Consider the following 72089-nt stretch of genomic DNA (forward strand, 5'->3'; position numbering starts at 1 on the left):
CTTTGTTTTCGTCACTTTTAATTGTATCAGAAAAACTACGATGCACTTCATGCCAAATAAACAACAGTCCTCGCATGGGGATGTTATAACGAGCCTTAGCTGAAATTAGTCTGAGAAGAGGGATCCATCATTGTGCAGCAACATTCACTCATTCGCATGACATGGTGTGAACTTACTCAATCCTTTGAGCGTCCATTGTCGCTATTATGGCACGTTATCGATGCTTGGTGAGGTTAGGAATGCGATGCTCACCCGCCTTCTCCAAGCTATTCCTAGCAAATAAGTCATCATTGATTTCAAAAGGCAATACGTCATTAATTCACACCAATTTGCATAATTTTCGTTGGCAGCATTTTAACAGAGGAGATGATTTTGAAATACTACTAATGAATCAAGTTGAGATCATCGTTAACTGATGTTAGCCTCTAACTCCTTTCTTTGGGTCACAAATTTCTATAAACGGTGTGTTTTCCTAGAACTTATAGACTATTCTACATTTAATACGGAAATCCATGGCACCCACCGTGATTTAACCGTCGGCTGTTAACTAGCCAAATGACCACTGTCATTCAAATTTCCCAAACAGTTTGCTTCTCGTATCCCAAGGGTTCAGTCCGCCTGTGGACAGTATTACTCCGCCTGCCTTATGTATTATAAGGAATAACATGCAATAATTCTAATGCGGCGAACATAAAATTTTATTTTAAGACTCAAATTTATTTAAAAAAGACTAAGAGTGTTAATACATTATGAAATATCACATGTACATTGATCAGCACACTAAGTTGTAAGATTTAGCCATTCAACTTCTAGCAATTATTGGTTAACAGAAGTCATGAAACCTGAAGGTTTTTATTTTCTTTTATTTAAGATAGAAGGAATCGTATGAAAATAAGTGCAGTGCGGGCAAACCAGGTTAGCATTTTGATTCACGGGGTCCACATCACTGCCCAGCCATTCATATTTAGGTTTTCTGTGCTTTTGTTAAATAGCAGGCTGTGTCCGGTGGAAAGGAGACCTGTGATTCCCTCAGTGTTCTCGTCCTATACGAGCTTGTAACGGTATGAAAAAGAATTCATGAAAGGCAGACCGTTAAACTTATTTTTCGTATCATTCGTTTCTTATCACCTGGTGTCACAGTGGGAATAACAATGAAGGAATGAATATTTGAATATAGCGTAAAATCGACAATTAGGTGTTCCTCAGACACTCTGAGCGCTTGTTGAGGAAATGTGCCGTTATCGCTTGGAATAAGAGTTCGTACCCATAATGGACTCTCATGCTACTCTGTACACTCAGTGTATCTTTTCCTCGCTCTCGGCATCTTGATCCACTGCTAACACAGCAGATGTCATTTCACGTTATCTGCTTACTAATGTAATTATCCCCGAGGCGATCGTGAGTAGAGGGCTCCACCATTCCTGGGGCAAAGGTTCCATTGTTGTCCTATGTATACAAATTGGCGAGCTGCCGTAGCACCCAATACATAAAATCACGTTGGCTCTCGTTTTGTTGATTTAGGGTGTAGTTAAGAGTCTATAACTGACATTATTATGAAAATTAATGAGCTTTGACTGACCAAGATGGCGGCCGAGTATCATACTTGTGTTCATGTTCACCTAGGTGTTAGTTAATGGTCAAATACTTGTTGCCTCAAGTGATAACCGTCACTATAGAAATGGCGGTTTGTTACCCATAAATGGGGTCCCTCGACTTGCGCAGTCAGCACCAATTGGTCCTCCTCCAACCACAACTCCCATAGGGTTCCAGTATTCCGAGAGAGACTTAGCATTTGTAATTTGTACCTCAGTCGAGCAACGGCAATAGCAGCAGTATCAGCAGTAAGTTCAGGCGATAAACCCAAATTTCCAGCATAGTGTGGTACCCAATGGTATTTTCAGTTTTGGGGCTTAGTTTTCGCAAATTTCTGGCAGATTACCACGTCCAAGCGTATTTCCTACAACAAACGACGCTGTTTACGATTTCGTTGCTAATTTACCTTTTTAAAAGATACACGTCAGTACAGGTTTCGGCGCTATTTTAACGGTTTTTCCCCATTTTTTAAGACCATAATTACAACTATGTGTTTTGTGACAATTTGACCAATTTTTAAGAAGTTGCACGTAAATACGAGCTTTCGGGTAATTTTACCGATTTTTCAAGAATACACACAAATATACCGGTCTGCGAATATTTAAAAGCTACCGCAGTGCAATACTTAGCAACAAGTAAACTCCCGCAACGTACCTTTCGCAGCACACCACTGCTATGTACGGTTGTACCGATTCTTCCAGGCATTCCACAAACAGCCACCTTTAGGTCACACCTAAAAATATGGATGAAACAATCGCAACAATGCGATAATTTAACATATTACAAGGCTATTCAAAGTTAAATAACTTTTACTTTACAATAAATATGCACCACGCATGCAGTTCACGTACAGGAACTTAGGCCCGCACTATTAGTGTGTTAAGAAACAATGAAGTCACTATCAGGTCCACTAAGAATATAGCATTAAACTGAACTTAATTAAGGTGAAAACGATGATGTAGAAAGTTATATTCATCGCTAATAATCCCCACTTGTGCTGCTACCATCGGGATGAGAATAGGAGAGAGAGAGAGAGAGAGAGAGAGAGAGAGATGTACTTTGTGAGAAAACACACGAAGAACGTTCCTGTACTCCGAACTATGTATTCCTATTGCACCGCTGAGCACCCTGTTTTACCAAGATTCGGGCATGTCTTCACCGCACCACTCGGTTCAGAGTGTTTGCTTTGACATCAGGAAAGCCGTGGAAAGAGAGTGACAATTACTTTTTTATTTAGAACAAGCAAAAAATGCAGCAGAACTTCTCCCGCAATGGTTTCAAAGTGAACTCGTCCGCATACCCCTGACAGCGACATGTTGGTAGAGAGCCAGGACAAGCCGGCCACGCATGCTGGTGCAGCCATGCTCGAAGGAAGGCAAAATTACTGCTAGCGCACGTCCAAGCCAGCTGCTGGTACTAGTGCACGTCGTTATAGCCCCACCACTGTCCTGATTGGCCACATAGCATCTACCCCCACCCATCTAGCGACCAGGGACAGTTAAGCAAGGCGATGACGCGGTGGTCATCCTGGGATGCAGCCAGCTTCTGAGATACCTCCGTACATATCACGATTAAGGCCAAGCAATGATAGTCTCGGTGGCTGCGTTCCCCCTAGTACTACGTATTCGAGTAGACCGCATCTGAAAATTTGTATCCATTCTGTTTGCTTGTGGCGCGATGTTAAGTATGACGACATCTCTGCCGTGATGTTCTCCCTGCAACTATGGTTTCAAGCGGGCATATGCCCTTGGCCCACCACGCCATCGCATACCCACCCATCTTTGCCCCCACTAGTCGCAGTTGAATGGCCAGCCAGCCGCTAGTCTTAAACCACACGCTAAGATATTTTTAAGTTTAACTTGCCTCTTAAATCCATAAATTAAACGTCGTTAATCTCTCATCACTTCGAAACATTTTTCTCTGTAGCAAACAGCTAGGGCCATATGCGTCCCTGATCAACACGAGAGATAGAACTTTCTCTTTCTGATTAAACATATATTCTATTACCATGCCAAGCGTCGAGAAAGTTATTATATAAAACAGCGCAGTATCTACATTTCTTATCACCCTAGTTCGCCTCAATTAAAGTCTCCTCACTCTTCGCCAGAGAGATATAACTGGCATCAAAATATATCATATTAAAGACGCCATGTAATGCACACCTTTCACTACATTCCACTGGAAATACACTACTAGCCATTAAAATTGCTGCACCAAGAAGAAATGCAGATGATAAACGGGTATTCACTGCACAAATACATTATACTAGAACTGACATGTGGCCGGCCGATGTGGCCAAGCGGTTGAAGGCGCTTCAGTCTGGAACCGCGCGACCGCTACCGTTGCAGGTTCGAATCCTGCCTCGAGCATGAATGTGTGTGATGTTCTTAGGTTGGTTAGGTTTAAGCAGTTCTAAGTTCTAGGAGACTGATGACCTCAGATGTTAAGTCCAATAGTGCTCAGAGCCATTTGAACCATTTTTTTGATAAGATGCCTGTCTTCTCGACTGCTAGTGATACGAGGCTGTTGGGATCCAGCACGGCGTTCCGTATTACCATCCTGAACCCACCGATTCCATGTTCTGCTAACAGTCAATGGATATCGACCAACGCGAGCAGCAATGTCGCGATACGATAAACCGCAATCGCGATAGGCAGCAAGTCGACCTTTATCAAAGTCGGAAACGTGATTGTGCGCATTTGTCCTCCTTACACGAGGCATCACAACAACGTTTCAGCAGGCACCGTCGGTCAACTGCTGTTTGTGTATGAGAAATCGGTTGGAAACTTTCCTCATGTCAGCACGTTGTAGGTGTCGCCACCGGCGCCAACCTTGTGTGAATGCTCTGAAAAGCTAATCATTTGCATATCACAAATGTGTGTGAAATGTTGTGGGACTTAACTGCTAAGGTCATTAGTCCCTAAGCTTACACACTTGTTGTTGTTGTTGTGGTCTTCAGTCCTGAGACTGGTTTGATGCAGCTCTCCATGCTACTCTATCCTGTGCAAGCTTCTTCATCTCCCAGTACCTACTGCAACCTACATCCTTCTGAATCTGCTTAGTGTATTCATCTCTTGGTCTCCCTCTACGATTTTTACCCTCCACGCTGCCCTCCAATGCTAAATTTGTGATCCCTTGATGCCTCAAAACATGTCCTACCAACCGATCCCTTCTTCTAGTCAAGTTGTGCCACAAACTTTTCTTCTCCCCAATCCTATTCAATACCTCCTCATTAGTTACGTGATCTACCCACCTTATCTTCAGCATTCTTCTGTAGCACCACATTTCAAAAGCTTCTATTCTCTTCTTGTCCATACTAGTTATCGTCCATGTTTCACTTCCATACATGGCTACACTCCATACAAATACTTTCAGAAACGACTTCCTGACACTTAAATCTATACTCAATGTTAACAAATTTCTCTTCTTCAGAAACGATTTCTTTGCCATTGCCAGTCTACATTTTATATCCTCTCTACTACGACCATCATCAGTTACTTTACTCCCTAAATAGCAAAACTCCTTTACTACTTTAAGTGTCTCATTTCCTAATCTAATTCCCTCAGCATCACCCGATTTAATTTGACTACGCTCCATTATCCTCGTTTTGCTTTTGTTGATGTTCATCTTATATCCTCCTTTCAAGACACTGTCCATTCCGTTCAACTGCTCTTCCAAGTCCTTTGCTGACTCTGACAGAATTACAATGTCATCGGCGAACCTCAATGTTTTTACTTCTTCTCCATGAATTTTAATACCTACTCCGAATTTTTCTTTTGTTTCCTTTACTGCTTGCTCAATATACAGATTGAATAACATCGGGGACAGGCCACAACCCTGTCTCACTCCCTTCCCAACCACTGCTTCCCTTTCATGCCCCTCGACTCTTATAACTGCCATCTGCACACTTACACACTACTTAACCTAAATTATCCTAAGGACAAACACACACACCCATGTCCGAGGGAGGACTTGAAGCTCCGCCAGGACCAGCCGCACTGTCCATGACTGCAGCGCCCTAGATCGCTCGGCTAATCGCGCGCGGCTTGCATATCACAGCATCTCCTTCCTGTCGGTTAAATTTTGCGTCTGTAGCAAGTCATCTTCGTGATGAAGCAATTTTAATGGCCGGTAGTGTATCTTCATACAGCGTGCAATGTCGACGTTATGTCGGAAAGAAACATGTGCTATTCATTCATGACTGTTGATGTTTATACCAGCAACTACGACCAAATAAGCTTTCCTGCTGCATCAGTACTGTAATTGAACAGTAATGGATCTCTGTATCTGTTTATACGAAGTAAGTTACATTACACTGAGCGTCCATTATCAACTCCTGCACTTATTACGGCGGTTAATGTTTGCGGCAGTGGCATAGAACCCGCCTGTTCAGGATGCGGCTAGGCGAGGAAGAGTGCTCACGCATGCTCGCCACCTGAGGAGTGAGCGTTCGTGTTAAAATTGGGCGGTCAGATAATATTACGTAGCGCAAGGGAAGTGCAACCAAAGCGCTCCGTTCATGGGAGTGATCACAGTTAGGTTCGGCATGGACTTAGCTGCAAACATATGTACGGCGCAGTGTTCAGAATGGAGTGTAGCACTTTTTGAATCAGTAATAGCATGATGACCGGGTTATGAACATCAAAGTAAAGGTTCGACACACCAACATCAATCTACGACACGTTTGGGCAGGACGCCTATATGTTTATCGTACGCGATCGCGTCTTCATATGCTTAACGTGCGTCAAAACTCTCAAGACAATGAAAAGATTTAATACCTACCGTTCAAGGGATTGTGAATATTTGGAAGGCGAAAAGCGAGAAGCATAGGTGCAAAAATTAAAGAATGTGCTGTTAAGCGAAGTCACTGGAGAAAGTATTCATCGTATTGGACCAGAGATGTAAATACCTCAATGCCGGCCATGGTGGCCGAGCGGTTCTAGGTGCTTCAGTCCAGAAACGCGCGGCTGCTACGACCGCAGGTTCGAATCCTGCCTCGGGAATGGATGTGTGGGATGTCCTTAGGTTAGTTAGGTCTAAGTAGTTCTAAGTTCTAGGGGACTCATGACCTCAGAAGTTAAGTTCCATAGTGCTCAGAGCCATTTATTTTAAATACCTCAATAATTTTCCCCAACATTTTCACTATGAAAATATATTTTTCTCTTCAGGTGGAAAACTCAACAAATGAATCTGCAGCTCGACTTGCAGCAACTTATAACATTGCTTTTCAGTTTGCGAAGTGTTGCACTGTTTCACTGATTTTCAGTTTTTTAAATTCTTTTTTATAATTTATTTTATGGCCAACATTGGACCACTTTAGTCAAAAATACAAAGTTGTAAGCAAGTTGTTACATAGGGATACAATTTGGTTCAACAATAACTTGATATGATATTTAAGTAATATAATTATTAGAGTCTATTCTTACATGAAAGGTGTTTTGCTCCTCTGTCTGCCCAATATTTCTTCATTCTTTCAGATATTTTCTTTCTTTCTTCATCTGAGACCACTCTTCCTGTACTCCTTTTATTGATTTTCATTTGTAGTCTGGTTTGCGGGTGCCGGCCAGTGTTTCCGTGCGGCTCTAGGCACTTCAGTTTTGAACCGCGTGACCGCTACGGTCGCAGGTTCGAATCCTGCCTCGGGCATGGATGTGTGTGGTGTCCTTACGTTAGTTAGGTAGAAGTAGTTCTAAGTTCTAGGGGACTGATGACCACAGATGTTAAGTCCCATAGTGCTCAGAGCCATTTGAACCATTTGGTTTGCGGGTCTTGCAGTATTCTGGTTTTCTCTGTCTTGTTGTATAGGTCATCTACTGTAATTTGAAGTTCTTTTATATCTTTCTTAATTTCTGTGATCCATTTAATGTCGCTCTTGCTATTCCACAATTTTTGTATTATTTTTTTCTAATTCTGTTTTCTGGAGTTCTCATCGGATGTCCAAAGAATGAGATGCGTTTCTTCCTGACTGTGCTCATGACTGCTTCTATTTTCTTATATGCTGTTTCATTTGATGCTATTCCCCAATGTCCATTTATTTTATACTGTTTATTTATACATGTCCTAATTATTCTTGTTTCTTTTTTGTTGTATTCTGTCAATTTCTGCTGTATTAGTTGTTTTGAAGATAGTCTCAGCTGCATGCGTTATGTCTGGTTGTGTAACTGTTTTATCGTGTTTTAATTTTGCATCTATGGATAGGCTTTTTTTGTTGTATGTAGTTTTGGTAATGTAATTTGCGTAGTTCAGTTTTTTTATTCTATTCTGCCATGATGGCTTCTCATTTAGATTGTATGTTATTATTTCGCCTAAATATTTAAATTTATCAACAATTTTGATTTCCTGTTCTCCTATTGTAATTTTGTTTGCAAGTGGTGGATCAGTTAGCATAATCTCCGTTTTTTCAAATGATATTCTAAGGCCAACTTTCTCTGCTATTTCTTGTAGTGATTTCACTTGTTGCCTGGCTTCTTGAACGGGACTGGCTAGGAGGGCAAGATCATCAGCGAATCCCAAGCAGTTTAAGCTAATATCATCTTTTGCACTTCCAATTCTTATCATCTTTGGAGTGTCCTTATACCATTCTCTCATTATGTATTCCAGTGCACAGTTGATCAGTAATGGTGATAGGCAATCGCCTTGTCTTATGCCTGTTTTTATGAGGAATGGTTCTGAAATTTCTCCTCTAAACTTCACTTTTGATTTGGTGTTGCTTAGAGTGAGTTGTATTATTTTAATAAGTTTTGGATGCAGTCCTAGATTTCTTAAAATTTTTAATACTGAAGGTCTGTGGAGACAGTCATATGCCTTCTTAAAATCTACAAATGTTATTGCCAGAGGTTTGTTCCGTTTCTTGTAGTATGCCATAATCAGTTTTAAACTAATTATCTGTTCAGCACGGCTTCTCCATGGTCTGAAACCTCCCTGATATTCCCCTAACTCCTGTTCTAATTGCTCCTTGATTCTTTCATATAGGATCTTGGATAGAATTTTGTATGTGCAATCTAGGAGAGAGATTCCTCTGTATTTGTCTGGGTTGCTCTTATCTCCCTTTTTGTGTACTGGATGGATGATAGCTGTGGCCCAATGTTCGGGGAATCGTTCTGTTACCCAAATTTATGTTAGAGCCATGTGTAAGGAGGTCTTGACTGTGTCACTTGCATATTTCCACATTTCATCAAAAACCTGATCTTCTCCACATGCCTTATAATTTTTTTGTTCTTTTAGAATTTTTTCTACTTCTTGGAAAGTTGGAGGGTCTCATTTGTTAGGTTTGGTTTTTATTGGGGTATTTATGTTGATTTGTAAGGATTCTTTGGGTTCCTCGCAATTCAGAAGTTTGTTAAATGCTTTTGCCACGATTTCTGCATTTTCCTTGTTACTGTGTGTCATTCTTCCATCTTCATCTTTCAGTACTAGTGTAGGGGCCTCATATTGTTGCAGTTTCAGTTTATGTTGACAATGTGGAAACTGAGCAACAAAAATGGTTCAAATGGCTCTGAGCACTATGGGACTTAACTTCTGAGGCAATCAGTCCCCTAGAACTTAGAACTACTTAAACCTAACTAACTTACAGACATCACACACATCCATGCCGAGGCAGGATTCGAACCTGCGACCGTAACAAACTGAGCAACAGCTATAATTTATAGACATGCAGTGTGACACTTTTTTTGGTAAATTCCATAACGAAATTATCCTCCCAGACTTCTATTTCCACAGTCTAAATTTTCATGACGTCACAAGCCTTCAGCAACGATAACCTCAATGTTCGATCCACATACTGGTGCGTGAAGCTTTTTCCACAATGAGGAGAATGAAGTCTATAAATCAGTGCAACGAAAATAGTGTACCTGTTATTCAACCCTAAATATGAAGTTGTTCTACAAAGAAGTAACATAATAATTCATAAATAAGAGTGAAAACTACTATCGAAGATCGCTGATGGATTTCAATTTAGGAGATTGTTTTCGAATTAGCAGTGATCAAAAAATTAGACCAGACATTAATATTTTAGTGAAAAAAAGCAACATTGATAGAGACCCTGTGTTTTATGTTTAAATTTTAAATGAAATAGTATAAAAAGTATAATTTTGTCAATTTAAATTTCGTCCTAAAATGGCATCCATTGTAAGGTGGCATCAATGTTAAGAAACTTGTTTCGCACATAGCTGGTGTTGCAACCTTCCTATGTAGATAAGAATCTACATCTAACCACACACTTCACAAGCCGTTGTACAGTGGGTGGTGGGTCTACATGATAGCAGAATTATAGAACGCCATTTAACGAATTGTAGGTAGGATGCGTACCGTATCTGCCTGGTATACACACAGTCCACGTGAGAATCGTTGGAATATCCCCATATAAGATAATCAGAAAGGTTTCTCATGTACCTGCATTAGAAATGCTAATGTATGCATTTAAGCGCTTCATGAAATTTCTAGTGATTGCTGTCATGAACAAAATACCAGTCAACTGGATACAAAGCCATTTCGGCTCCCAAACTGTCACTAGATATGTATAGCTGATATTGCAGCGAAGGAGAAAATAGCCGCTATAAACTCTGCAAATCGATAAACACTACTGCTTTACGGTCTTCCTGTACCTAAACACGTACTCCACAAGCCATTATATACTGCATGCTGGGAGGTACATCGTATTTAATACGCTGCAGTAAAGTGTAGAGTCCGCGCCACAGAAGGAACTTTCGCTACAATTCGTCCCTGTCCCATTCGTGAATGACGGTTGAAAAGAATGATTTTTTCGTTATAGCCATTTCGTAAGATGTGTGTGAGATCGAGTAATCAGTTGAAAATGGTATTTGTTATCCGCTCCTTCATGGATGATATCGCTTTTCTCCATATTATCGCCTTTAGCCATTCCTCCATTAATTCAGTCGTCGATACATAGATGCACAACGCAGCACTATTGTCGCTTTCTTTCCTATCCCACTCTAACATATTTATCGAGAAAACAATTGGTTGTCTATATGCACCTGTACGTACGCTGAACTGCTTTGTAATTGTAACACCAGATATACATTTGAAATTTTGGAATATACAGGGTAGTTCCCCAAAGCACTTAGCAAAGGAGCCTTACTGCAGCACCGTTAATATACAAGCACTGCACCACGAAAATCAGATGCATAACATCTACAATTCACCGCTATCAAATGGTTGTCTATATAAAGCCTCGCTGCGTGGCATAATTCCCTTTATCGTATTCCTTTGATAACTGCGCTGAATATACGATGGTGGTGGCATAGGGGTATCAGGCGTATCAGAGTCTTAGTTGAGTGCGGTTTCCTTTTAAATTTACCCAATATCGTTTTTCGAGGAATACATCTCTTTTCCTTCAAATGGGATGTACGTACATAATACGTTCCCGAGAGAGTGGCAGAGATTCAGGCACTGTTCATCGGATCATATTTCCATTGAGGCAGCTGCTTCGGAGATCAAACACATCGACGCACAGTCGAGAGGCACTGTAAGAGTACAGCAAGATTCCCGGTTTAATCAAAACACTGTCAAGGTTTTTTTTTCTCTCACATGCTAATCGGAAGCGGAAGTTATTTATTTAGGAAAAAACCCAGTGCTTACTCACTGTTCCGACTTTCATACATCAAGATCCCTTAACCAACAAATACAACACGGACAAAATTAACGTAGATGTTTTTTTCAGCAGCAGGAAGGTCAGCAGCAGTTACAGCAGCTGGCTTTGTGTCTCTTACACTTCGGTGCAAACTGGACTGTCTAGGAGACATGCCGATGTGATTTGCGGCCACTCGCCCGTTACACATAAATCTTCCTGTCAGTTCTTAGTGGGTGGCTTACATTCTCTTAAATTTCTTTCAATTTGAGCACGACATATTCTTCTGCTTTAGCCCCCTCCTGTGTATTGTATAGCAGCTAATGCTTCTGCCGATAGTGTACATGGTTTCTGGTTCTGTTTATGTGTAGTAGTTAGATTCTTTTCCTCAGATCAAGTACCAGTCCCATCACCACCACCAGCCACCGATTCCCACGCAGGTCTTCCTACAATTCGCTGCTGCCCTCTTGTAGACAACTCCTTTATATATGAACATCCTTCATCTGTACAAATACCACGCAAGCCATTGTACGGCGCACGGAAGAGGGTATGTAACACCAGTACTATCAATTTGCCTTCCATAAAACTCTCATGCACTGCTCTAGTGAAAAACTACATTTATGTTTCAGGATCATGTGCGTTATCTTTCCCACAGCTTTCTTTCTCTATTATGTATGACGAATATTGTCACAATATCGGGCCACTGTGCGTGTGTGTGTGTGTGTGTGTGCGTGTGTGTGTGTGTGTGTTGTTTTTGTGTGATTGTAACATATATGAGATGAAACTGAAAAAAAAATGTAATAGAATCATAATTTTACAATTTGCTGTTGTGTGTTTAAGAATACCCAAGTCCACTAGAGCAGTGGAATCAGATGGCTATAACAATCATTTTCCGCATTGTTTCCAAATGCCTCTTAGTCTTATAAGATTACAGTAATGCTGTGTGTGATACTCCCTCCAGCCATCAACAAATCTTCTGCTGAAACTACAATCCTATAAAGCGTATAAGCACATATAAATTCCGTACTGTTTTTGAAATGTAATTTGCTTAAGACAAATAGTTAATCAACTATGGACTCGCACCAGTAACACATGTTCTGTTAATTCTACAGACATCTGTAGCATCTAGATTTCGTCCTGATTTTGAAATGAAATTTTCCTACGAAAAAATATCAACTCATCCGGCAGAGCAATGGAATCAGATGTGTGTAACATAGTTTCCAAACATGTTTCAGTCCTATCAAAGTACAGTAATGTTGTGTGTAGTACTCCCCCACCACTTTAACAATGTTTCGTTAAAACTACAGTCCTCCAGGGCATATACATGCCTATACACCCTTTATTAATTTTGAAAAGAAAATTGATTGTGAAAAATAGCCCGTCATCCATTCACTCACACCATTAACAAATGTTCCGTTAAAACTACAGTCTTCTATGACCTATACGCCTCCAATTACCATTTCTCTACGACACTCAGTGTCGACAGAAAGAGTCGGTTTCTTTCCTGTTACAAATAAAATGATTTTTAGAGGCGAATTCCATGTACCCAATCGATTGAGCGGTCGCAGATTATTTTAGAGCCATATTCGTTTTATCGATAAAAGGGACATGAAAACACGAAAATCAGCTATAATTTCAGCAGCGACAGCACTGCCATGGCCCGCAAAGACTGTTACCACCATGCAGAAGCGCTTCTTAGTCGTTATTGGAGTATTAAATATTCATCGTGTTTTACTTCATCTGTTAATGCATGTAGATAGGATGAATACAGCACTAGAGTAATTTGAGACAGTTCGGTCGATAATGCAAAAAATTCTGCTTTAAAAACCTTATGGTTTTTAACGGGAAACAAGCCGACGCCTTCTATCCTCACTGGATGTCGGACGAGAATCTTTACTAGCAGTATTTGTTGGGTAGACTCTAGTTACACGTTGAGAAAACGAAATTGAAAATATCTGCCGAAATTCAGGAGAAAAATGCATGTGATAACTCTTAGGAGAGAGATCATATGTATTTTAATCCATAATGTTGAATAACTCGGGATGGAGACGAGTTACCGCAAAATGTTTTAGATAAAAGGCGTAGGTGGCAAAGACGATCATGTATCGCTACTAGTGGCAGTGATCTTGAACGTGATTTTCTAGGCGATTTGGAGGTTAAAGTTACTTTTTAAAATGACATCCCTAATATTTAATTGAAGATTTGAAAAGAGTCAAGGACATGGCTGGTTCAATGAAGGTAAATAAGCAAATATGTTATGAGTTTTAGTAAGCATTAATTAAAACAGTGGAGGGATACAGCAAAATATAATGTTGGATATAAACTGGAAGGGGAATCCCGAGAAATGAAAGGAGAGGGTGTCATTCAGCCATTTGTAAATAAATGATCTACATCTTTATTTACGTTTCTTCTGTCTTGAAAATGCCACAATAACATTTATATGCTATGGTGTATTTATTTTTGCCAATAAACGCGTTAATTAAAACTTAAAGTTCAAATCTCTGTTTGCTGCTTCCAAACCCGACGTCACAAATAGGGATTTCCTTGAAACAAAATTCATCCTTCGAGTGTCCTTCAGTAATTACCTTTAAAATCAAACTTGTTGGTAATGTTACGTGACTCTTTATGCCCCTTCCAATCATCATCTAACACTGTATTTGATGTATCCCTCATCTATTCCGAGTTAATCCCAACTAGAACTAAAAGCATATTTGCTTATCTGACCTTGATTGAACCTTGCCATGAGCTTGAATAATGTGTCACTTCGTATGTAAAATTTACCGCTATTTTCAAATCTTAAATAAAATATTAGAGTTCCCATTTTAAGAACTCGCTTTAACCTCGAAATCACATTTAAAGACACGTTCAAGGTCACGGCCATTTCTGGCACCGCGAGACCCTCTTTGCACCTAAAATATTTGACACTATCTCCATCTTCCACACACACACACACACACACATATATATATATATATATATATATATATATATATATATATATATATATATATATATATATACTCCTGGAAATGGAAAAAAGAACACATTGACACCGGTGTGTCAGACCCACCATACTTGCTCCGGACACTGCGAGAGGGCTGTACAAGCAATGATCACACGCACGGCACAGCGGACACACCAGGAACCGCGGTGTTGGCCGTCGAATGGCGCTAGCTGCGCAGCATTTGTGCACCGCCGCCGTCAGTGTCAGCCAGTTTGCCGTGGCATACGGAGCTCCAACGCAGTCTATAACACTAGTAGCATGCGGCGACAGCGTGGACGTGAACCGTATGTGCAGTTGATGGACTTTGAGCGAGGGCATATAGTGGGCATGCGGGAGGCCAGGTGGACGTACCGCCGAATTGCTCAACACGTGGGGCGTGAGGTCGCCACAGTACATCGATGTTGTCGCCAGTGGTCGGCGGAAGGTGCACGTGCCCGTCGACCTGGGACCGGACTGCAGCGACGCACGGATGCACGCCAAGACCGTAGGATCCTATGCAGTGCCGTAGGGGACCGCACCGCCACTTCCCAGCAAATTAGGGACACTGTTGCTCCTGGGGTATCGGCGAGGACCATTCGCAACCGTCTCCATGAAGCTGGGCTACGGTCCCGCACACCGTTAGGCCGTCTTCCGCTCACGCCCCAACATCGTGCAGCCCGCCTCCAGTGGTGTCGCGACAGGCGTGAATGGAGGGACGAATGGAGACGTGTCGTCTTCAGCGATGAGAGTCGCTTCTACCTTGGTGCCAACGATGGTCGTATGCGTGTTTGGCGCCGTGCAGGTGAGCGCCACAATCAGGACTGCATACGACCGAGGCACACAGGGCCAACACCCGGCATCATGGTGTGGGGAGCGATCTCCTACACTGGCCGTACACCACTGGTGATCGTCGAGGAGACACTGAATAGTGCACAGTACATCCAAACCGTCATCGAACCCATCGTTCTACCATTCCTAGACCGGCAAGGGAACTTGCTGTTCCAACAGGACAATGCACGTCCGCATGTATCCCGTGCCACCCAACGTGCTCTAGAAGGTGTAAGTCAACTACCCTGGCCAGCAAGATCTCCGGATCTGTCTCCCATTGAGCATGTTTGGGACTGGATGAAGCGTCGTCTCACGCGGTCTGCACGTCCAGCACGAACGCTGGTCCAACTGAGGCGCCAGGTGGAAATGGCATGGCAAGCCGTTCCACAGGACTACATCCAGCATCTCTACGATCGTCTCCATGGGAGAATAGCAGCCTGCATTGCTGTGAAAGGTGGATATACACTGTACTAGTGCCGACATTGTGCATGCTCTGTTGCCTGTGTCTATGTGCCTGTGGTTCTGTCAGTGTGATCATGTGATGTATCTGACCCCAGGAATGTGTCAATAAAGTTTCCCCTTCCTGGGACAATGAATTCACGGTGTTCTTATTTCAATTTCCAGGAGTGTATATATAGGGTGTTACAAAAAGGTACGGCCAAACTTACAGGAAACATTCCTCACACACAAAGAAAGAAAATATGTTATGTGGACATGTGTCCGGAAACGCTTATTTTCCATGTTAGAGCTCATTTTAGTTTCGTCAGTATGTACTGTACTTCCTCGATTCACCGCCAGTTGGCCCCATTGAAGGAAGGTAATGTTGACGTCGGAGCTTGAGTTGACATGCGACTCATTGCTCTACAGTACTAGCATCAAGCACATCAGTACGTAGCATCAACAGGTTAGTGTTCATCACGAACGTGGTTTTGCAGTCAGTGCAATGTTTACAAATGCGAAGTTGGCAGATGCCCATTTGATGTAGGGATTAGCACGGGGCAATAGCCGTGGCGCGGTACGTTTGTATCGAGACAGATTTCCAGAACGAAGGTGTCCCGACAGGAAGACATTCGAAGCAATTGATCGGCGTCTTAGGAAGCACGGAACATTCCAGCCTATGACTCGTGACTGGGGAAGACCTTGAACGACGAGGCCACCTGCAATGGACGAGGTAATTCAGCGTCAGAGAAGTTGCTGCTGTACAAGGTAACGTTGACCACGTCACTGTATGGAGAGTGCTACGGGAGAACCAGTTGTTTCCGTACCATGTATAGCGTGTGCAGGCACTATCAGCAGCTGATTGGCCTCCACGGGTACACTTCTGCGAATGGTTCATCCAACAATGTTTCAATCCTCATTTCAGTGCAAATGTTCTCTTTACGGATGAGGCTTCATTCCAACGTGATCAAATTGTAAATTTTCACAATTAACATGTGTGGGTTGACGAGAATCCGCACGCAATTGTGCAATCACGTCATCAACACACATTTTCTGTGTACGTTTGGGCAGGCATTGATATATATATATATATATATATATATATATATATATATATATATATAAAGAGAGAGAGGGGGGGGGGGGGGGGGGAAAGAGAGAGAGAAAGAGAGATAGAGACGCGAGAATTAATACGTCTTCCAAACAATCAAAGTGCTGATTTATTTGTATGCAAACTGCATTTCAAAGTCATGGGAATAGAAAATGGAGGTGTATATGCCATAGAAGGCTGTAGTTTTAACTGAGCTTTGGTTAATGGTGGGAGTCAGTGGATAACTGGCTATTTGTCATGAGCAAATTACTTTTCGAAAATAATATGGGATATACACGACTGTATGTGCTGTGGAAACTGTAGTTTTACCGAGACGTTTGTTAATAGCTGGAGGGAGTCCCACACACAGCATTACTGTTCTTAAACAGGACTGACAGATATATATGGGAAATCCATGTTACACTCTCATTCCACTGTTCTGCTGGATGACGAGATATATCCCAAATAAATACTGGAACTTGTACAAAAATCAATTAATTTAATTTTTTAATTTTATATCACATATAATATGCTCTCTCACACACACATACACGCACACACACACACACACACACACACACACACACACGCACACACACACACACACACACACACACACACACATACACAGAATACTCCGAAATTGCGTCAACACTGATCATCTGTACAGAAAAAAAATGCTGTGGGAAAGTTGACATATTTTCCTCCAAAACGTAAGGATAGACTATGGTATGTATGGATGAAAACAGACAATCAGTTGTTGTATTCGATCAGTGCGTGAGAGTGGGATGGAAGGGTAATCGAAAATACTGGTTCAATTACACACAAACAGTGGCAGAAACAATCTACACTATCGCTGTATTCAGTAACTGCCATCCTAACACACAGGAGCGAGCTAAAGCAGAAGACGGTGGCACACTCAGGCTTGTTTGCAAGAATTTTAAGCTTGATTTAGGTGAAGTAGACGAGTGGCGGCTAATTCCAATGCCATGTCACTTAGATACTACAGTTTGAACAAAAGTGAAGGCCACACAAATACAGCTGCTATTATTAGTGGCCGGCCGGTGTGGCCGTGCGGTTCTAGGCGCTTCAGTTTGGAACCGCGTGACCGCTACGGTCGCAGGTTCGAATCCTGCCTCGGGCATGGATGTGTGTGATGTCAGTTAGGTTTAAGTAGTTCTAAGTTCTAGGGGACTTATGACCACAGATGTTAAGTCCCATAGTGCTCGGACACTGGTTTTGTCCGGCTTGTACTTGTTGGTTAACGAGCTCTTGATGTAAGACATTCAGATCAATGAGTATGTATTGGTACTCCTGTTTAATAAATAACTACCACTATAAACAAGCACACTGCCCACGTAGGAAAAGAAGATATACTCTACACTAGCTGGAATACAATAACATTTTTAGTCCACTCTCGAATAGCATGCGAGGGCCAAAAAATTTAACAATGCTTTCATTAAACCCTGAATATTTCTATACTCTTACAGTATCTCTGGACTGTGCGTGGATGTGCCTGATCAGCGACGCAGCACATCAATGGAAACATGATCCATGGATAGTGCCTGAAGTCCTGCGAGATTCTCAGGAATGTATTACGCAGGTATATCCCATTGGAAAAAAAACGTAACGTAGATCTCGAGGAACGATATTGGATAAATTAAAAAAAAAGAACGCATTCAACTAAGACTCTGATACACCTATGCCACCACCATCGAATATCTGGCGTAGGATATCAAGGGTACTTATCAGAGGAATGCGATGAGGGGGATATAGACAGCAAGCTAAAAGCGGTAAACTGCAGGTGTTATGCATCTGATTTTCTTGGCGCAGCAGGCTATAATAGTGTAGCGCTGTACACCTATATCTCAATGATTGAAGTTAATGGAGGAATTGTTAAAGGCGATAATATGGGCAAATCGGTATCATCCATGAAGGAGTGGATAAAAAATAACATTTTCAACTGGTCACTACATCTCACACATATCTTACGAAATGGTTACAATCATTCTTTTCAATCACCATTCACGAATGGAGCAGGGTGGGATAGTATCAGAAGTTTCGTCTGCGGTGCGGACTCTACACTGCACTGCCGGTTGCGTTATACACCAAATTAAATACGATGTACCTCCCAGCATGCAGTGTACAATGGCTTCTGGAATATGTGTTTAGGTATAAGAGATCTGTAACAGCAGAAGGGTGTAGCGATTTGCAGAGGTTTTAGCGGTTTATTTTTTCCTCGTTGTGATATAAGTCTTACATATCCAGTGAGCGTTGGGCGATCGAGACGGCTTTGTATACAATTGAATGGTGGTGTTGTTCGTGAGAGAAATCACCAGAAATATCCAGAAGCACTTAAAATGCAACAACAGCATTTCTAAAGCAGAGACATGAGAAATCATCCAGAGAGATCTACAGGGTGTTCGGATATTCCCGTGATAAGCTTCTACAATTTGTAGAGTGGAGCAAGTACATGACATTTTGAACAGGAACCCAAGTCCAGAAAGGGCATCCAACGACGCTACAAAGCGTCAAAGATATAGGCGCCAGCATCTGTCAGTTTATGTACACTAATGGCAATTAAAATTGCTACACCACGAACATGACGTGCTACAGTCGCGAAATTTAACCGACAGGAAGAAGATGCTGTGATATGCAAATGACTAGCTTTTCAGAGCATTCACCCAAGGTTGGCGCCGGTAGCGACGCCTACAACGTGCTGACATGAGGGAAGTTTCCAACCGATTGCCGCGCGGGATTAGCCGAGCGGTCTTCGGGCGCTGCGGTCATGGACTGTGCGGCTGGTCGCGGCGGAGGTTCGAGTCCTCCCTCGGGCATGGGTGTGAGTGTTTGTCCTTAGGATAAGTTAGGTTAAGTAGTGTGTAAGTTTAGGGACTGATGACCTTACCAGTTAAGTCCCATAAGATTTCACACACATTCGAACATTCCAACCGATTTCTCATACACAAACAGCAGCTGACCGGCGTTGCCTGGTGAAACGTTGTTGTGATGCCTCGTGTAAGGAGGAGAAATGCGTACCATCACGTTTCCGACTTTGATAAAGGTCGGATTGTAGCCTATCGCGATTGCGGTTTATCGTATCGCAACATTGCTGCTCGCGTCGGTCGAGATCCAATGTCTGTTAGCAGAATATGGAATCGGTGGGTTCAGGAGGGTAATACGGAACGCCGTGCTGGATCCCAACGGCTTCGTATCACTAGCAGTCGAGATGACCGACGCCTTAACCGCATCGCTGTAACGGATCGTGCAGCCACGTCTCGATCCCTGAGTCAACATATGGGGACGTTTTCAAGACAACAACCATCTGCATGAACAGTTCGACGACGTTTGCAGCTCGTAGACCATGGCTGCGGGTACCCTTGACGCTGCATCACAGACAGGAGCGCCTGCGATGGTGTACTCAAGGACGAACCTGGGTGCACGAACGGCATAATGTCATTTTTTCCGATGAATCCAGGTTCTGTTTACAGCATCCGTGTTTGGCGACATCGCGGTGAACGCACATTGAGAGCGTGTATTCGTCATCGCCATACTGGCCTATGACCCAGCGTGATGGTATGGGGTGCCATTGGTTACATGTCCCGGTCACCTCTTGTTCGCATTTACAGCACTTTGAACAGTGGACGTTACATTTCACATGTGTTACGACGCGTGACTCTACCCTTCATTCGATCCCTGCTAAACCCTACATTTCGGCAGGATAATGCACGACCGCATGTTACAGGTCCTGTACGGGCCTTTCTGGATACAGAAAACGTTCGACTGATGCCCTGGCCAGCACATTCTCCAGATCTCGCACCAATTGAAAACGTCTGGTCAATGGTGGCCGAGCAACTGGCTCGTCACAATACGCCAGTCACTACTCTTGATGAACTGTGGTATCATGTTGAATTCAGCTTGGGTAGCTATACCTGTACATGCCATCCAAGCTATGTTTAACTCAATGCTCAGGCGTATCATGGCAGTTATTACGGCCAGGGGTACTGATTTTTCAGGATCTATGCACCCATACTGCTTGAAAATGTAATCACTTGTCAGTTCTAGTATAATATATTTGTCCAATGAATACCCGTTTATCATTTGCATTTCTTCTTGGTGTAGTAATTTTAATGACCAGTAGTGTATATAGTGGATGATTCTGTGATGATATTACAAGCATTCAAGGGTAATTGAGGCAGATAAATGTATCAAGTTGAAGTAAGAGTCCCTGGTTCGGAACCGAGCGAGTCGAAATTTGCAAGCGAAAATCATTGTGATAACTCGGACATTGGAACACATGTACTGGTACTGTTGTTTCTTCGGATGTAAGGTATGCAACTTTCCGAGGGGATAGTATGGAACAAACAAGAAAGAATGTGTGGTAAACATTGGCTCTAGAATGCATACCTGAGCGCTTGTTCATCATCACTGGTGTGAAACACATGTCCTCTATTGACTCAAAATGGTTCAAATGGCTCTGAGCACTATGGGACTTAAATTCTGAGGTCATCAGTCCCCTAGAACTTAGAACTACTTAAACCTAACTAACCTAAGGACATCACACACACCCATGCCCGAGGCATGATTCAAACCTGCGACCGTAGCGGTTCCAGACTGTAGCGCCTAGAACCGCTCGGACACTCCAGCCGGCTGTCCTTTATTGAACAAGTACTGATAGCTACTCAGGTATGAATTTTACAGCCAATGTTTACTAGATATTTATTTCTTGTTTTGGTCCATAACACAATCTCTGAAAGTTGCCTACCCTGAGATCTTAATGACAACAGTTCTGGCACACGTATTCCACTGTCAGAGTATCAGGGCAGTTTTCACTGATAATCTTCTACATCGTGTCAGGTGCAGCGACCCTTACCTCATATTGATACATCCTCCCCATCATCCTATAAAGTTTGTAAAATTATCGCAGAATCACCGGCACCGGCGCATGTAACTTTGACGCTCTGTAAAGTCCTTAGACGAAGTTTCCGTACATCGATTCCTATTCAAAATATTATGTACTCACTTCCCTCTACGCGCCCGGGTTCCCGGATTCGATTCCCGGCGGGGTCAGGGATTTTCTCTGCCTCGTGATGACTGGGTGTTGCGTGATGTCCTTAGGTTAGTTAGGTTTAAGTAGTTCTAGGGGACTGATGACCATAGATGTTAAGTCCCACGGTGCTCAGAGCCATTTGAACCATTTTTTGAACTTCCCTCTACAAGCCCCAGAAGTTTGAAACTGAAATTTCGGACCACCTCGTATATACGGATATTACAACAATTCTCAGGTGGACTGTGTGTATACCAGGTAAACGCAGTACACATTGCACTTATAATTTGTTAATAGCGTTCGCTAACAGTCGTATCATGTAGACATACCGTGCACTGTACAGTATCCGGTGGAATGTGTATTTAAATGTATGCTCTTATCTGTATAGGAAGGCTGCAGCACCAGTAGGCCATAGCGATTTACAGGAAGATCTGCATAGGATCGATTATTGGTTTAGGGACTAGTTCTTCTTATATTGTGAGCGACGTATTATTCCCTGCCACATTTGCCTCATGGAAAGACTGCAACTAGAAATTGGAGCTAATACGAAGGTTGCCTTCCAGAACGAAATAACCTTCTTTCCATGATTTGAGGGAGGGGTAGTAAAAGATAAGTTTAATCAGCGTTGGAAAACCCAGGAAAGTGTATCAGCATAATTGTGTACAAACTGGAATAGTATGTAAGGATATGTTATTTGTTGTTTTTTCTCAGAGCGTAAAGAAAAGCTGTAATAGCACCGTTTTTTACCCTCCGCCATCCACTGTACAGCGTCTTGCAGGGTTTTCGTTCAGATATAGATGTGAGATGATGTATTTTTGTATAAGAATGTACTAACGAACTGCAGGAAGACGTGCTGGGGTTGGGAGCAGGGACTGGTAGGTCAGCTCCACGTAAATAACTGTAAGTATTACACCTAAACAAGACTAGGTATCCTTTACACTGTTGTCATAAACATTAACAGAAGTTGAAAAGTGCAGGGGCTGGTAATTGACCAAGAACATATTGTAAATTGCTGGGTATATGCAGATGTAGAGATCCATTACTGTTCTGTTACAGTATTGATGTAGCAGCAAAGCTTACTTGGCCGTAGTTGCTAGTGTAAACAGCAAGTATCATGAATTAATAGCAACTGTTTGTATCCAGACATGACACATAAAACATAACGTCGACAATACGCGCTGTATGCAGGTATTTACAGTGGAATGGAAAAAGATAAATACATTAAACGACGTCTTTCAAAAATGTTCAGATGTGTGCGAAATTTTATGAGACTTAACTGGTAAGGTCATCAGTCCCTAAGCCTACACACTACTTAACCTAAATTATCCTAAGGACAAAACACACATCCATGCCCGAGAGAGGATTCGAACCTCCGCCGGGACCAGCCGCACAGTCCATCACTGCAGCGCCTTAGACCGCTGGGCTAATCCCACGCGGCGACGTCTTTCAAATGATATTTTTTATGCCAGTCATATCCCGCTCTCAAAGTGGGAGAAGACTTTAACTTAGACGTACTATTGCGATATGAAATGCATATAATGTAGGTGTTTATAAAATTATTTTTTCTACACTTGGGAGGGTGATAAAATATCTGTTCGATCAGCAAAGAAAAATGGCTCTGTGCACTATGGGACTCAACAGTTGAGGTCATCAGTTCCCTAGAACTTAGAACTACTTAAACCTAACTAACCTAAGGACATCACACACATCCATGCCCGAGGCAGGATTCGAACCTGCGACCGCAGTGGTCCCGTGGTTCCAGACTGAAGCACCTAGAACCGCTCGGCCACACCGGCCGGCAGCAAAGAAAAGTTCCACCTAGCACGTCTGTCTGGGACATACATGTTTGGTATGGAGAAAAATGTATCAGGCTGATGAGGTATTAATGAAGTCTAATTTATGGATTTAAGAGACAAGTCATGTTTAAAAGATTCTAGTGTGTACTAAGACTGCCGGCTGACTGGCCCTTCAACTGCGACGTGTGGCGGCAGAGACAGGCGGGCAGGCGATGGCCTGGTGGGGCAAGGGCATATGCATGCCCAGAACTGTAGTTGCTGGGAGAACAGCATTACAAAGGTGACGGGATAACTTAGATCGCATCACGAGAACCAGAATTAATCCAAACTCGCACAACGGTCTGCTCGAAAACGTAGTGCTACCTGGAGGTAGTGGTGGAAGCCGGCATTGCTAGGCTTTAATCGTGATATGTACAGAGGGGTCTCAGAAGATGGCTGCTGCGCAGGATGGCCGCCTCGTTTATCTGTCCCTAGGCGCTATGTGTGTGACGTGGGTGGTTATATGGCCAGTCAGACAGTGCTAGGGCTAGACTCTTGATGTCCTGTTAACCACGTGTGGTAGTACCAGCAGCAAGCTTGAACTTGCACTAGCGGCGATGGGTCTCCAGTCGACAGTGGCAGCACCAGCAGCTTGCGAGGCCGGCTTGTGCTGGCTCTCTATACATCTCTCTTTGAGGGGGGTGCGGCCGTGCATACTTTGAAAACATTGCTCGAGAGGTTCTGCCACATTTTTTTTTGTTTTTAAATTAAAATGCCATTTCGCCAACGTTCCATGGCCGTCATGATATTGAGACGAACACACTGGATCGGATGGTGTTGTAAAGATATGCGTGATCGCCACTTACACAGGGTGTTCTGCAGTGCGATAGGAATACACTGTTTGGAGTACGGAAGCTATTGTTTTGTCCATTTTCAAATAAAGTGTATACCTATCTGTCACATTCTTATACCAAGGTTAGTGGTGCAAGTTTACTTTCTATAGTAAAGATTACTCTGTTAATTTTACAAGTCCAGTATAATCTTACACTCTTGATGGACCTGATAGTGACATTATAACTTCTTAACGCACAAATTCTGAGGGGCCTGAGTTCCTATAAGTGAAACATAGGCTTTGCGCGTGTTTGTTGTTAAACAAAAAGAATTTTAAAGCTGAATATAGTTGTACTTAGTTGAATTATAGCGTTGTGGTGACTGATTGTCCCATATACGAGTATATACGTGTGTTTACTTGAAGACGGTTGCTGTTGCTGCAGTACTGGGAACAAATCGATAAAACCATACGTAGGAGTGGTGTGCTTACAGAAGGTACGTTGCAAGTTGTTGATGAATAACGCATTGCGAATACTTTTTAAGTTTTTCCGTCTAGTATTGACGTATGTATTGTCGAAAGATAAGTAAAGTTACACCAGACCCCGAACTTACGCGCATCTGCTAAAAAAATTGCTAAAATATTCAAGAGATCCACATTTGCGTGTGTAGTCTGAAAAAGTGGGGAAAAAATCCTTAAAATATCACAGAAATCTGTACTGAGGTGTATCTTCTTGAAACACCTGTAAACTAGCAATGAAACCATAGATTGCGTCACAAGTTGTAGAAAATACCCTTGGACGCGATCCTTTGCCAGAAATTTGTGAAAACTGATGCCCAATACTGCAAATACAATTGGATGCCGTACTATCCTCGAAAGTTGCCAATATAACCTGAATTTACTGTTGGTGTTGCTACTGTTGTTGTTGCTTGACTGAGGTAAAGAATAAGAATACGACCTCCCGTTGAGTGTGCTGGGGCCCCGTAGGGGTGGTGACACACTGATCCAGTGAGGGAGTGGAGACGCCCTTTTTGCGTGATAAATTACGACGGTTGTCACTTTCGGCTGAAAGAGTTTGACCATTAACTAAAACCAATGTAAACATGAGCGCAAGTATGCTCCTCGGGTGTCATCATAACAATAAATTGTGATAATTATAATGACATAGCCCGTTAATTGTAATTATAATGAAAAGACGTGACGTCAGTGAATTAATACTACAAAGATTAATAATTCTGAAACATGAAAACTGGTAGTGGTACATAAATGTAATCTTAAAATTCGATACATAACTTTTTGTGATACTTTGAATCATCGGTGAAGAGAACAGTATCCACTGATCAGCAGTTCAGTGTACGTGTCGCTGAGCCTACTGTTCAAGCTCCTTCAGTCACCGAAAATGGCTGAGGATTGCTATATAAATGGTGGGGTCTTTGCAAGCAGGCCCCCTTCATGAAGCATTCCGATCGTGGTACACTTTGACATCAGCATACGGTGGCAGTGGCAAGGCCGGATCGTGGTTTCGCTGAGGTTGCACTTCTATTTATTCGAGTGTACAATAGAAAAGCCACCGTGGAGTGTGTGACGGAGGCTATGATATTCTCGCTTTTTATTCGATTCGCAAACGAGGCAAAAGAAGAACGACTTTCGTAGAAGTTCCAATATATCTGATTATCCCGTCACGACCATTCTGAGAGACGTACGTTTCCTGAAGTAACTTGTGGTTTAATTCTCTCTGGAACGTCCTCTCTCGGAATTTTAGCATTGTACAGCTCCACGATAAACAACACTCTAATGTTGCGAATGCCGCTGGAGTGTGATAGGCGTATAGGTCACAGTCTTAAATAAATTCATGACGGAACTTCCCGTTTTTCTTTTGATCCTCTGCACTTTTATATTGTTACTATCAGGTAAGTATCAGATACTGAGAAGAAATACGAAAGAACTGCTCGGACGAGGGTTTCATAGGCTACATCTGTAGTGAGTAAGTCACATTTTCTTCTGGTTCTTCGACTGATTTCCAGTTTGGCATCTTATTTTTGTGCGACTAATGTTATATTATCGGCCACACTTCAGTTCGCACAAGACGCATACTCCTCGATCGATATTTTACGTTCTAGACTGTTTCGAGAGAACCATCATCAATCATGTAAAGGAAAAACATTGGGTATTTACGCTTGTTTATGAGCAATATGCTACATGGGTTAATAATAAGCTTAAACAGCGAGTGGGCACTTCCACCAAGTGTAAGCCCTCTACAAGACATCCTGCATTTTTGCGGCGTTACAACGTTTCTACTGGGTGGTGCCATGATGATGCTAAAAACTTTATAAAACGATGGAGAAGAGTAAATGTATCAATCTGAGGCAAGAGACACTGGTCTGGAAACGACCGAGACGAAATTTATAGGCTAAAATATTTCTGATATCTCTGACAGAGGAAAACATGTACCGGTATTGTTGTTGGTAAGACTATAGGGTATGCAACTTTCAGAGGTAGTGGTAGATGCAAAACAAGAAAAATATCCAGTAAACATGAGTTCTAAAATACATACTTCGAGATGTATGAGCACTTGTTCATCTCCCCTACTGTGAAAAACGTCTCTTCTTCTGAACAAGTGACCATTTCTCTTAAGGTACGCAGTTTGCAGCCCATATTTACTGAACCTTCTTTGCTTTGGTTCATAGTACTCCCTCCAGAAATATGGAAACCAAAGACTTTGCAGTAGAAGAGATGTGTTTCACAATATCGAAGATGAACAAGTGCTGATACCTCTTAAGGATGCATTTTACAGCCCGTGTTTATTGAATATTTTTTCTTACTTTGGTCAATAATACTGTTTTTGGAAGTTGCCCACTCTACAATCATAGTAACAACAGTACTGTTACACTACTGGCCATTAAAATTGCTACACCAAGAAGAAATGAAGATGATAAACGGGTATTCATTGGACAAATATATTATACTAGAGCTGATATGTGATTATATTTTCACGCAATTTGGGTGCATATATCCTGAGAAATCAGTACCCACAACCACCACCTCTGGCCGTAATAACGGCCTTGATACGCCTGGACATTGAGTCAAACGGAGCTTGGATGGCGTGTACAGGTACAGCTGCCCATGCAGCTTCGACACGATACCACAGTTCATCAAGAGTAGTGACTGGCGTATTGTGACGACCCAGTTGCTCGGCCACCATTTACCAGACATTTTCAATTGGTGAGAGATCTGGAGAATGTGCTGGCCAGAGCAGCAGTCGAACATTTTCTGTATCCAGAAAGGCCCGTACAGGACCTGCAACATGCGGTCGTGCATTATCGTGTTGAAATGTAGTAGGGTTTCGCAAGGATCGAATGAAGGGTAGAGCCACGGGTAGTAACACATCTGAAATATAACGTCCACTGTTCAAAGTGCCGTCAATGTGAACGAGAGGTGACCGGGACGTGTAACCAATGGCACCCCATACCATCACGCCGGGTAATACGCCAGTATGGCGATGACGAATACACGCTTCCAGTGTGCGTTCACCGCGATGTTGCCAAACACGGATATGACCATCATGATGCTGTAATCAGAACCTGGATTCATCCGAAAAAATGACGTTTTGCCATTCGTGCAGCCAGGTTCGTCGTTGAGTACACCATCGCAGGCGCTCCTGTCTGCGATGCAGCGTCAAGGGTAACCGCAGCCATGGTCTCCGAGCGGATAGTCCATGCTGCTGCAAACATCGTCGAACTGTTCGTGCAGATGGTTGTTGTCTTGAAAACGTCCCCATCTGTTGACTCAGGGATCGAGACGTGGCTGCACGATCCGTTACAACCATACGGATAAAATGCCTGTCATCTCGACTGCTAGTGATACGAGGCCGTTGGGATCCAGCACGGCGTTCCGTATTACCCTCCTGAACCCACCGATTCCATATTCTGCTAACGGTCATTGGATCTCGGCCAACGCGAGCAGCAAATGTCGCGATACGATAAACTGCAACCGCGATAGGCTACATTCCGACCTTTATCAAAGTCAGAAACGTGATGGTGTTCATTTCTCCTCCTTACACGAGGCATCACAACAACGTTTCACCAGGCAACGCCGGTCAACTGCTGTTTGTGTATGAAAAATTGGTTGGAAACTTTCCTCACATCAGCACGTTGTAGGTGTCGCCACAGGCGCCAACCTTGTGTGAATGCTCTGAAAATCTAATCATTTGCATATCACAGCATCTTCTTCCTGTCGGTTAAATTTCGCGTCTGTAGCACGTCGTCTTGGTGTTGTAGCAATTTTAATGGCCAGTAGTGTACGTGCATTCTACTGTCAGAGATATTGGAACGAGTTTTGCTTATAACTTTCGAGTTAGTCGTTTCCGAACCAGGGTCTCTTGCCTCAAAATGTTACATTTATCCTTCTGCATTACCCCTGAAAGTTTGTAATGTCATTACGGAAAAACCCAGTACAAGATGGCCAGAAAGAGACTAAGAAGCCTGCAAGGCGTTGGAGGGTAGGTTGCTCTGAAAATAACCGTTAAGAAAAAAATTCGTTACGTTGCGCCGTTTCCGAATTAATCAGCATTAGAATTAGCCAATCAGGCCGTAGCACGCTAGTACAAGGGGCACCGCTAGAGAGGGTGTCGTCAGACCTGTTGTTCGTTTGGTTTCCTAAAACCGAACATGAAGTCGATACAAAATTGGACGTAGAACGATAGTACGGATCGAACCCGATCAAAGGCTGAATGGTCTCATGCGCGATCATTTACGCTATGAGAGCAACTGATACTAATTGTATGTAGTGAGCCGCTTGAATTTGCGCGTGCAACGGCCTGATTGACTAATTGAAATGCAAATTAACTCGTGAACGGCGTAACGTGTCGAATTCTTTTCTTAAGTGTTATTTCTCAGCACAACTTAACCTCCAACAACCTTGCAAGCTTTTCAGACTGTTTCTGACCACCCTGAATACGCTACAGAAATTTTCGAACATTGTCATGGCGTTTCCTAGGTTATTTACAAGATCACTTATATACACATCACGAACAATGATGTAACTGTAAAGCGACCTTAGGGCACAGGTGAAACTGCTGTCACATTTGAAGATTTTTCGCCGTTAAGAATAAAGGCTGAACTCTATCTGCGAGGACGTAGTCTATCCACGTGCAAAACTGGTCGGATATTCACGAAGCATGCGTTTTATCCATTAGGCCAACGCCTTCCAGATACACAGAAACGTGAAGAAAATGAGGGCACCAGCTGTTATTGCTTTATGGACGAACAAAGCGACATATTACCAAAAGATAGCGTTTTTTCGGAATCCGTGTTAACTACGAAAGACTTTTTCCCACAAATCCTGAAGAATGTAGTCAAGTGAGAAAGAAGAACACACACACACACACTTTATGTAGTACGGGCCATAATTATTTTGCAAGAACAGGATATTATTCTGTAAAGGTAAAGTATTATTAATATTATTTACAAAGGGTGATATCTACAATTAAATATAATTCAACTGTGTTTTCTTCAAAAACACCCCCAACCTTTGTGAAAATGGCATTGCCACGTGGATACATGTGTCTGAAACGAGTTTAATAGTATAGATTAGAGAGATGCCAATACCCAAAAGATTCCATTACAAAATTACACGAGATCTCTGACAGTTCAGTATTATGTGAAGATTCACATTAATGTTAGGCTATCTGAGAAGCGAGAATTGAGAAGTTCATTATTCAACGTGTACTCTTTGCTTCTTAGAACTGACATAGTGTGTTCGATTACCACATCAGAGACATTTGGTTGCGCATTACGTATCAGCTAATATTGATGGAGCTAGAGACTAGAATGAGAGTAGTTATGGTTATCCTCGTGCAATTTCTCTATTTTTGGATGTGTATGGTTTCCAGTTGCCCTTACTATGAGAATTAGGGCAACAGATTTCACTAGTTCACCGAAAAAAAGAACGAACGCTGTATTGAAAGATATATTTGAAAAAGTTAGATCGTACACCGCATAGAAATTCGTTAAGAAATTTTCAATCTTCAAATGATCATGAAGATACATTAATATTTTGATAACAAGTTCATATGAAAAACTGCGTTACTTAATTTTTGTTTAATCCTAAATTAAGTTTTCAAAAATTTGTTGCAACAGTAAATATCACGTAGTTATTTTCTAAAAAAATACATAGAGGTGACACTGTAAATTTTTAATTGTGAATTAATATTAATTGTAATTGGCTCGTCCATAAATTACATAGCAGTTTAATTGGAGGCGTATGGGAGGGGTTGTGAGGTGTGGGTTTAGAGGAATGCATTCGCTAATGTGAAAATACGTGACGGAGAGTGAAGAGGGGCTGAGTTGAAATATGATGTCAGAAAGACTTCAAAATTTTTTTCTTCTAATGCCCACGTGTCAAATAGCGACTGCACCATTTATTTTTCACTACAATAAGGAAAAGAATTATGTTATACTGAAGTGGCTCCTTGAAATCGCATAAGATACACTCCATAACAAAGTTACTTAGAGAAAAGTTTATTTGTGTTTTTATGAAAATATTATCCCAGAAACTTCAGAATGTTTCAAATTGTAGACTTGACATATTCCCACAAAATTGTTTTAGTCAGAGCGTATCTTTTGACCTTAAATCACACGTTTCGCATACATATACGCTAGGTAAACATCCGAAGAAACAGATATCTTACGAGAACAGGCGACGACGTGACTGAAAGATAGCAGCTAGACTGTACTAGAACACTTCTACATTCGAATGCAATTATTTCAGAATCTTGCTGTTGAGAGCCCTATATATACCGCGACCTCTACTTCATATCTGTTCTCTGTTATCCGATATGTATTCCGTTCGTTATGATTCTTCTTGGAACTCTAGAGTGTGTCCACCACTATCTCACGCTATTCATGCTATACAACCAGACATCATCATCAGTCATAGACTGAAGTTGACATGAATTAAGTTATGTATGCCTGAATTCAAGCTATTATCAGGGGCGATAAATAAGTTGCCGTTTGAGGACGTAGCTGCAGGATATGTGCAACGTGGCGCGATGCAGATGGGCGTATATAAGCACCGACATGTAGTCAAGGGAGTCATGTGGCACTCGTGTCTTTCCAACGTGTGTGCGGCAAATGCAGAAACGTAAAGTATGGCGAAGTTATTACCAGATTTGTGCACATAGAACTACCATACTGTTATTCTTTCCTTGGCTACCGAAGGACAGACACTGGTAGACATCCATAGGAGAATGAAGAATGTGTTTGAGGCAGCATTTTTGTCGAAATCGCCTTTGTGGAATTGTGCACCAAAGAGTGCAGCTGTTACATGATAAAGCACGATCCATATCGCAAACGTAGTAATGAAAAAGTTACGCTAACCCGAGTGGGGGACTTTCAAGCACCTGATCTATAGTCTGATAGCTCCCGATTTGATTATCACGCCTTTGGTCCGTTAAAAAAGGCCTTGAAGTATCGACGATTTCTGTCGGACATGGATGTGCAGCAGGCAGTCACTAACTTCTTCATGCAGCTGGACACAAAGTCTTACGAAACGGGTATTTTCAACATGATGCGTCGGTTTGATGATTGCCTCTATGCTTACGGTGGTTTTGCCTGATTGGATTACCGATTCTGGACTGTATGGCCTTAGAACGAAAACTTTTTGAAAGTCGATTATATTAATATACTGTATCTTTGCTACACTGTCTGTCCGAAAAGTTTTAAGACTGATTTTATTCGTGGCGTATAAGTGATACGTCGGCGCAGTAACTACTGTGGCAGCTTGAAGTAACAACTGCGAACAAAAGAAGTGCATTCGACCAGTCAGTCGTGAGCAGGCGGTACTAAGTAGTGGGCATGCGATTGTAGTTTGTCAACATTGTTGTGTCACAAGTCTTAACGGATGAACGAACTAAACATCTCTAAATCGAGTTTTCGAGGTATTCCCTGAAAGTTTTGGAGAAAAGAAAAGTGTGTGCAAAGTTCTTCCCGCACACTTCGACAGCCGAGCAAAAAACTACGCTTGGAAGCCTTCCGTAGCTTTGGAGTTACTCTGCAGCCTTTACTCTATTCGTAAACATAGGTATATTCTTGATATCTTTCATTACGAATGGTCGGGCCCGCCTGCTAAACTGCTTGACCTTGCTGCAACCTTGCATGACTTTCGTAGAATCTAACAACCGACTCGTAAATAAAAAGAATAAAATTAACACTCTGAGTACTATTTCAAAGTAAACTGAACTCTCTTATAAATGTTGATCGCATTTGTTCAAAATGGCTCTGAGCACTATGGGACTCAACTGCTGTGGTCATAAGTCCCCTAGAACTTAGAACTACTTAAACCTTACTAACCTAAGGACAGCACACAACACCCAGCCATCACGAGGCAGAGAAAATCCCTGACCCCGCCGGGAATCGAACCCGGGAACCCGGGCGTGGGAAGCGAGAACGCTACCGCACGACCACGAGATGCGGGCATGATCGAATTTGTACATGTCTGCGTATAAATTAGCCTATCGTACTACTATCGGAGGGTTTAGTGGAAAACTAGGGCGTCGTTGTATATGGGAACTAAGCATGCATTTCACTTGTTACATGTAATTATCATTTAGATACTTAACGTTTTCCACTAATGCGCGGTGTCAGTATTTACCACTGAGCCAGGAACCAATAATAACTCACCTTGAGAATTTCCTTCTGAAAATCAATAATTCTACCTTCTAATAATGGTGACGACTCCTGAAGGGAGTGTATATATATACATTCGCCGCAGTTCAACACTGAATTAAATTCAATGGCGATAACTGAAAATCTGTGCCGAACCAAGACTAGAACCTATCCGAACACACCTCCCTTCCAACCATAATTCTGAACTTGGTGCACGCTACACATGTCTCGTCCACCGTCCATTACCCTAACTTCTCACTGCTTTACCTGATTCCCGCAAGAGTTCGGACATAATACGGAGAACCTCTACAAATTCTACTCGCAGTCACTATAATGGTTCAAATGGCTCTGAGCGCTATGAGACTTAACATCTGAGGCCATCAGTCCCCTAGAACTTTGAACTACTTAAACCTAACTAACCTAAGGACATCACACACATCCATGCCTGAGGTGGGATTCGAACCTGCGAACGTAGCGGTCGCGTGGTTCCAGACTGAAGCGCCTAGAGCCCCTCGGCCACACCGGCCGGTGGCAGTCACTGTAACCGAGGCGTTGTGCATCACGGAGAAGTTTACTTTTGAAATTTCTGGGGAGTACTTTCCAGGAACAGTCGGACACCATATTACGTCCTTCCACATACGTCTCACGAAATGACCACAACCAGAAATTTCGAGAAATTAGAGCTAATACAGAGGCTTATCGACAGTCATTCTTCTCATAGACCTTTCACAAATGGTACAGGGAAAGGAGGATCATTTAATAGTCCTAGAAGTATCCTTCGCCACGCTCCGTGAGATGGCTTGCAGAGTATTTATATAGATGTAACAGTAAGAAAAGAGAGACTATGGCACAATATTAACGAAATAGCAATTACGACTCCCTTGAAGAAATTAGATATGTTCCAGGAGCAAATAAGAGCTGCATCAGTCACAACAGTAACGTAGGTAGCGGCAACGTGGTAGGTGGTAACGACACTAAGGGATTGGTAACAGGTATCAAAATACCTCACAGAAGAATGAAACGTTTTGGAACTTGGATGGTTGCTTCTGATAACCAGAAGGAAAGAGTTCTCGGCAATCACACGGTTAAGTAGACAACATACGAGGGCTATTCGGAAAGTAAGGAACGATAGGTCGCGAAATGGAAACAGAGGTGAAAATCTAAACTGTTTTGTTTTCAACAGTTAGGTATAACTTCCAGCTACTTACCTCCACAGTTGCCAATCCGACTTAGACGTCTGACGTAGCGTTGTACCAACTTTCCAATACCCTCGTTATAGAAGGCAGCCGCCAGCGCTTTCCGCCAATTGTCTACGCTGGCCTACAGCTCGTCGTCTGTGCCAAAATGTTGTCTTCATAGCCAGCGGTTCATGTGATCAGAGACGAAAATCAGAGGGAGACAATTACGGGCTGTATTGTGGGCAATCAAACATTTCCAACTGAAAAGGATGCAGGAGCATCTTCATTGCCCCTTCAGAATGCGGCTGAGAATTGTCTTGAAGAAGAAAACGCTCGACAGTTATGTAACGTTGGCTGCATAGCTTCAGGCGAAATTTCTCACCAGGCCCTCGTACTTGGTGGGAGACACTATGCTTCTAGGTATCTTTATGTGCCCTCTGTGTGCTCAGAACTAAAAAGGACCACGTAACGCGATCGACGGGCATACTAGAGACACTGCCCAACACACCTGTGCAAAACTTCATCAGATTTTCACTGTGGTTTCCATTTCGCGACCGATCATTCGTTACTTTCCGAATAACCCTCGTATGGAATGCATAGTAGCAAATTTAGTTGTGTATTTAAATATGGACGGTCAAAACAAGCAACAAGAAGACTATTCAATTCTACCATACTAGCGTTCTACGCGTAGCATGTTATTCTAAGAAATAAATTTTCAAACTCAATTGTTCCTTAGTGCTTTCTGTGATTAATGTACTATGAACAGTTGTAGAAAATGACTTCTAACACGGAAATAAAGGTTTCTCGATCAATGGGTATAAACGTATGTTATTCTTCTATGTGTGAGGATGGTGCCCTGAAAGTTTGGTGGTACCTTTCTGTTACATTCTATAATATTTTTGCGTATATGTAAAGTAAGTTGGAAACTTCCTTGTCATTACTACGATACAGATATAAACTGTATAATTTGCAGTCTTAGGCTCATTTTAATGTGATCTGAAGAAATAAAGCGAGATCCACTTTTTATACAGTTTTTTTTACGACGCGTTAGTCTCTAAGCAATCTTCAGTTAGTGTAATAAATTTATAATTTAACAACTTCGTCAATACAAGGTTTTTATCAACTGCATTTGTAACACTGCAGCTACTCTGTGCAGAATGACTATTAGTTTAGCTCGATAAATTAACATTTCAATGTTTTTGTACAAATAACCAGATCCGGCTTCACGTCAATTGCGCCAAGATTTGTAACTTTTACCCTATTTTAATACATTCGAGGCCGGCCTCAGTCACCCTACAAGTGGCAGATGGACAACTATTTATAACACCTTCTTGAAAAACCATTGTTTTGTAACTGCGAATGCAATAAATGTGTACGATGTTCCACTTGGAATGATGAAACTTTGTTTATTTGATGTTAAAAATCTTTTAACGAGACATTAAATTTAGCAGACATATGAAATATTTTACTGAACCGTGTTTTTACTCTGAAGAAAAACTTGCAGGCACAGTTCTTACACATAATTGACCTCAGTATGCTATGTTTTGAAACATTCATACAATGATCTACATCACAAGGATGTTTATTTCCGCACATTTTTGCCTTCAGGCTGTTCCTGAGATCGGAACACACTTCGCAGACACGTATTGGGTGTGGTTTCTTATGATACTTTTTACTATCAGACTTTTTTACGAATGTTAATTTAGGTGTTATAATATTTTAAACGTCGCACTGCATTATTGTCTTTCATTTATTACTTGACTGAGTATTCGTTCACACAGTAATCTGGATCAGTATAGGAATTATCAACTTATTCTTTTTAACTGGAATCGCCGACTTCTTCCTCCAGACTACACCAAATTACGCTATGATCGATATCCCCAATGTCAAAACTACGAAGAGCGCGAAAAGTAGGCCAAAAAGATAGCAGACGAAAGCAGTGTGGGACTCAAGAGAGCATATACATACAGTTCGCATTAACGGTGTTCAGGTAGTTCACACTTTGAAACCTACGTCGTAGGAGAATGCAGAGCCCTTCGTTGTGCAGTCTACATGGCTACTAACAAAGGGTAGGAGACACCAGTTAGCTATGAATTTTTACAGACAGCACGATCAAGACTCGTGTGCCGTCCGCCTAACCGCCGGTGCTCGATTCCTACTCGCGCACCGTTCACAATGTGTTAAGTACGACGATTTTGTTAATCGGCTCAGTTTACGCTAAGCATGCTCTTGGTCGAGCTTCATACTCTTGTTTCTCGTTTGTATGTAGCGGGTGGGTATAATTAAAGTGTAGCTACTCGCTGAGGTTTGTAACTATCTTACGACAGAGAAACTTGGCAGATATGCCGGTGCCTTAATGCTGAGCCGATGTACTCTGGAGAAAAATGTTTAAATTTTGGTCGCCAAGTGCAGATCTGGCGCTGTACACTGTTTATCTGCTAGTATGACATCCACGCTGCCATTTTACATGCAATAACGTACGTGAACAGTGCGGCTGTCGAGAAGAGAGACCATGCACTGCTAGTGAAATTGTTTTATGTGTACGGCATGAATTACATTGCTACATTGAGAGAATAATGCAGACTGAAAGATCTGAGGGGAGCTCCGATGTGATTAAATGATTGCAAGGATATGACAGTGAAACACGAGAACACGGTTGAGCTTCGTGTGGCACCTGGAAGATGAAGGTATCATATGCCGGTGGAAGTTATCGACGACGTAGATGTTGCTGTAACTGACTATGCAGCATGCGGCCAGGTTAGTGCTACTGCTCGTCTAGTGCCGCGAGAATTGTCCATCCCATAGTCAACAGTACGGAAAGTTTGGCGGTCTGTTTTACACTTTCATCTGTTCAAGATCCAGACGGTGCAACAACTGAAACCTTATGATCAGCAGCAACGTTCTGAATTTGTTCTTCGGTTTCTGGTACTGATCGAAGTTGATGACACGGGGCCGGGCAGTATTCTACGAAGTGATGGGGCGCGTTTTACACTACAGGATGCAGTGAATACACAGAACAGCTGAATTTAGGGTATTGTTGAATCACGGTTTGTGCACGAAAAGCCATTGCACTCGCCGTCTATGACTGCGTGGTGTGGATTCACGAGCACCTTTATTCTCGGTCCGTGCTTCTTTGGTGAGAATACACCCAGAGGGCCTACCAGGTGTACCGTGACGTCTGCACATTATTTAGACTTCCTTGTACAGCATGTGTATCCTGCTTTGAAAGAGAGCAGCTGCGTGGAAACTACTGTTTTCATATAAGATGGTTAATAAAATGTACTTATCCCTTTCTCAGTTGTTTGATCTTTTCTGCCAACGTCCCGTTCCTAATGCAATACATATGGAAAAATTTCTATACTTCTTTGTTCTATTCACAGCGCCAGATTTGCACCTGGTGGACAAAACAAAAGTAAATAGGATCCGCATTAACGCATTAGCATATCTACGAAGTTTCGCTGCCATCCGACAATTACAGCCCACAATGGACATCTGTGAGTAACTGTACTTAAATTACAACCACACGGTAATAGATTCATGTGCATGTGACATACATTCTGAAGAAATTTTGTTTTTATACTCCTTTTATGATGGCTGCAAAGTCGAAACTGGTATCTGTTTCATTAAATTAAAATGTGAACAAGACTGCGATTTCTAAAGTTTACTAAGATATCAAATTCACTGACTTCCTCCAAAGGTCAAAGTGACATTATTTTCTGCTTCGACGCAAAATCTCTGGCCGCAGTTCGGGAACGGCGTTATGCGGCGGGCAGGAAGCGGCAGAGGCAGCCACGCGCGGTGTCAGGGGACGCAGCCCGGACTGCGTCTGCGGCCCAGTCACCCGCTCGCCTCATTCATCTTCTCTGAAGGCACAAAAAATAACGGATCGAACTACCCTCTTAAATTTCTCTGCCTAAAACCGTTACTTTTAGGCCCAAGGAAACTTACCAGGCCAGTAATGGATGCATAATTTCGCGGCCTTTCCATTACCGGAATGAGTGCCTTTTTCCTAGCAGATCACAATTTTAGTGCTGTCATGGAACCTTTCTACTGTGGAGAATTACAACTGTAATTGCTCTGTGGTGCTTCACATCGACAAGGGGAATGAAACAGGCGCAGAAAGTGTTCCAGAAAGCACAACTCTCGTCTTCGTTAAGACACTTGAGTGGCATTCTACCTGACGCTTAATTCCTGCTGTTTAACAGAGGGTCCTCATTAAGCCCAAGAGGAATGAGATTAATGAGGTAAAAAATTATTTTTCTTACATCCGGGAGGTAAATTTCTGTACGACTGTAATTATAATTTCATTAGACCTCCTTATTGGGTATGTCATATAAATACAATCAGTTTCGGTTTACGTGTAAACACATTGAAGTTACAACGTGGGCGTCAAAAATAATATACCAGGCGTATACGGAGAGGGAGAGCCCTTCGGAATTTTATATATTGCTTAGAGACAGCTTTTATCGGTGGATAACCACCATTAGAAGCTCTTTGTAAAGGATACATGAAATGCTTGATGTTAACTTCAATGTGTTTGCACAGTAAAATGACTGTATAAATAGAAATCTTCTTCTACTAAGCGATTGTTTGAAGCGTAAGAAGAAGTCACAGCTGCTGTGTGCGATGTCGAGAATGTAGAATGTTGGCCGAAAAAGGTCATTTGGTACTGGTAGTGGAGTCGGGACGTGTGTTTAGTGGGGTAGAGATCTCCTGGACGACAGTTTCGCGCACAGCCGATTTTCGTTGGTACGTCTCAGTCTGAAGAGCATTTCGCTGCACACTTCGGTTGTGACTGTTGACTTACTTTCTGTGGAATCAACACAAGGAATGCCATTTTCGTCACAGAAAACGCCAGCCGCCACTTTACGATTCGAGTTAGAATATTACTTTAATTTCTGTTTAGTTTTGCTGCAGTCGGATGTCACTACCGCACTGACTGTTACTTTGAGCCTAGTTTGGTGCAGGATATTAGCGTCTAGTCACTTGCAACAAAGCGGGGAAACAAATCATCTCCACCATATCCACAGCAGTCCAATAATGCTACTTCGTTTGATATTCTTTCCTTTTTCTGCCGGTCGGTAAATATTTTCACCTTGGGCACAGTTTCAATATCCGGATTTTTCCGTATGAACTGTGTGGTTAGTCGTGCGTTCAAAAGAGGCTATTCATCATCCAGGGCACCAGTCGTCAGTTGTCGAACAGATTTAGGTAAGATTTCATAGGTCTTACCTGATGCTGAGGGTGCTGAGCCTATCACACCGCCCTTCACCATGCACATTAGTACAACCACTTTTAAAGTCGCGGCATATTTCGTTTCACCTGGAGTCAGACGACTACTGAATAAAAACAGTGTGTTCTATGTCTTATAAACAACCAGTAGATGGCGAAGCATTCATGCAGCTTTGTTCTACGGTTTCAACATTTGAAAATGGCCAAGAGGCCCTTACTTCTAGAATATGTCTCTTAGAACGTTCATAAATATCACAGGTCACAAGAATCAGAATCATACCAGAATGACGGTTTTTAATCCGTCACGAACGATTAGATATTGTTCATAGTTAGCTTTCATCGGAATACTACCTCGCTGCACTAGACTAAGCTGTGTCGTTGTGTTACTGTAACAACTGGCCATTACAGACATAGTATGTGATTTCTTATTTATATGCTGCAGCTTTACTTTGTTTTCATTTGAACATTTTTACGTAAGCCGAAATGATTTTGCGTATATAATGCAAACAAAAATGGTTCAAATGGCTCTGAGCACTATGGGACTTAACTGCTCTGGTCTTCAGTCCCCTAGAACTTAGAACTACTTAAACCTAACTAACCTAAGGACATGACACACATCCATGCCCGAGGCAGGATTCGAACCTGCTACCGTAGCGGTCGCGCGGTTCCAGACTGTAGTGCCTAGAACCGCTCGGCCACTCCGGCCGGCAATGCAATCAAAAAGATATCTTATTTCATGATTGATACCATCCGCTACAGTTGTAATAAATCTTTAAGGAAAGCACATACAGGTTTCGGGACAACAGTGTCATCATCAGGCACACAGAACGTCCATATCAGTCAACTAACAGGGGTTAATATACAGGTGTTAAGAATGGCAACACCAACAAATAATTAATGTACAGTAATGAAATCACTGGAATACATTTGTCTAGGTAACATATTTAAATGATTAAAATTGCGAGATCACAGGTTAATGGAAGCGTGAGATAAGCCGTCGTAAGTGTGAAATTCTGGTACCTTAACATCCTGTGTATCTGACAGGATGTTGAATGCAAGTATCCAAAAGTGCACGAATTGTGTTGTACAAATGCCAGATGTCAGTTTGTGGGATGGGTTACCATGCGTATTGCACTTGGACGGTCAATACGGGGACGGTTAATGCTGTTTGCAGATAAGGCTGAAGTTGTCGTCCGGTGATGTTCCATATGGCTCCATTAGGGACATATCTGAACTTGTTGACGATCATTAGAGCTCGTTCAGTTACAACAGTGGTATTTGGGTGAGCGTTATCCTGTTGGAAAACAATTCTCTGAATCCTGTTCATTAAAAGCAGCGCAAAAGGCCGAATCATCAGACTGACGTACAAATTTGCAGTCACGATGCCTGGGATAACCACGAGAGTGGTCCTGCTGTCATACAAAATCGCATCCCAGACGGTTATTCACGTGTAGGTTTCGTGTGTCTTGCACGCAGACGGGTTGGTTGCAGGCCCTCGACTGGCCCTCTTCTGCCTCCAACTGCTAATCACTGGCAATGACGTAGAACCATCTTTCAGCAGCAAACACGACAGACCACCACCTTGCCCTCCAATGAGCTCTCGCCTGACACTACTGATGTCGCAAATGGCGGTAGTTTAGTGTCAGTGGAAAGCGCGCTACATGGCTTGTGGCTCGGAGCTGTTCTTGAAGTAACGGTAATGTTGGGTCACTATATTGCCAACTGCCGCTCAAATTTCTGCTGCAGATATAGTACTATGCACCACAGCCATACGCAGAACACGATGGTCTTCCGTCTCTGTAACGCCACATGGCCGGACAGACCCTGGTCATCTTGCGACCGTACATTCTCATGACCACCGTTGCCAGCAGACATGTTCAGTGGCTATATTCTTGCCAAATCTGCAATATCGCAGAAGGAACATCTAGCTTGTAGTAGCCCTATTATACGACCTCATTCAAACTCAGTGACGTGGTGTAACTGCGCCTTTGTCGCCTTAAAAGCATCAACTCAGCACGTCACATCTGAAAGGTAACTAATACTCACTGCCGTTATAGCGTGTATTCAAAGCAAATCGGATTTGCAACTTTATTGTGGCACTACTACTGCCACATTTTGCGAATGGTGCGAAGTCTGACTGGACATCATCTTGGAAATGCCTACCAACTTTCGTTTGTGTCGTACAACTACACTCCTGGAAATGGAAAAAAGAACACATTGACACCGGTGTGTCATACCCACCATACTTGCTCCGGACACTGCGAGAGGGCTGTACAAGCAATGATCACACGCACGGCACAGCGGACACACCAGGAACCGCGGTGTTGGCCGTCGAATGGCGCTAGCTGCGCAGCATTTGTGCACCGCCGCCGTCAGTGTCAGCCAGTTTGCCGTGGCATACGGAGCTCCATCGCAGTCTTTAACACTGGTAGCATGCCGCGACAGCGTGGACGTGAACCGTATGTGCAGTTGACGGACTTTGAGCGAGGGCGTATAGTGGGCATGCGGGAGGCCGGGTGGACGTACCGCCGAATTGCTCAACACGTGGGGCGTGAGGTCTCCACAGTACATCGATGTTGTCGCCAGTGGTCGGCGGAAGGTGCACGTGCCCGTCGACCTGGGACCGGACCGCAGCGACGTACGGATGCACGCCAAGACCGTAGGATCCTATGCAGTGCCGTAGGGGACCGCACCGCCACTTCCCAGCAAATTAGGGACACTGTTGCTCCTGGGGTATCGGCGAGGACCATTCGCAACCGTCTCCATGAAGCTGGGCTACGGTCCCGCACACCGTTAGGCCGTCTTCCGCTCACGCCCCAACATCGTGCAGCCCGCCTCCAGTGGTGTCGCGACAGGCGTGAATGGAGGGACGAATGGAGACGTGTCGTCTTCAGCGATGAGAGTCGCTTCTGCCTTGGTGCCAATGATGGTCGTATGCGTGTTTGGCGCCGTGCAGGTGAGTGCCACAATCAGGACTGCATACGACCGAGGCACACAGGGCCAACACCCGGCATCATGATGTGGGGAGCGATCTCCTACACTGGCCGTACACCACTGGTGATCGTCGAGGGGACACTGAATAGTGCACGGTACATCCAAACCGTCATCGAACCCATCGTTCTACCATTCCTAGACCGGCAAGGGAACTTGCTGTTCCAACAGGACAGTGCACGTCCGCATGTATCCCGTGCCACCCAACGTGCTCTAGAAGGTGTAAGTCAACTACCCTGGCCAGCAAGATCTCCGGATCTGTCCCCCATTGAGCATGTTTGGGACTGGAAGAAGCGTCGTCTCACGCGGTCTGCACGTCCAGCACGAACGCTGGTCCAACTGAGGCGCCAGGTGGAAATGGCATGGCAAGCCGTTCGACAGGACTACATCCAGCATCTCTACGATCGTCTCCATGGGAGAATAGCAGCCTGCATTGCTGCGAAAGGTGGATATACACTGTACTAGTGCCGACATTGTGCATGCTCTGTTGCCTGTGTCTATGTGCCTGTGGTTCTGTCAGTGTGATCATGTGATGTATCTGACCCCAGGAATGTGTCAATAAAGTTTCCCCTTCCTGGGACAATGAATTCACGGTGTTCTTATTTCAATTTCCGGGACTGTAGTTCTTGGTGTTGTGATTTTTTCCCTCAGTATGTATTTATTCTGTGGTACATCGTGTGCAGGCACAAAAATAATCTCACATTCCGGGGCTGAACGTAAACCCTCTTGAAGAGCGGGACAATGGTCCTGGCTTAAGGATGTCACTAACGTATTTCCATGCAAAGCGAGATGGCCGGACAGTGTCATACATTACTGCATACACGCCCTTCTAGTACCGTGCCAACAACTCACCGATGTTAAAATGCCAGAGGATGGACCGTGTTGCCGCTACGTAAGCGAGTGCACTGTGCTAAGGTCTACTCTATTATTCCCGTTATCGTAATATATAAAACCTCTAAAAACAGCAACACTGCCTTTATGCTACCTCCACTCATGTACGATAGAGGCTCTATTATAACATGTAACAACTCATGCCGTAAACCAATTACAATACCAAAAGGTTTAACAAATTTAAATAAGTGGATGTACCTCCCCTAAGGGCACTCATGAAGTCATACAGCACACTATGATAGTATACACAAAATTGTCACTAAGTCGTAACATTACTAAGCTTGTAGTAAACTAAAACAAGTGATCCTAGAGCTATAAACAATTTACTAAAACAACCATCCCATGAAGGTCACAGGAACACTAGCCATATCAATAAAAAACACCATAAAAGCCACGTATTAGGAATCATAGTTAAAAATGAAAGCAATAAATTACAAGGTCAACCACGGAACAAACACATACCCAGTGACAGCATGCCAGCCACTGTGGCCTAGCGGTTCTAGGCGATTCAGTCCGGAACCGTGCTTCTGCTACGGTCGCAGGTTCGGATCCTGCCTCGCGCATGGGTGTGTGTATTGTCCTTAGGTTAGTTAGGTTTAAGTAGTTCTAAGTCTAGGGGACTGATGACCTCAGAAGTTAAGTCCCATAGTGCTCAGAACCATTTGAACCAACCATAATTGTTCTGCGCGTCCCAGGTCTCATAAACATGTTGCCTTCAGAACAATGCTCCGTAGACGGTAGGAAATACCGTTGAGCAATAGGGCGGAGAAGGGAGAACTTGATGCCATTAGAAATATGGCTCGGATGAGTTGTTGTCCTGTGGAGAGGGCTAGCAATTTAAACACAAGACTGACCCAGACTGACATGAAGAGAACATTAGTTACATGAATTTTGTTTGACACTGAGAAACAGTATGAAACCGTTTTTTAAATCTGACATTACTTACTTCGGAAATTGTGTAGTAGAATTGTGGGAGTGGAACAAAGAAAAGTCGCACGATCTCAGAACGGTATACACCAGTTTTTCAGGGCAGATGGTGATTGGCCCACCTCGGCAATTGTTAATTCCTGTGTAATTCCTGCAGTTTATGTTAATGTAGTTTGAAGGCAGCAACTGGCACCGCGGAGAAATATAAAGTAGATGGGTTCAGAATCCTATGTGCACACTCTCTTTTTTACTCTCTCTTTTTTAAAATTTTACGTTACCTATACCGTAAATAAACCTAAGTAACTCTTAATATACCGTATTTATCAACATTCCCATAAAAGGCGTGGAAAATACAAAGGAAATTTTGGGACTGCAAATTAATTTCCAGGAAGGAAATGTGAGGCATACACGAGTATTCTGTGCATAAAATTGCACTTTTTTATTATTTTAAAGTTGATGATTTACATGTAAAAACGGAGGAATTTATTTTATATGTGCAGCTACTGAGTACTGCTAAATGGTCACAATGAGACTGCCAGAAATTCTGTACGCCTTAAGTACAGTCCCTTCTTGGCAGAGTCCTTGTGGATGGCAATAGTACAGTAATTTCTTGGAAATTATTTGGAATCAGAAATTTTCTTTTGCTTCTCCTTTCCACACGTTTTCTGAGGATGTTAATCAGTACATTATATTGACCATTATTTCAGTTTATTTTTAGTGTATTTAACGTAAAACTTGAAAAAAGCATCACAATCCAATGTCAAGAGCCGAATTTTCTCTGCAGTAGTGATATGTTTATCCTGCCAGGGTGAATAAGTTGAGAAATGCCGGCCGTAGTGGCCGTACGGTTCTAGGCGCTACAGTCTGGAGCCGAGCGACCGCTACGGTCGCAGGTTCGAATCCTGCCTCGGGCATGGATGTGTGTGATGTCCTTAGGTTAGTTAGGTTTAATTAGTTCTAAGTTCTAGGCGACTGATGACCTCAGAAGTTAAGTCGCATAGTGCTCAGAGCCATTTGAGCCATTAGTTGAGAAATAAAATATGTAGACATTAAGAATAAAGATGAAGAACGTTGAATAACGTTTATTTAAAAATCTTTAAGAGTTTTTGCATAAAAAAATTCGGAGACATTAACTTTCAGTACGCTCTCGTACATGCCGCCAGTTCCTCCGTCGTGGCCTGATCTAACCTCTAGTGGGCAGCGAAGGGACATCTCCTTTAATGTGAATCTGAAACCACTGCGTAATTGTACGTTCTTCACTTGCTGTAACTAGAGACGAAAAGAATCTCTTGTGACAATTAAAAATCGTCGTGATAGCTGGGAATCGAATCCAGACTCAATGTATACCAACCTAGCATGAAACCAAGAGACCACCGAGCTCCAGATGTAAGTACATCATAGTTTTGTCGTAATGCAGGTCCCCGGCAGTAGATGAGTATTCTGACTACCTGACTACCTGGAGTTGTTCAGTCTTTTCAATCCATTCATTTTCTTGTTCGACTCGATCGCTGTTAATTGGCTGCCCTGCTTACATTTGACTTGATTTCGTAATCACTGAAATAAAATCTCACAACGGGCATGTACATAAACTGGCTACACCGTAGAAGCGGAAGATTCCGCAGCCCAGGTGATCCGAACGAATCACGCCTTCAGCCTCCGATCCACAGCGGTCGTTTTTGTCACTCACATTGCCAAACATACGATTACTTAATATTGTTCTTTGGTTTTCAGCGTGAAATGTTGTCGATAATGTTAGTGTACACCATGAAGTGACAAGAACGTTGTAACCAATGCACACGAAGCACATGACGTATGTAATCACTGTGGGCAAAATTTGCTCAAAAAAGGAAAAAAAGGTATGTGCATAACTTCCTGGCAATTTTGTTTGAAATGTTGGTACTAAAATATTTATCAGTCGTCATTTTCTTTATTTCTAATATCATTATTGCGGCGGCATCTTGATTGTTACATATTTGAAGCATATGAGTAGCATTTTTAATGGTTTAGAAAATTTCCCGTTACACCGAAAGAAGATTTCTTAGAATGATTATTCCAGTCGTATCCTCCTCCTCCTGGGACATCTTGACTATGCAAGGAGAGCAACACAAACGAATGTCGCCTAGACCGTCACTGAGGACCTGCGTACTTACTGCAGATAAAGACGAGTATACCGTTCGTTTGCGAATTATATTTACGAGCTTCAGACATGAGCGACCTGCCTTCAGCTCTGTGTGTGAATACTAGTTTAGTTTTATTTTTAATTCTTGCGTATTTGTGTGCATACTAATAATAGTCTCTTGTTTTAAGAGCATTGTAGTGTAAAGTAACCCCGTCTGTATCTACCTTTCAATTTGGCCTCGTATCGTACAGGTTTTTGTTTATTTGTTTTAGTTAAATCAGATCATTGTCAGTCAGACTATCAGTGAGAGAGGAACTGTGTTCCTGCTGCAGATAAAAGTGGGTACACCGTTCTTTTGCGAATTATATTTACGAGTACTGTGAATTAACACTTATCATAAGAAGCGACTTACTTTTCCTTTCGTCAGAGTTCTTTAGTTTCAACTCCTGTAATTCATGCTTGTGCATGTATTTATCAGGCAGTCTTTAGTATCGACAGGAATTGTGATTGCTGTGTCCAGATATGAGCCAAGTTGGTAACCCTTCGCTCACAGTTCCAGACGGCGTTGGCCTCGGTCACGCAGCTTGACACTGCTATCGGTGGCTGACGAAGTCCCTCAGCCAGAGGAGGTCGCTTGTCCTGTTCCAAAGGAATTCTCTCGGCCGGCAAGGTATGGGCATTCACAGAGGGTGGGATTATTGGTGATTAGGAGCTCCAACTTGAGGTGCGTAATGGGGCCTCTTAGGGATGTGGCTGCTAAGGAGGGGAAGTAATCCAGTGTGTACTCTGTGTGCATGCTGGGAGGAGTCATTCCGGATGTGGAACGGGTACCTCCGGATGCCGTGAAGAGCACAGGATGCACCAGACTGCGGGTGGTGGTTCTTGTTGATACTAACGACGTGTTTCGCTTTGAATCAAAAGAGATTGTCTCTGGTTTGGGCAAATAACTGAGGCAGTAAAGACTGCTAGTCTTCTTGTGAGATGGAGGAGAGGTTCACCATCTGTAGTATCGTCGACTAAACCGACTGTGGTCTTTTGTTACAGCGCCAAGTGGAGGACCTGAAACAGAGATTCAAATGGTTCTGCGATCGTGTAAGTTGCAGATTCCTAGACTTGCGTCATAGGGGGGTGGGTTTCCAGGTACTGCTAGATAGGTCAGGAATCCACTACATGCAGGAAGCGGCTATACGGTTAGTAGAGCCTGTGTAGAGGGGACTGGGCGGTTTTTTAGGTTATAGGGTCTCTGGAACGTGCAGATAGGGCTTATGTTTCAAAGGGTGCAGGACGAACACAGGACGAGAGTGGACACAGAAACAATCAATATTGTAGTTTTAAGCTGTTGTAGCTGTGTTGGAAGATAACTAGAGTTCCAAGCGTTAATAGAAAACACTGAATCTCAAACCGTTGTTGTTGTTGTGGTCTTCAGTCCTGAGACTGGTTTGATGCTACTCTATCCTGTGCAAGCTTCTTCATCTCCCAATACGTACTGCAGCCTACATCCTTCTGAATCTGTTTAGTGCGTTCATCTCTTGGTCTCCCTCTACGATTTTTACCCTCCACGCTGCCCTCCAATACTAAATTGGTGATCCCTTGATGCCTCAGAACATGTCCTACCAACCGATCCCTTCTTCTTGTCAAGTAGTGCCACAAACTCCTCTTCTCCCCAATCCTATTCAATACTTCCTCATTAGTTACGTGATCTACCCATCTAATCTTCAGCATTCTTCTGTAGCACCACATTTCAAAGGCTTCTATTCTCTTCTTGTCCAAACTATTTATCGTCCATGTTTCACTTCCATACATGCCTACACTCCATACAAATACTTTCAGAAACGACTTCCTGACATTTAAATCTATACTCGATGTTAACAAATTCCTCTTCTTCAGAAACGCTTTTCTTGCCATTGCCAGTCTACATTTTATATCCTCTCTACTTCGACCATCATCAGTTACTTTGCTCCCCAAATAGCAAAACTCCTTTACTACTTTAAGTGTCTCATTTCCTAATCTAATTCCCTCAGCATCGCCCGACTTAATTCGACTACATTCCATAATCCTCGTTTTGCTTTTGTTGATGTTAATCTTATATCCTCCCTTCAAGACACAGTCCATTCCGTTCAACTGCTCTTCCAAGTCCTTTGCTGTCTCTGACAGAATTACAATGTCATCGGCGAACCTTGAAGTTTTTATTTCTTCTACATGGATTTTAATACCTACTCCGAATTTTTCTTTTGTTTCCTTTACTGCTTGCTCAATATACAGATTGAATAACATCGGGGACAGGCTACAACCCTGTCGCACTCCCTTCCCAACCACTGGTTCCCTTTCATGTCCCTCGACTCTTATAACTGCCATCCGGATTCTGTAAAAATTGTAAATAGCCTTTCGCTCCCTGTATTTTATCCCTGCCACCTTCAGAATTTGAATGAGATTATTCCAGTCAACATTGTCAAAAGCTTTCTTCAAGTCTACAAATGTTAGAAACGTAGGTTTGCCTTTTCTTAATCTAGCTTCTAAGATAAGTCGTAGGGTCAGTATTGCCTCACATGTTCCCATATTTCTACGGAATCCCAACTGATCTTCCCCGAGGTCGGCTTCTACCAGATTTTCCATTCGTCTGTACAGAATTCGCGTTAGTATTTTGCAGCCGTGACTTATTAAACTGATAGTTCGGTAATTTTCACATCTGTCAACACCTGCTATCTTTGGGATTGGAATTATTATATTCTTCTTGAAGTCTGATGGTATTTCGCCTGTCTCATACATCTTGCTCACCAGATGGTAGAGTTTTGTCAGGACTGTCTCTCCCAAGACTATCAGTAGTTCTAATGGAATGTTGTCTACTCCCAGGGCCTTGTTTCGGCTTAGGTCTTTCAGTGCTCTATCAAATTCTTCACGGAGTATCATATCTCCCATTTCATCTTCATCTACATCCTCTTCCATTTCCATAATATTGTCCTCCAGAACATCGCCCTTGTATAGTCCCTCTATATACTCCTTCCACCTTTCTGCTTTCCCTTCTTTGCTTAGAACTGTGTTTCCATCTGAGCCCTTGATATTCATACCAGTGGTTCTCTTTTCTCCAAAGGTCTCTTTAATTTTCCTGTAGGCAGTATCTATCTTACCCCTAGTGAGATAAGCCTCTACATCCTTACATTTGTCCTCTAGCCATGCCTGCTTAGCCATTTTGCACTTCCTGTCGATCTCATTTTTGAGACGTTTGTATTCCTTTTTGCCTGCTTCACTTACTGCATTTTTATATTTTCTCCTTTCATCAATTAAATTCAGTATTTTTTATGTCACCCAAGGATTTCTACTAGCCCTCGTCTTTTTACCTACTTGATCCTCTGCTGCCTTCACCACTTCATCCCTCAAAGCTACTCATTCTTCTTCTATAGTATTTCTTTCCCCCATTCTTGTCAATTGTTCCTTTATGCTCTTCCTGAAGCTCTCTACAACCTCTGGTTTTTTCAGTTTATCCAGGTCCCATCTCCTTAAATTCCCAACTTTTTGCAGTTTCTTCAGTTTTAACCCACAGTTCATAACCAACAGATTGTGGCCAGAGTCCACATCTGCCCCTGGAAATGTCTTACATTTTAAAACCTGGTTCCTAAATCTCTGTCTTACCATTATATAATCTATCTGAAACCTTTCAGTATCTCCAGGCTTCTTCCATGTATACAACCTCCTTTTATGATAGTTGAACCAAGTGTTAGCTATGATTAAGTTGTGCTCTGTGCAAAATTCTACCAGGCGGCTTCCTCTTTCATTTCTTAGCCCCAGTCCATATTCACCTACTACGTTTCCTTCTCTCCCTTTACCTACTGCCGAATTCCAGTCACCCATGACTATTAAATTTTCGTCTCCCTTCACTATCTGAATAATTTCTTTTATTTCATCATACATTCCTTCAATTTCTTCGTCATCTGCAGAGCTAGTTGGCATATACACTTGTACTACTGTAGTAGGCGTGGGCTTCGTGTCTATCTTGGCCACAATAATGCGTTCACTATGTTGTTTGTAGTAGCTTACCCGAACTCCTATTTTTTTATTCATTATTAAACCTACTCCTGCATTACCCCTATTTGATTTTGTATTTATAACCCTGTATTCACCTGACCAAAAGTCTTGTTCCTCCTGCCACCGAACTTCGCTAATTCCCGCTGAAACCATTATACGAACAGAAAGCCGGAAATTAATTCAGCTGAAATTTTTACAAAGGACCTAAACGTGTTCAGAAAGGGTAGCTTAAATACAGTGGGTGGTGGAATGATTATTCCTGTCAGAAGTAGCTTATCTTGCAGTTAAACTGAAGTTGACAGTTCCTGTGAGTTAGTATGGGTAGAGGTTTTACTTGGAAATAGGAGTAGATTAATAACTGCTTCCTTTTGCCGACACCCCGACTCACATGATACAGTAGCTTAACAGTTCAAGGAAAACTTGGGTGTCATTTCAAATACCTACCCAACTCATACAATTGTAGCTGGTGGTGACTTCAATCCACCCTCGGACTGCTGGAGAAACCACATGTTTAAACTCGGTGGTAGGCACAAAATGTCGTCCGAAATCGTACTGAATACGTTCTCAGAAAATTATTCTGAACAACTAGTTTGAAAGGTAAATTGTTTGGACTATTTAATTGATTGAGAATGTTGACAATATTTAGTGTACTAACAACATTTATATCACCAAACAAGATATAAATAATACGAAACAAGTAATAGATTGGATTTCCTAAACAACTAACGGGTGATTTAATACTCAGCTGGGCGGATCCTGGTTCACAAGGACAGTTTAACTAGGTGATCAGTGAGCCAAGTACTCTGGCACTAAAAATGTTGATAACGCAAGATGAATTGATCTGACGCTGAGCAGACTTTGATTGATCAAATCTGCTGAAGTTTATCTACATAGGTGCAGCTGAGAGCAAGTGGCGATTGAGATCTCTATGCCCTGCCAATGCCGGAGTGGCACTATGTTACCCCGTTTGCTTCGTGGGGCGACGTGACTTGCAGCTGGCGAGATGTGTGCAGTGGAGTTCGTGAGTCGTGGAGGTGGCACCTGTGAATGGATCGCGACCATGAAAATCTCACGGTCTAACGATCAGGCAGACGGATCTCAATTTACTCTCTACCAAAGCCCTGAAATCACGGTAGATTTCAGTGTGTGGTTGTACCAAGGACCAATTTGGTTCACTTGTAATAATGGTTCAAATGGCTCTGAGCACTATGGGACTCATCTGCTGAGGTCATAAGTCCCCTAGAACTTAGAACTACTTAAACCTAACTAACCTAAGGACATCACACACATCCATGCCCGAGGCAGGATTCGAACCTGCGACCGTAGCGGTCACGCGGTTCCAAACTGTAGCGCCTAGAACCGCTTGGCCACTCCGGTCAGCGGCTCACTTATACAACAGAGCGCGCAAGGATACCTGACGTCAAGACTGGTCAACCAAAAACGAATAAGTGTGCCCTCGGCAAACGAGTAGTTCGAGACGTATGAAGTCACACTGTACAGTAAGAGCTTCACCACAGGCTCCCCACTCTAAACTACTCGCAGGTGAGGTCAGTTTCAGGACAGGTCCCAAGTACCAACCACACATGCCAGAGCTTCGACTAGAAGTCAGTTACCAGACCAAAGTCCTGCACCTCAGTGCTTTGCACTTCTCCAGAAAAAAAAATTCCATTTTCCCACAAAGTGTTCCTACGACACCGCCTTCAACCCGTCTTGAGCGAATCACAGGGCTCTAAAAGTGTTAAATCTCCCCTCCCACACGGCAGCACAAACTCATGTCGAACCAGGGCAAGAGTTAGGAAACCTGCATCTCTAATGGCTCTTTTAAGTTTTTGTAAGGGGGGGGGGGGAGAAGATTTTGGCCAAAGTCGTGTCACTTCCCATGGCAGCAAGCTAACAGATACAATCTCAAAGATCTTTATTTAAATCGCCTGTGCCTTGGAGCTTGTTAGTCCTAGCTGTGAAATGTAATAAAGATTCTATCTCTAAACGTTTCTCCGATGCCAGAGTTTTCTTATACTACAGAGGCAGCCGAGCGAAGTGGTTCACTGGCCTACTTGTACTATCAGCGAACACTAAAACATGAATTTCTATTATGCATGGCTCTGCATACAATGACTGGTTTACAACTCCACTGGACAGACGCATTCCTTTAGACCGTCGTCCTTGCCCAGGCTCCAGCTGGCGCCACATTAGGTATCACAGCAATGTTCTGCTGGAGCTCTGTCACAAGGAGGGGCTGCCACGGCTGCCCTGTATGGCTGTGGTCTGTCTGGCCAGATTTACTAAGGGATGGGCTCACCGCCAATTGCTTTCAACTCCCGACAAGCAGTTTCTACAAACTAAGAATCATAAAAATACATCGTGGTTTTAGCGCTCTACCAGGATCCATCAGTGTCTGCTCAGGCCATTAACTTTCTGGACTCTAGCGCAAGGTGTGTCCGGTTGTAATAAAATCTTTAATAATTTCCGCATGTGAAAAATAGGTGAGACAGTAACATGTCCTCTCTCTAGTTCAATAGTAAATAGTAAATAGTCGTGAAAACGTACTTGACCTCTTAGCAACAAATAATCCTGACCAAATGAGGAGCATCATGAGATATATAGGTATTAGAGATCACAAGATCGTTGTAGTTTGACTGAATGCCGTGACATCTAAACCTATCAAAATACAGCTTTTTAAAAAAGCAGACAAAAATTCTTGTGATGCATTACTAAGAGACAGTCTCCACTCCTTCGAATCTGAATGTGTAATAGTGGACAGACGTGATTAAATTCAAAGAAATAGTACCGATTGCAGTTGAGAGATATTTACCAAATAAACTAAAAAGATATGGTACTGATTCCCCACGGCACACAAAACATGTCAGAGCACTGTTGCAGAAATAACGAAAAAGCATGCCAAAATTAAAAGAATTCGAGATTCCCAAGATTTGAAACGTTTTACAGAAGTTCAGATTTAGCGCGAACTTCAAGACGAGATGCTTTTAATAGTTTCCACGATGAAACTCCGTCTCGTAATCTGGCAGAGAGCTCAAAGAGATTCTGGTCGTATTTAAAGTACACCAATGGCAAGACACAACCAGTACCTTCATTGCACGATAACAATGACGTTTTTGATGACAGCGCCACTAAAGCAGAGTTACTGAAAGCGGTCTTCCGAAATTTATTCTCAACAGAAGACGAAGAAAATATTCCAAAATTCAAATCAAGAGCAACTATAACATAAGTAACTTAAAAGTAGATACCTTTGGTGTAGCGAAGCAGCTTAAAACACTTAAGAAAGGCAAGGCTTCCGGTCCAGATTGTATACCAGTCAGGTTCCTTTCAGAGGACTTGATACAATAGCTCCATACTTAGCGATCACATTCAACCGTTAGCTCGTAGAAACATCCGTATTCAGAGACTGGAAAGTTTCACTAGTCACATCAATACCCAAGAACGGAAATAGGAGTAATTTTCTGAATTACAGACCCATACTAGTAACGTCGATCTTAATAGGATTTTAGATCATATACTGTGTTCGAACATGATGAATCGCTTCGAAGAAAACGATTTATTGACAAGTAGCCAAGACGGATTCAAAAATATTGTGCTTGTGAAACACAGCTCGCTCTTTCGCACGAAATTATGAGTCAACAGGGGACGCCAAATTGATTTCCTATTTTTAGTCACAAGCGACTTCTAATTAAATTGCGTGCCTATGGAGTGTCACGTCAGTTGTGTGTCTGGATTCATGATTTCCAGTCAGAAGGGCCACAGTTCGTAATAACTGACAGGAAGTCATCGAGTAAAACAATTGCCGGCCGGTGTGGCCGTGCGGTTCTAGGCGCGTCAGTCTGGAACCGCGTGACCGCTACGGTAGCAGGTTCGAATCCTGCCTCGGGAATGGATGTGTGTGATATCCTTAGGTTAGTTAGGTTTAAGTAGTTCTAAGTTCTAGGGGACTGATGATCTCAGAAGTTAAGTCCCATAGTGCTCAGAGCCATTTGGACCATTTGAAGTAAAACAATTAATAGCTGGCGTTCCTCAAGGAAGTGTTATGGGCCCTCTGTAGCTCCTGATCTACTTTTAGTAAACAATCTCAGCAGTCCCCGTAGGTTGTTTGCAGATGACGCTGTCACTCATCATCATGTAATGTCATCAGATGATCAAAGCGAAATGCAAAGTGATTTAGATGACGTATCTATGTGGTGAAAAGAGTGGGAATTGAGTCTTAATCATGAAAACTGTGAAATTAACCATATGAGCACGAAAAAGAATCCGCTAAAATTTCAATTACGCCATAAATCACGCAAATGTAAAGGCTGTGAACTTAGCTTGATACTTAGTGATTAAAATTACAAATAACTTAAATTGAAACGATCACATAAATAATGTAGTGGGAAAAGCAAACCAAAGACTGTGATTTATTTACTTACAAAATTTAGCACGTCTAATAAAGAGACTGCTTACACTACACTTGTCTGTCCTCTTCGGGAGTATTGCTGTGCGATGTGGGTCCGTATCAGATAGGATTGACGGAGGACATAGAAAAAGTTCACAGAAGTGTATCTCATTTTGTATTGTTGCGAAATAGGGGAGAGAGTGTCACGGATATGATACAGATTTTGTGGTGGCAGTCATTAAAACAAAGGAGTTTTTCGCTGCGGCACGATCTTCTCCTGAAATTTCAAATACCAACTTTCCCCTCATAATGAGAAAATATTTTGTTGGTGCCCATCTTCATAGGGAGATATGATCATCATATTAAAAAGAGAAATCAGAGCTGGGACGGAAAAATTTAAGTGTTCATTCTTCCCCCACCGTGTTCTAGAGTGGAACAGTAGGGAAGTGGCTTAAAGGTGGCTCGATAAACCCTCTGCCAGGCACTTACTTGTAAATTGCAGAGTTATCATGTGGATGTAGATGTAGATCCATTTTTGATACGATTTAGCTAGATGAACTAAATGCGAAGTCCTTTACACACATGCACACTACACCTATACTGGTATCCATCGTTAATCCTACTTCTGCTCTGATACACAGATTTCATTAGAGAAAGATTTGAGAGGAGGGGGAGGGAAGGGGATGACCTTATCCTGTAATTATTCCCAGTTACTAGGTGTCCTTGACCTAATTCCTTGGTCTGTCCAAGTATTCTCCTAGTCTTCCCGCCTGTAGAGGATGAAAGAACTCGGAGCTTATCAAAGAACCGGGGGAAAGTTACTCAAATGATAGATTGTAATGTGGAATGAGTTACATAGGAAATGGTGAAAGAGCAGCTCAAACAATTTGCGCTAAAGCAGATTTTTCATAACCATCAGGGTTTCAGAAGTACTATTACTTGTTTTTTGATGGTTTAGACATTTTTCACAGTATCTGACTGGGAAGACACTAAGTGGAACCATTATTTAAATTATTATACCTGATATTAAATTGCTTACAGCAGCATGATTCCGGTTACGTTAAATGCTGTAGTTTTTTTCTGACAGTGAGGTAATAAACAAATGTGTGGCCTCAGATTTGCTAAGAAAACCCTCTACGTAAAATATAAAGAAGTCATTGGAGACGGCCGATTGTATGAGGGGTCAAAACGGAAACAATGGCCTTTAAAGCCACAAAAGTGGCTAAAACTACAAGGCGTAACATGCACTGAATGAGATACGAGAACAGTAAACCTAAGAAAAATATGTTTATATGTCCATTAGTACACACTGTGATGAGTCCAGTATAAACTGTAAATGGAAATTTTCCACAGTTGTATTTCCTGACATCATTCCCTTATGCACAAAGGTATTAGCTGAGTTTGATAGCTGAAAATTTTTCTTACGGTTCAAGATACTGTTGAGGACAACGAAGACTACAAATACTTACACATCTTGAATAGGAAGAAAAGCATACGGTCATGAATTTTAATTTAAAGGAACATGTTATGATAATAAATTTTAATCAACTATTGACTACATACAAGTGAGAAAAATGGTGTGACTGTCGTCTACATTTCAGAGACACGTGTTGCTAATGTGCGCTTAACCTGTCAAGCATCTAAATAAAATAGTCAGCACACAGCATACAGTTTTAGAATGTAAATAAGTATTTGTTTCAGATCTTCACAAATAAATGTAAAAATGTCGATATCAGCACTAGCGTTTTAACTGCACATTAACGCGTACAGAAAATTTTTTCTCATGTTTGCTAGTTGTAAGTTTACTAGATATTCATATTTTGGATTTACAGTTGCGTAAACATTGTTAGTGTTGTTCGTTCCACCCAGAAGTTTACATACGTGTGATCTTAAATCACGGATGTTTTAACATCAGTAAAACCGCTTTCGCTTATGACTGAACACGTAAGTGGGTTTTAGTTTCGTCACATCTCTCGACCAAGCTGTTGTGTTATCTGTCTAAATTTGTTCATCATTGTAGCTGTCACAGTTGCTCTGTTTACACTGCTGTAACAGCATACTATCGTACTGACTATACGTTCCCGACGGGATGTAGGGGTGCACGGCAAACAGTCAGAAGACCCATCGATTACGATCAAATGGCCTCGGGGTGCTTATCTGGGAGACTGCGGATGACAGAGGCAAGTTTGCCATCTGGCTGTTGAACATGCTGTAAAGTAGTTTGCCAGCTGTATCTTAGGCTGAGACGTAGCGTGCTTGTCCCGATAGTCCCCCCCCCCCCCCCCCACACACACACAAAGCGGTCATTCTGTGGTTGACTGTTCTGTTCTCGATGGTGTGCAGCCGCCGCGTTGGGTTGCTGAAGGCACAACCCGAAACAAAATAACTGATAACTTCCTCTAACGATCCGGCTGTGATCAGTAATCCGGCAGGAACCGTGTGGGCACACCGGAATTACTAGTGTTGGTCTTTGAAATCTCCAGACTGAGGGATATATTGGGGAGATTAGGGAATTAAACGAAAATAAATGAGTGGTATATTTGCCAAGACGGTCCAATTCCAAATGAGGCGTGACTCTACCAATGACAATTATGAATGAAGGTCATGAACTGTGAGGCACATGGTTAGACAGACGCTTGCTGTTTCGGACTCTAGTATACTCAGTTTCTGTAACACAGTCTAGTGTACTCAGTTTCTATAACATAGAGAAAGAACGTTGTATAATGAGATGACAGGTTTACTAACCGAACATCTGGAAGATGCCATATCGTTTAAGAACCGTTTCTAATGGTACTAACACTTAAAATTGCTAACAGGAAGGCAAATGTAATACTTAGGTGTGTTGAAAGGGTTCTGGGAAAATGTAGTGCATCTGTAAACAAAATCAAGACGTTCTACAGCGTTGCTCCAAAATTTGGAGTCCTTATCAACTAGGAACGACAGCAAATATCAACCTAATTCAGAGACACGCTGCTCTGATTGTAACATCGGTATAGGCGATGTGATAGTGCAGCAGAGCTTTTTGGGGAACATACATGGGATTTGGGGAACTTACATGGGAATATACGGAAAAAAGTAACATGAGCTTGCGAAACCCTGTTGTTTACGTTTGGACATCCGGTATTCAATGAACACTCTGCAAGACTCCTGTTGCCAATATCGTGTATCTCGTGTACGGATTGAAAGATGAGGTAATAGAGATTAGGAAAATACAGACATTACAGTAGTTGAGATTTCTCTCGCTCAATAAGCGAAGTGAATGTGACAGATCATTGGAAATCTGCTACGAAGTCTGGACACTAGTTTCTGGTGTATTTATCTAGATGTGGAGACACATGCACAGTTCTAATACAGTAATCCTCCCACTACTGCTGCGCTGAACGCAAGGTTTGTTGTTTTGCCCTGGTGTGTGGAGCAAGTTTAGGTTAGTACTTGCAAGGTAAGAGATATTGTTGGCAGGGAAGCTGCGTTACGTTCCTTCCCAACCATAGCGTACCCTTCCATGTTGAAGAATGAATATTGTGCCGTGTAGATATTTGATCTAGATGAGTACGATGAGAGACTGTATGACTCTGTTAGAAAAAGATGCCACAGTCCCACAACTGATATATTCCGACAGTTGAATATGAAGACCATCGTACTGTGAGTATAATATAACCAGATCTACTGACACGATATTTATCACCTATTGTATGAAGAAACAACCTTGAAATGAGACAACCAAATGTATTTCACATGTCACCTGCAGCAGAGTGGTTTTCTTCTGCCTTCGTAATAACATAGAAAGTACTCACCTTAGTGAGTTCTTCGAAAACACGGTCTGCCCTGAAGCGACGTACAATCCTCCAAAGCTGAGAAAAGACGTAAAAAACTATCTGCACTGCATGACTCAACAGGGTGCACATACAGGGTGCCCGTAATTAAATTTTCAGGTTCAAGAGAAGAGAAACACTGCTCAGAATGACGTCAAATTTAAACAGCGTATTATTCACGTTGGGGGAAACATAGAACAAAAAATTTTTAACGAAAATTTGACCAACAGATGGCTCTGTGTGTGTCAGAATATGCACACCAAAAGACGCGCCGCGTGCGGCCGTTCCTCACCTTGCGTCCGAAACGCCCAACACGACTTTCACCGGGAAGGATCGTGCGCTGCTGATAACGTTCTTTTACAAGAGCGGTGACTGTGCGCCAGTACCCCCGCAAAAGTTCCAGGCACTCAAGAATACGAAAAAAGCCATTGGTCCGATATCTGCTAAGGGTCTGGAGAAAATGATTACGACGTTCGAATAGAGAATGTGGCAGAGGGAGGAAAGAAGTGGATCCGACATCTGTCGAATGTGGCTATAGTATTGCAGGCGGTGTCGATCGGTGGTGTGCAGACATGCAGTGCAATGGGAGTCGCTCGTACATTGGAGATGCCTGCGAGCACGGTACATAAAACCCTACGAAGCATCCTGCATTGCTATCCACACAAAACTACCCATGGTCAGATGTTTCCTGCTGACCTGTCAGTAAGACAAACGTTCGCAGTGGAATTTCTTGCTTGCATGGAAGTGTACAGTGAATGGTTGTGGAACAGTCTGTGGACAGACGGAGCCCCTTTCCATCTCCAAGGACATGTCAATGCCCAGAACTGCAGAACGTGGGTAACGGAAAATGTGCACGTGCATCAGCCGGTATCACTTCACTCTGCAAAGGTGATTGTGTGGTGGTTAACGGCATCGTTTATCGTGGAGCCGTAATTTTTCGAGGAGATGAGTCCTACGGGTCCTGTTACGTGTACTGTGACTGGTAAACGTTGTGACAGTCTTCTGCGCACCAACGTCATTCCCACCCTTCAACAGAGTGGATGTTTAGGTAAGATCTTTTTCTTACACGAATACGCTCCTCCACATATTGCACAGTTTGTGAAAAAGCAGCTACGGAGGCACTTCGGAAATGCTAGAATTATCAGCCGTCATTTCCCTACAGTCTGGCGCTCCAGATCACCTGATCTTAATCCCTATGACTTCTAGTTGTGTTCAGTGCTCCAGTTACGAACGCAGCTGAATTGAAGGCACGCAATGCGCAACTCATGCTCTACGTAACCCCCGAGACACTCCGATCTGTTGTGAAACATGCTGCTTCTCGATTTCAACTTGTGGCGGGAAACATTGGACAGCATATTCAATATGTCTTGCGCCAATGTTGTGACGCTTAGAAACCGATGTAATTTTGCTTTTTATCCTGTTTTTGCCCCAGGACAATTAAAAACTATTTTTCATCGTCCTATCTGTACGACCTTGCCGTGGTGGATGGGCTAACCGAACTATGCAACTCAAACCGTAGCCGTCGTATTACGATTGGTGTATCGTTTGTAGGCGATCCAACTTACTTTAAGACGCTTAAAGCGCCATCTATCGTCGTTAATTTTTTTGTTCGGTGAAGTTTCCCCCTGCATTAACAATATGCCGCTCAAATTTGACGTCATTATGAGCAGTTTTTCTCATTATACAGCGTTTTGAAGCTGGAACTTTAATTATGGATACCGTGTATTTAACAGTATTATAATGTTGAAGCGAGTTACTTTTTCTAGTTCTGACTATAACTACTAAATTAAGAAAGTCATTTAAAAAATGTATACATACGTTGGACACGAAATCCGCCCCAGCATATTGTTCCAGAAGTGAAAGATTAGATTAGATTAGATTAACACTAGTTCCATGGATCATGAATAGGATATTTCGTAATGATGTGGAACGAGTCAAATTTTCCAATACATCACATAATTAAGTTAATTTAACAACATAATTAAGTTAATATAACAACTTTTTTATTTTTTTGTTTTTTTAATTTTTTAAATAATTTTTTGTTTGGTTTTTTCTTTTTTTTCTTAATTTGTATCTAAAAATTCCTCTATGGAGTAGAAGGAGTTGTCATTCAGAAATTCTTTTAATTTCTTCTTAAATACTTGTTGGTTATCTGTCATACTTTTGATACCATTTGGTAAGTGACCAAAGACTTTAGTGGCAGTATAATTCACCCCATTCTATGCCAAAGTTAGATTTAATCTTGAATAGTGAAGATCATCCTTTCTCCAAGTATTGTAGTTATGCACACTGCTATTACTTTTGAATTGGGTTTGGTTGTTAATAAGAAATTTCATAAGAGAGTATATATACTGAGAAGCTCCTAGATCCTTAAATAAATATCTGCAGGATGATCTTGGGTGGACTCCAGCTATTATTCTGATTACACGCTTTTGTGCAATAAATACTTTATTACTCATTGATGAATTACCCCAAAATTAGATGCCATATGCAAGCAATGAGTGAAAATAGGCGTAGTAAGAACAATAATAGTACAGTTTTTACCAACCCTTCACACTTATAGCTCTCTCTCTCTCAATCTCTCTCTCTCTCTCACTCTGTCTGTGTGTGTGTGTGTGTGTGTGTGTGTGTGTGTGTGTGTGTGTGTGTGTGTGTGGTTTTTTTTTTAGTAGCCGATTTAAAGTTTTACCTCAGTCGCTAAATGGAAAGAACCGCACTTTTCATTAATTAATAAACAGTTGGGAAATAAATACAATGTGTTTAAGAGTTTTGAATGCTCTCTCAAATTCCTCGTAGATCCTCACTTTTGGACTCTTTAAAGGCCGTACTTATGGCCGCGCAGCACACCGTACGGAAGGAAAAGTCCCAGTTCTCAATGAAAGAAAAAGTCTCAGATCTTTAAAAAAAAAAAAAAAAAAAAAAGGCCTGAAAGTTTCATTGAAGCCATTCCCGAATATTCATAAGCTTATACTGATAAATCAAATTCTCCGAAAAACTACTGTTACTCAGTGTTAACAAACATGTCTGTAGCTCCGACCTTTGTGACTTTTCACCACATCTTGTGCAAAATAACTCTCCTGGTACCAAAGCACGTGAAAGATCTCTTCTCTGATTGGCCAGATAACACAGTAGCCAATTAGCTTCGTATTTGAATTCACAGGACCCGATAATCTCGCAGTCTGGACCAACCTCCGTTTCGAAATCAATTTGTATGAAATTACAAAATAACACATTCCTAAAAAGCAAATAAAAACAAGCTAACTTCATCTTTAATGGTTTGAAGTAAGATTTATACTTCTAAAAAATCTGATTCCCAGGCACACTTCCACTTATTTATTCGCGATTTCAATGATTCACACTTCTCATACATTGCGCATTCAATTTCTCGTTCTCATAGACTACAAATCACACGAAAATAATATCGTCGAGTAAGTTATTTAAGGATCCGTTAGTTAGCTAACCGTCCTCACTCACTTCAACATAAAACATGGTAACACGTGAGAAAGCTACTTATGAAAGAAGTTTTAAATTCTGTGACTGTTACATGCCATCTTTACTAAAGGTTATACGAAGTTCCACAAAAATTTTGTTACTAGTACCGTCTTTAATAACTCATAGCAGTGTATGTAATGTTCACTCACTGTTCGTGCTTGCACACATACGAACATAAGCTACTCTGTGATTGTTTTCTCTGTGTGTATTTCAAGAAAGATTTTGTAAGGTTCCCTACGGGCGAGGGATATTACTACGCCTGAAACTAACTACACAAAAAGGTGGGAGAAGTCTGGTTGCGGCTCTCGGCACAGTTAAGGCATAATACTTAAAACCCTGCAAGTATGAAACACAGTACGTCGTTCTACGCAGAACTCATGATCGGGAGTGAAGGTAATACGGTAGTGAAAAGGGAATACGTCAACACATTAATGACCTACAGTGATTCTTACCACATACTGGACTTAAGAGACGTATCCGGTTACGGCAAATAATTACGCGTAGCCAATACCGTGGAATAACGCAGACCAAGCTAACAGTGGTTATTCTCCGATATGTTTCTAGCACTTCTATTGTTATAGTATATTCCAATTTGCAATTTTAAATCCTTAGAAACAAAATGTAGTCTTTCTTATTTATCCCTGTTGGTAGTTTAAAATAACGTATTGGGTACATGTTCTTCTAGCCATCGTGAAACCACAATTAGTAAAGAAACCGGTTCATAGAGGACGAAAGCACAATATGAATTACAAAACAATTTAGTATTGGATAGCTGTTTAACGATTTTCTGGCCATCATTGTATCTTATAATATCATCATGGATAAAGAAAGCGCTATAGAGAAGACAACAGTACAACGCGAAATTGCACTAGCAATTTGCCCGAAGCGATCTAGGTGATGTAGTTGCAAATCACCGGACTCGCTTTGAGATTAAGATTTTCACGTGAACAGCCCGAAACGCTTGGCAAAAGCCTTGACGGCTTCTTCAGGTCGTACAGGGCCTACTTTCCTCTGCAACTTTCCGCAATCTGGGATAGTGCTCCGTCTCTAATAACTTCATCGTCGACTAAATCTTAAATCGATACCTTCCTTCCATCCTTCAAATCTCCGACCAGCCATTAACGTTTGTCGTGTTTTCCTTTAATCACTTACTGCAATTTGTGAGGCGTTTTCTTTGAGAATCTCATGTTCTGTTCATGTTACCATCCATATTTAACTGAGCGAGTTATTGTCTCTAATTTCAGTGAAGTCGAAACAGTTTCAATCTGTAACTAACAGGTCGAATTCCCTGCACTTCCATGAGGCAGCTCTCATTGGAAATGAACTTCAACGTACAGCACTCCGCACTTGCATAATTTTAGTGTCATGTATTTCAGTGCTCTTTAGCACACAACTAAAATTGGAACCGAGACCGATAATTTCTTTTACAGGTTCCTACAAAATTTTGCAACTCCCTGTATAAAAAATTAGGTTGTCAGTTCCGCCTAATGTTGTTTATGGACCGAGAGCCTCTCCTTAGACTATCGCAGGGTCAGGATGATTGGCACTAAATTAATGATGGGGGCTATAATAGTTAAGGCAACTTGGAATTTAGAGTGCACCGACGACGAGATATTTTGAAATGATGCATATTTTCCGACAGGACAAATTAAGAAATAAACTTGAGTTTGTGTTTTCAAACGAACCATCCCACCTCTTGCATTATGTGGTTCCTGTACTTCACAACCTGTGTAACACTCTGTATATTAACTTTTACCACATTGGATCAGAACATGCCGCAACCACCAAACCTGATAAGCAACAAGTATTAACAGTGATCTATCTCATGTATGTCAGATTCTAAAGTCCATCTAGGATGTTTTCTTCAGTTATTGAGTTAAAAGTGAAATATGACTTGCAGAGTGATATGTCACCCATTCTCTTGTGTTAACTTAGACAACTTCATTAGTCTATATCCTATGTAGAACTAATAATTAACTATATGAATACTCTCACCAGAGTTAATTGTTGTCTATTTCTGTAAAATTACGCGTGAAACCCGTCCACGATTATCTTTTATGTTAAAAACTGTATTTCCATCTTTTTTTACGTGTAACGAGGAAACAAATTACGGGTAGAAGAAGAGCAACAGGTAAAATATATTTTTTACTTATACATTGATCAGTATTTGGTGATAAAACTAAATAAAAAATAAAATTAATCCCGAAAAATTACTGCTTAGTGTGCTTTAAAAATCTAAAGTACAGTTCTCTTATTTAATGAGTGTTTTGGATTAACGGTAAGTTTCTCACACCCCGAACAAGGCCACCTACTAATTTTTACGTCAAGCTGCAGGTTCATGGTCTAACCCATTACCTCCGAGTGGATTTGTTGTGTGAGATACACTCCGTACGAACTACAGTTATTAAATCTGCATCCGTTGCTATATAAAAAAGTACCAGACATTCGTAATTAATCTCTGATTGTTTCTAAATCAATGTTTGTATCGGTAGACAAGAGTCGAAGTAGGCCGTTACCAGGCTGCATAAGTAGGACACACGACGATATTTGTATATCACGTATGAAAGTTTACAGTTAAATGCTGTGACTAGAAAATCGGTCTCGCAGTATTTCCGTTCACAGATACGAAAGTATCGGGAGCGGCCGACAGAGCAGCACGACCTTGTGGAATGGTTCTGGGCGACTGGGCGCCACCGTAATGAGGTACGAGTGAGAGTCACAGCCGCGCCCCAGGCGAACGGGGAACCCGATGCGCGGTCAGCGGCGCGCCGCGTAAAAGCTCGCCCGTGTAACCTGCACCGCCACTTTCACAATTCCCTCCCAGTTTCGGCTGAACTGCATCCCTAATCAAAGAACTTGTCACACTTATGTCGGCTTCCTAAGCCTCTAATGAAGGTTCATGCAAGTCCTATCTCATCATGGATGCATTCCATTTCACCGTTCTGTATGTACCAGAGAAAAAGCGTGTCGTGCTTACCCTGTAGTTTTCAGTGTAATAATTGTGGTATATTCTACTCTATTAAAGTATCGACAGAGCCTCTATTTCTTTTACCACTGAAAAAGTAATATAGTACATTTATTAATGTCTACGTGTAAATCTATTTTATAACGCGGGGTCATGAGCTACCCAGCTATTGAAACACATTTCCAGTTTACGGAGGACTTCAAGGCACGGGTAGTGTGATGTACTTAATTGTTCTTTGGATATATACGTTGTAATTTATTTACATTTAAATTCTGTTAGTGCTATATTAAAGGCTCCTAGTTAAACTTTTCAGTTAGGTAGAGATTATACATAATTCATACATCATGGCATAACGATTTTTCGTTTGTGTTAAAGAGCGTATCGATAAATTATCATTTTTCCTTAAATACGTTTCACAGTATTTTATTGCATTTAAATCAACTACTTTGCCAGTGAATCACTAACAGAATAATGAATTATTATCAAAGGTTCAAATTCTCATTTGATGGTTTCTTTTTGCGGAAAGCAAAAATGTTAATAGGATCGAACAACGAAATATCAATAATTGTATTGATCATCTGATAAGAAAAAGTGTGTTACAGCTATGAGAACTCATAAGTTTATATTTCTTAAAGGTTCGGTGCAGCACACTGTACTCACATTTCATATAACATGGATTCCAGGGAGGACGCACATTTAGGTCAACTGATGTTCGGCAAAATCTTCGATTTTTTGGGACAGGTCAGAAATTGTTTCTGGAATGCGTTTGGGTACTAAACAGAACTAACAAGTCAAATGACATCCCTGTTAATTACCGCAACAGCTGTATGGTTATAAATGATGGTGTCATGTTACCTTCTTTCCAGACAACCATGTGCTGTTACAAATATTTCCAACCTCCTCCGTTCGAAACAGCCACGTGCTGCTCAAAACACGTCTGAGCACCACACCCAATAGTAAAGAGCTGTTACAAATACGTCCAGCCTCCCATGCCTATTCCTATTGAATAATCAGCTTTTCCCTGTGAAGATTCAAAATAAATTTCTAGAATTTATAATGGATTGTCGCCTGTAATGCACGAGACATACTGTATGTCACATTTCATATAAAAGATACAAGCTTTAATCAACGTAATGCATTCGATTATAAGAGTACGTTCAGATGCGAATCACCAGCTATAAATGGTCTGCGGTGGATTGTTGTTTATCAGAGGCAAAAAAACTTCTGTTTTGTTGTTTCATGATTTGCGTCGGAGCTATGTATTTCACATCTACAAACGTATTGGTAGCGAAAGCTGCAGAGATGTCCAACGACATACAATGGAAATTAATGACTATAATGTTCCTCCTGAAAAAGATTAATCTACAACTGACCACCTAGTACCGTAAAAATTCGAACGTGTGTCATGTGGATAAATGAACAGACAGACAATAAGCACTGCCCAAAACTTGTTATGTACCAGCTACACGGATTTAATGTAAATTTTACCTAATCTACAGAGAAAGTGAATCTATTCTACTTATAATTACTAACATGACGATATAACTAGAGCAACCGTGCTTTATTCTATCCAGCGAAAAGATTCACCAGAGCACAGCAAATAGATCAGTTAGCAAGAAACAGCATTCCTGTTAATCCCCCGGAATATTTAGAGATACCAATTTATTTTTCGGGGCAGCAGCTAAACTTGCAATTTTCCTTTCATACAAAATCTCGCAATTAAAACTATTTCTACTTTAACGGATTGTACAAGCTTGCGCCAAGATATTTAGAACAAGTTCTTCTTGAGAAAACTAATCCACTGATAATGGACATTACGAAAGCCGCCAATGGAAACAAAAACCTCAGGAAGGACGTCAAATACTGCCGTCCGATCTGAATACTACAGTATATCAAAGAGCAAGACGCCAATGGGAATGCGAAGGTCAATTATCGGAATGAAGTAAAGGGAAATACCGTAGAGAAATACAGCCCTATTCATCGATAATACTTACGATATAGCCGGCTGCGGTGGCTGAGCGGTTCTAGGGGCTTCAGTGCGGAAACGCGTGACTGCTACGGTCGCAGGTTCGAATCCTGCCTCAGGCATGGATGCGTGTGATGTCCTTAGGTTGGTTAGGTTTAAGTAGTTCTAAGTTCTAGGGGACTGATGACCTCAGATGTTAAGTCCCATAGTGCTCAGAGCCATTTGAACCATTTTTTTTGAACTTACGATATAATCCTTACTGTGATATGAATCACATTTTCTCTCCATGTAGGGAGTATACAGGGTGTTACAAAAAGGTACGGTGAAACTTTCAGCAAACATTCCTCACACACAAGGAAAGAAAATATCATATGTGGACATGTGTCCGGAAACGCTTACTTTCCATGTTAGAGCTCATTTTATTACTTCTCTTAAAAACCACATCAATCATGGAATGGAAACACACAGCAACAAAACGTACCAGCGTGACTTCAAACACTTTGTTACAGGAAATGTTCAAAATGTCCTCCGTTAGCGAGGATACATGCATCCACCCTCCGTCGCATGGAATCCCTCATGCGCTGATGCAGCCCTGGAGTATGGCGTATTGTATCACAGCCGTCCACAATACGAGCACGAAGAGTCTCTACATTTGGTACCGGGGTTGCGTAGACAAGAGCTTTCAATGCCCCCATAAATGAAAGTCAAGAGGGTTGAGGTCAGGAGAGCGTGGAGGCCATGGAATTGGTCCGCCTATACCAATCCGTCGGTCACCGAATCTGTTGTTGAGAAGCGTACGAACACTTCGACTGAAATGTGCAGGAGCTCCATCGTGCATGAACCACATGTTGTGTCGTACTTGTAAAGGCACATGTTCTAGCAGCACAGGTAGAGTATCCCGTATGAAATCATGGCGGTGAATCGAGGAAGTACAGTACATACTGACGAAATTAAATGAGCTCTAACATGGAAATTAAGCGTTTCCGGGCACATGTCCACATAACATCTTTTCTTTATTTGTGTGTGAGGAATGTTTCCTGAATGTTTGGCCGTACCTTTTTGTAACACCCTGTATAAACAGAAAACCTCTTTTCTTACAGTGTTTATTCAAACGTTATGAACCATTACCCACTAATATACCAGTTCCTTTTCATCAATTTAGTATGTTAACTTTAAAAATAAATATCACAGTTTCGAGTATATGTAACCTCACCCTACAAAATCCTGGAGGATTCCCACCATCACAGATACGAAAAAAGGTGCCATTCAAAACAGCGAAGACCTGTGACAAGCCCGTCGAACCACTCATATCAAACAATTAAGTGATGAATCTAACATGGCTGATGTCTTCTGTGTTCAGCCAGTTCCCTTCACATAGTTCAATATTGAAGCAGCTTCATGTTAATCTAAAAGCCCAGCACGACAGAGAGTCAAGAATGTCACACAGTTATATTTCTGGCTTAGAAAAATACGAAGTTTCAGTTTTAATATCCGTGGTAAATGTGCGAGCTGGCGCCAGTCCGGCGACCGCATTTGCCACAATTGTAGCAGCGGGTCAGTAAAAAAATAGCGCCCACCAAAAAGCATATATTGTGCAGGGATGCTGCACCTACCGTTCGCAACACATGACCAAATTTTAAATCATTTCCCTCTACACGTTCGGGACTGCGTGCTAGTTCACACAAAACCAAATGAAATCATTGTCTTCAACCGACCAAGCGGCAGAAGAGACATATCAAAAGCTAGTACAAGTTTAGGACTCCCATGACACTGAAGTTATTCATAGTTTAAAAACGAGTTGAAGCTCTGTGATTCATTTTGTTCGCCTACTGCTCTCACCACCTATCCCATTCTAGAATATCGCACAGTAAGAAGAACTGTTAGCGATTTTCTGTATGACGCCTAGCCTGTCGAATTTAATCACTGCGCCGGCCAGAGTGGCCGAGCGGTTCTAGGCGCTACAGTCTGGAGCCGCGCGACCGCTACGGTAGCAGGTTCGAATCCTGCCTCGGGCATGGATGTGTGTGTTGTTCTTAGGTTAGTTAGGTTGAAGTAGTTCTAAGTTCTATGGGAATGATGACCTCAGAAATTAGGTCCCATAGTACTGAGAGCCATTTGAACCATTTAATCACTGCTGTTATTATATAGTACGTATTATTTCATTGAGGGAGGGTGGGGGAGGAGCGAGCACCTACAACAACAACTTGTTAGAAGCGTTTTTTAAGGTAGGCTCTCAATATTACAGAACTAACAATCGCAAAGCCACTCTTATAGGCTTATAGTTGAAGCTTTTGTGTAGGCACATGAATCGTACACCTCTTGATCGGGTATCTCTGATATGAGAGCGAAACTTGAAAATGTAGTGCACGAGTAAAACAGTTTGTAAAGAATTTACGACTGTAGGATATTTCTGTATATGTTCTATTTTCTATATATTATGCATCCTCCATGTGATGTTGAGTCTTTAGCCGGCCGAAGTGGCCGTGCGGTTAAAGGCGCTGCAGTCTGGAACCGCAAGACCGCTACGGTCGCAGGTTCGAATCCTGCCTCGGGCATGGATGTTTGTGATGTCCTTAGGTTAGTTAGGTTTAACTAGTTCTAAGTTCTAGGGGACTAATGACCTCAGCAGTTGAGTCCCATAGTGCTCAGAGCCATTTGAACCATTTGAGTCTTTAACTGGAAACATATGTTGGGGATGTAACCAATTATTCGTTCAAACTAAATGGAGAAAGGCTTTCTGTATCTGTCGCTACAACGTTTATTCTAATGGAAAAGTCTCCCGGATGGTTTTGTATTGTTGAAAGTGGAATTTATTTTTGTACTTCGTGAAGCGTAGTGAATAGCCGTAGTCGCTTTAGCGGCAAGTTGATCTCAGTTCTACCAACATCGTCGTAGTTCTTTCCATAGATGGTCGATGGCGTACAGGTCGCAACATTAAGTAGGACGCGTCAGCAAATACATCTGACTTACTTCACACTACGTGCAGGAGCAATACCATGCTGAAGAAAAAAGATTAATTCCGCGGTGTGTTACGTGTGTTGTGACCTAAAATGCAATAATACATCGCTTTGCACGTTTTACCATAAGGCATGGCTAAAGTTCAGATCAAATCAGCAAAAAGAAATCCATGGGATCTCAGGTCTAGCCATAAGTGACAATGCTACCTTAATGTCAATTATTAGTTTCTCGATGACAACGAAGAGTTTTGTTGGCCAGTATTAAAACCTTCGTAACATATAAACGGGAACATGTAATACCATAAATAGATTGAGTTTGGCCGGCCGCTGTGGCAGAGTGGTGCTAGGCGCTTCAGTCCGGAACCGCGCTGCTGCTACGATCGCAGGTTCGAATCCTGCCTCGGGCATGGATGTGTGTGATGTCCTTAGGTTAGTTAGGTTTAAGTAGTTCTAAGTCTAGGGGACTGATGATCTCAGATGTTAAGTCCCATAGTGCTTAGAGCCATTTGAACCATTTGACTGAGTTTGAAAAGACGCATTCGCCGTGCAGGCCAAACTTATATTTAATACATTTTAACGTGGATTATTTGTTATTTGTTGTCAGCGCGTACGCGCTAGATCATGTTTAGTTAATTATGTCTATGCCTTTCTACGAGTATGTACAATAAAGTGTTTGGACTCTACAGAAGGGGGAGAAAATATTCTTTAATTTAAGCCATATATCCAAACTGTAACTTTATTATTATGCAAATGGTAATCCATTTGATAGACTTTAATGAAGCTTGCTGTTTGGTAGAGGAGCGCGTCTTTCTCATTGGCGCGAGCGGTGAGGCTCCCGGACTTTCTGATTCGCGGAGTGGCTGTTGGGGGCAAGGTGTGATTTCTGGGAGTGGTAGCGAGGTGGCACACCCGGTGTGGAGATGATATACGGAGAGATACTTCGTGTAGAGACGGGATAGATGGAAGACTTCGTGTCGAAATGGTAGGGAGGAGAGACTTGATGTTGCAAAGCAGTTAGTGAGGTAAAGTGATATTCGTGGGCTGCTAGGGGTCGCGATTACTTTAAAATTTGCTTATACTCAGTGCAGCGCCGAGGAGGAAGGGACTTTGCCTCAGGGAATCAGTGTAAACTTTAGCTGGGAGTAATCACCATAAGATGTGCTTGAAGGAACTCTGGCGTAATTTATTTGCTGTTGTTGGGATGACTTGTTTCAGTTCAAAGCATGAGAGTCTTATTTGGCGAACTACTGATGATTTATTGATTTCTGGGGAGTCTGTTTCAGTTCAAAGCATGAGAGTCTTATTTGGCGAACTACTGATGATTTATTGATTTCTGGGGAGTCTAATACCATTATGATTAGGCAGGTTTACGCAATCTTACCTGCAACTGAATATTTACCGAGTTGTATCTTTTAAACTAAATTATTGTAGGCCCAACAATTCTAGATATCCATTCTTGTTATTGACTGAATAAAGCATCACTTTATTCAACTTGGATTTGTGATGTTATGTACTTCAATTTATTGTGAGTGGATAATAATCTTTTATTGCCCTTAATTGTTAGTCACTTAACTGCAAATTTTCTTTATTTAAAACTTTATTTTCCTTGCCAGTGCTTCAGCTATTTGACCGGCGAGTCATAATCTGTAACTGTTATTTTAGCTATTTTAGCTGATGGACATGAAAGCAGGCGTCAACGATCCGACCCATTGAGAACGTCGAGCGACATTTTCCAAACAGAGTAGTGCAGAGCCGAAATACCAAACGACAAACAATCCCTTAAATTTGATACGTTACAAATATGTTTTTCGTCAAGGAATCTGAACAGAGAAGCGACCCACATTCATTATCAGCTGGTGTGTTGCAAATGTGGTTTTTCTTCTCCGGAACTTGAATTCAATCCTTTTTGCTGTTGGAAAGCTTGTTTAATAAGCATTGTGAATATTTCGTGATCCAGGTTCTGAAACATCACTTGAAGTTTTGAGAGCTTAAAATTTTACTGCAGTTGCGTCCATATGAGTGTGTATCAGAAGTTAGGCGTGAGGAATAGAAGACGAGAAGCTGTATAAGAAGAAAGAAGACGGCAACAAGAAAGTGCGCTGAGTACTGGGCTTCGGAAGCCAGCAGCGAAGACACAGAGAGTCGAGCAGATTTGGACATCGGCTACAGCATCGCGGGGTCAAGTCAGCGACTCCAAGAACTTTATCGTCGGCATTGGCAAAGGCTTCAAAGTGCGGCAGCAACTTTACCATGGGTGTTAGCAGCCCAGCACAGGCGAACGTGAGCGATTTGTTAAGTGCTAACGTCGGAAGTGTGAACATAT

The sequence above is a fragment of the Schistocerca serialis genome, chromosome 3 (assembly GCF_023864345.2).
Source record: "Schistocerca serialis cubense isolate TAMUIC-IGC-003099 chromosome 3, iqSchSeri2.2, whole genome shotgun sequence".
NCBI lineage: Eukaryota > Metazoa > Arthropoda > Insecta > Orthoptera > Acrididae > Schistocerca > Schistocerca serialis.